General features: G+C 49.2%; 1 protein-coding gene across 2 annotated transcripts; it reads right to left on the bottom strand.

Moving 5' to 3' along the window:
- Positions 1-14385: 14385 nt before the first annotated feature.
- ST8SIA2 (ST8 alpha-N-acetyl-neuraminide alpha-2,8-sialyltransferase 2) lies at positions 14386-57487 on the bottom strand. Of its 2 annotated transcripts, XM_037145100.2 has the most exons (6): positions 57219-57487; positions 32509-32571; positions 28590-28718; positions 24628-24885; positions 21403-21696; positions 14386-14671 (listed from the first exon to the last, which is right to left on the bottom strand). In XM_037145100.2, exons 1-6 carry the CDS (start codon positions 57314-57316, stop codon positions 14386-14388), a joined length of 1128 nt encoding a protein of 375 aa, XP_037000995.2. In that variant the 5' UTR covers positions 57317-57487. The 2 variants fall into 2 exon arrangements, with proteins under 2 accessions (XP_037000995.2, XP_037000996.2); XM_037145101.2 differs by lacking the exon at positions 32509-32571.
- Positions 57488-70902: the final 13415 nt, after the last annotated feature.

The raw sequence follows: 70902 nt of genomic DNA, 5'->3' as shown, positions 1-70902 counted from the left end.
AAACTCAACCAATGGAAGGGCAGGGCGAGTTTTAATATTTGCACACCAAATGGGGGACAACGTTTCATGTCTACAGCACATGTTATAAGATTTAAAGGCCCTTTCTTCATGTGGTAGAACTCCAGGCTTGTTTATAGACTGGATGTTGAAGAAGACAGAAGGGGCCTGTCCTGAATTAGCAAGTAGGGAGGCACAAGCTTACGTGGGTAGGGGCAGAATAGAGGTGGGGAGGGGGCATCTGGGAGGGGGATGCTGTTTGGCCTCTTTGTCCCAGGTAAGGGGGTGAGGAGGCAGGGATCAGTGTCTCAGCATAAGGTAAATTACCCAGGACATGGGCTGTACGGAGAATTTTCTGTAGAAGCAAGAGATGGCTTCCAGCCTGGGGAGCTAGCCCGTCTTTCTGGGTGCGAGGTCCAGCTCTGCTCATCATCTGCTTCTCACCTTCTTTTTACCTGAACAACTAATGCCCGTGAAACTCGCCTCCACAGGCGCCTGTGGGGTCCATCACTGGCAAATAGCCTATTGGTGAAGAAGTCTGTTGGGCGTGCTCTGTGATAGTGGAACCTGAAATAAATTGTGCAAAGCCTCACAGTAGGTGTCAAAATGAAGACAGTGCAAGAACGAAAAAAGAAAGAAAAAAATCTTTATGATTTTCCAGCAAAGAAAGTCCCTGACCCACCTTTTCAAAAAATCTACATTTTATTCTTTAGAATGAACACTGAAGAACTAAAACCACCTCCTTTTAATTTCCTTATACCTTTGCTCCCATCTTGACTTAACAGATGCAACAGCTTCCATGACCTTCACTAAATCAGGCCACAAACAAGGCATGACCCCCTGCCACACACTACCTGGCCTGCTGTAAAAGAAAGGCTGCTCCTGACCCAAGGGTTGCAGTAACACTTCCCGTTGGAAATGATTTAGGCCAGGGTGCCCTAGAACTCCACCTTCTGAGGTCATTTGGGTTGGTATAGTATGTATAGTATATGCAATTATGAAAATAGCTCTTGTTAACAATATGCCTGGCTGCTTTCCACCACAACTCTGCAAGCAGCAGAGGAATGTATCTGTGATGGTCAACTGGGACCCTTATAGGTAGAAGTTAAAAAATTAGTCCAAAAATGCAGCTTTCCGGTGGTGATGTGCGGATCCTTTCATTCTTTTGAGTCTTCAGCATTTGTCTTTTAGAAGGGCACAAGCCTCTGGTCTCCCTTCAGATGGAGGGGTTCTTTTTGCCAGTCTCACCTGGGGGAGAAAAGGTGTATGTTGCTGAGATTGGTTCGAAAAACACATGACTGAGACAGCTCAGAGTGGATCATAAAGCACAAACCTTCACTCCATAAGGAAAGATGGGCCACGCAGGGTTGTTAGTAAACTTTGGCCTTTGATCAGGAGGTTGGATGTCTTGACCCAGGTCATATAATGTGTTGAGAAACTTAGTCCTATCTGGGTGGAAATGATGCCATGGAGGTATTCGCAGGCTTCTGCCCCGTGCTGCTTTGACAAAGTGTCATTATTACACAGTAGTTGCTTTTCTCGTCGGCCCTAGTTTGAGTAACTAGTACTTTACACAGGCTTGGTTGTCCCACTGAAAGATGCAGCAGCTTAGATGGCTGTTCATGGCAGAGTAGCCATGCTACCGTTTCCTGTTTGATCTCAGTGTAGGCTTTGGGGCAGGAACACCTGTGTTCTTGGTCTGCCATTCACTAGCTCTGTGACCTTGGCAACTTACTTTTTGAACTTTGTCCTCTTCTTCTGGAAAGTGGGGAGGACAGAGCCTACCTCCTGAAGTTCCTGTGACAGTGGAGCCAGGTAACTCACATGTAATGTAGAACATATTGCCTGGCACAGACCAGGGTCTCCCTGCATCATTCCTGCCATCATCACCATCATTGGCTTGGAAGCAGATGGACTGTATGGGTCAGTGACAGAGCAGCGTTGGAGCTGCATGCGAGCTCTTTGGGACAAGGTTGAGCTCCAAGTTTCTCCCACTGGGTCTCCTGATGCAAATGGTCCTTGGAGATTTTGCTGATGGGGCACAAACAATATAACTCCATTAGGCAGCTTTTAGGAGAGCATCTTCTTGAACTCCTCCCTCACAGCGTGGTCTTGGGGAATTGAAGCAGAATCAGCTCTGCCTAATGCTGTCGACTTTGTGAAATCTGGCCCATTCTGAAAGCCAAATGCTTAGTGGATTTCCTTAGGGGAAATGGCACAAAATAACAGAGCATGCCTTGAAAGAAGGAAAAAAGGCATTTTGTTCTTTCAGGAAGAATGTTGAACAGTCCAAACACCCCCCATAACTAATTTATTACTTTACACCAACCAGACATCTTTTAAATTAGGCAGAATACAAATGATTCTTGTTTTGTGCCATTAATTTCAACGTTTTTTCACGGTTTTTCACAATATTTGAATCACCGGCTTTTCTTGTCCTTTGGAGGCAGACCAAATCAGGCTGAATCTACTTGCATTAAAAACCATTCATAGGGTCCAGCCAGCCCCATCTTGCAGATGGAACACCATATGTTTTGGCTCAGTACCCCATATGGAACAGTAATGTGCAGTCCAAGAATAGAATGCACCATTTCTCTACATCTGCATTTCCGGTCACCTATAACCCACAAGCATTTTCCATTCTGGACAGAGGTGGACAAAATCATCTGGAAAAGATTCAGAAAAGATCCTGAGATTCTGAAGGAATGGTATTTGTTTCCTCTGGCCCCTTCCAGACTCAAGACCTCGAGTGCAATCAGTTCCAGGAGTTCAGTGTATCCATAACATGGCACTTGGAAGTATTCCATTTTCACTTTTCCAGGAATACGTTAGGCCCTTTAACTTGAAAACATAGCATTGACTTTTTGTTAAGGTCAGCAGGCTTTACAAATAATGAGTTAAGTGGTTCTACTCCATTCAGAACCATTTAAATTGAATTTGATGCTTCTTGGGGGGAACCTCAGCATGGAAAAGCAGAAGTACTGTGGCTCATAAGAGATTAATAAATATGGCATTTGCAACTAGAATAAACTTTGAGTGTTTGGAGAGAGTTGATGGGAGGGATTAACCAAAGATAAGTAAGAGGGAACCGTTCACTTCCCCATTTATTCAGGTCAAGTAGGGAGTTTGGTCTTTTCTCTGCTATTGACTGGCTCTCTGACCTTGATCAGATGCTAGGACGATGTTCTTTACCTATAAAATAAGGGGCTTAGGTAGAACTAGGATGGCAAATGGATTTCATCTCTCATGCCATCCATTGATGGGTATTGGTTGGGGCTGGGCTTAGTGGGCAGGGTGGTGAAAAATTATATGTGAGCCTAGGATCTGAGCAAGAGTGTACATACACTTATCTGATTCAGACTTGAACATCTCTGAGGTTCCCCCCAGCAATGATATTGTGTAACTGTGATTCAGTCTGTTCAACAACTAACCTTAAGAAGCCTGAGCATCATTTGGAAACCTCTTGGTACCTGACGAAGGGCACTGCAGCTTCCAAACCATTCTCTTAACACCAGGAGAGACTCCGTACAGACTCCTATGTCCATCTGCCCATTGCTCAGAAGTTTTACTTCCTGGCTAGGGAACAATTCTAGCAACAGATCATTTGATGTCATGGAAACACAGATACAGCTAATCTGAAATTCTGATTTTAATGAAATTGCAAACCAGAAGCAAGAGGCAGATAGTGGAATTTCATCTTTTTTCACATTGCCCATCTTTTTGCAGTTCTTTAAGTTTCAGTCAGTCATATCATGGCCCTTGAGTTACTGGATGTCTTATTTTCTAGGTCCTTAGAAATTGAGCTCTGAGAAACCCAGGGCTCTGAATTGCCAGACCCTGTAGGATGGGCTCTCATGCAAGCCGCCTGGACCATTACCGGTAATAGTGTATTAAAACAGGACTTTCTGCCTCTTATTTAGCTGAGATGTCAAAGGCCAAGAACAAAACAAAAGCAGAGAAGCAATCTTACATTCTAAAGCCAGGAGCTGGACATCCATGCATGACTTGCCAAGGGGGTGGGCCTAAAAACCTAAGTGTCCAGACTCTTAGCCCATTACCTGCCTCAGGGGTATAAAATCATTGATGCTGGCAATTGGGTAGAGTAGGTATTCTGGTGGAGAGTTCTTGATGTGTGATGTGACCTGCTCCATACTCAGTCCACACATTGTAGAGGAGAGGAGGCAGAAGAAGTAAGAGAAGCCATCTGCAGGACCACCTGGAAAGCTGTTCTTCTCTGGAACCAGGGGCACAGTGGCCTGTGGCCTGAAATATGTTTGAGTTAGAAATGAAGGCACCAGAGCTGGGAAGACCAGGGCTGCTGGGAGACAGTGTTGTGAATGTCCCTTGTGTCAAATGGAGACATGACCTGGGGGTTCCTTAAACGGGCGATAAGTAGATTTCTTAGCTTCAGAGCATTTTTGTAGATGGCAGACCACGGTTATCTGAAGAAGCTTCGTAGAGTAGCACCATTGTGTATAGAAAGGGACTTTTCTTTCTTGTCATCCAGAACACAGAGTCATTTACTGACTGTGTCCTCAACACCTCAAAGACTTGTGCTGCAACTAGTACCAAGGGCCTTCTGGGCGGAAGTGCTAGCATAGTGTGGCTGGATCATGGACTTTATTTCTTTTTAACTTAGAAGAGGAATAATGTCTTCTAATGTTCCGAGAGCTTATTTAAAGGCTTGTTTACAGCTTGAAGAGAGTGCACTTTGTTCCCTTTATAGACAGTCATAGAAGACGAGACACAGGAAGACATCGTAGTGTAGCTGTTTTTTCCTCAGAGAACATGGCAGAATAAAGGGAGACTTGGGGTGTGGGGGCGGGGCACGAGGACGGTTTTCAAAGTTGCAGCCTGGAACAGTAGAAGGCTTGTACAGGGTTCGTTTTGTTTCCTGTAGGAATGAGCCGCTGTTTGTGCTTTCCAGAGTGAGCACAAGCAGATGCTTCGTGCTTGGGTTTGACTTCTGATCCCCACTGTGGTGTGTATAAAATTATGGGGGCTCAGTTGATCAACACTGCTTTTAAATTGATTCTGGGCACGTGTGAGTCACCATGTATAGATCTATATGTGAACATTTGACATTATTCAGTCCCCTGGTGTAGAACTGAGGCCCATCTGAGGTAAGCTCTGGTGGCAGCTGCCTAGTGTCATGCACAGGGGCCACGGGCTAGAGTCGCAGAGCCAGACACCCTCCTCCATGCCATCCAGGCCAGGTCCTACCTCAAACACATGCAGGAGGAAATGTTTGGTTTGAGTCTAGCCTCTGATTTAGTGTTTCCTTGGAAAACCTCATTGCAATTCTATAATGGAAGTCACATTGTTCTTAAAATTCACTCTCAGGATTGGCAAGGACAATGCCTGAATCAAAAGCAGGCCGGGCTCCTCTTTGTGCTCCAGCCCTTGAGAAACCCTGGACTCCACATTGTGCATGCCGTTTTTAAATAGACTGAGTTCAAAGTCACCATCTGGTGTAGGCAGGAGTGTAGCTTGTGTCTCCATTCAGGAGTGACTCAGGCAGAAACTCTGTTGGCATCTATATGTCTGGGGTGAGCTTATAAGCACCAGTGAAACACTATCACTTAACTATTGTCTCGATTCCACTTTGCTTCCACTAACATCTTTTCATCAGTCTTAATGATTGTCATGTCAACTTATTACCCTGAGTATTTTTGAAAGGCACTTACTTTGTAGAATGGAATTTTCTTCTGTCTTCTACCTCCACCTCCAGATATGATTCAGGGTAGATCCTGTTATTAGTTTTTCTCCCCCTTTATTTTTTTATAATTTAATTTCATTTTATTGTTGTTCAAATCCCCCCTTTCTTTTTAGTTGAGGAAGGAAAGTGTGAGGCACCCCACAATTTACTTTGCTGCATTTATTCCTGCCATTCATCTCTTCCTCTTATAAGTGTGGGGAGGGGAGGGGTGAGTGCTCTGATTGAGGACCTCGTCACAAATCTTTTATACCTGTGGACAGGGTAATAGGGATAATGCCCTTGTTCAGGATGGGAAACTGAGTCACCTGGAGATCATGGTAACGTCGGTGGCAACCTGACTGATGCACCCTCAGGTGCTGAGACCCTGTACCTCATATCCAGGAAAGGTCCTCTTCTCGCCAGGGCAGAAGAAAGAGTACAGGATCCTGCTAACCCATCTCAGTGATGTATGGAGCTGCCACTTCTTTCCTTCTCAACTCCTCTGTCCAGGTTGACTCCCACTAGAAGGTTCAAGAAAGTTCTGTTGTCCCTAAGAAAGACCAGGAGAAATCTGAGCCACGTCTGAATGGCCTATGCCGTTGACAGCAGTCCTGAGTGACTCTGCAGTGTTTCCTGAAAGACCGAATTGCAGAGCAGTAGACCTTCAGAAGCCGCCCAAGCCTTCTGAAGAAGCGCCTGGGAAGTTGGGTGGACGTCTGCTGGGACTCCCCCTCAGTGTACCAGCTTGGAGACTGGCAATGCCAAATTGAAAGTGGGCAGTCCCCAGACAAGAGGGTAGCTGTTGAGGCTGGCAGAGGACACATGGACAGCCAGCATCTGGGCCGTCTGGGGTAGAGTACTATTGGAGAAGGGGAGACAGAGCTGCGGGGAAACGTCATAAAATAAGGACACCCCAAACTGGCTGCCCCTAGGAGGGGCAAAAATTTGTTCCTGGCAAGTTTCTAGAGATACAGCACTGGAGGGACAATACGGGTTATAAAAGTTACATCCTAAACATTGTCTGAATCAGGAGAGTGTTGTGGAAAGAGCATGGGCTCAGAAATGAGATTAATTATCACTTGTTGGTTTTATGTCCTTGGACAAATTACCTAAGAAGGCTGAATGCCATTTATTCATGTAGGAAATGTGAATAATGTAGATAAAGCTACTCATGTAATGCATGGAGAATTGCAGCTCTCGGTGTGTCTGTGATGCTGAATGAGCCACTGGAGGCAGACACACATGCAGAGGGAGCCCTCTCCTCACCCTGCGGTTGCTGGGTAACTCCTTGTGGGGGCTGCGTACTTTGTGAGTGAACTCCATCCCATGGCCCAGGAGCTGGAGGGGCACCAGACTTTGGGGTTGTGGGAGGGTGGGGGCCAGAGTATCCTAGCCCTCACTCACCCTTGTGGTCCACGTGTCCACAGAGGAAAGGAGAGCTGCCCTCATAGCACACGGACTCAGTCCCTCGGGCTTGGTTCACAGCTCTGCTCCCCTCAGTAATAAAGGTTGTCATAGAATGGACAAGTTGGAGAGGAAGGAGCTAATGTGAGTGACTTGGAGAACTAGCAGCAAGGAGAACACTCGTTTACGGTAGGAATGCAAATGCCCCCTCTTCTCTACTTTGTTGGTTTCACTTCTCGTTTCCGAGGTGGCCTCTACCAGAGGGCAGTTACACATTTTTCTAGCAGCCTGCGGTTTGGCAGTCCCCATGTCATCCCCAGACACTGGGGCAAGTGGCCCAGTGTGTGCAGAGGGAAATGTCTAGTCCCAATTTCCCACCAAGTTTAAAAGGTGGCAGCTACATCCACAGGGCCTGAGGCTGCAAAGCCAGAGACTGTCAGTCATACAGTAATGAGCATTTCTGCTCAGTGGACGTGCAGGTGTGGGGAGGGGCTGTCTGCCAAAATGCAGGGGGAATAGCACCCATGGGACCCATGGGACCTTGCTGGCAAGGCTAATGCAGTCCCCAGGGCCTTGGGGTCTGCCGATCAAGGTGAAGGTTGGACCTTCCTGTGCCACTTTGGGACCTGAGGACCAGGGTTCAAATTTTCACTCAATCACTTCCTAGTTCTGAAATATTTGGCAAGTTAATCTCCTTCCCTTGGTTTCCTCATTTGTGAAGTGGGAACAGTAATAGCATCTGCCTCAAAGGGGTGTTTGTAAGGATTAAATTCACTAGCCTGCATAAACCACTTAGTGCTCAATACATGTTATCTGCTCTTTCCTGGTCCTCTGCCATGCCCTCCATTCCTGATCTCCCTCATACTCTTCACCTGACTCACAGGTACTATTCAAGGTGATCCTCTGCATTGACAGCCCTGGCTGCCTGTCCTAAGATGCCTCTCCTTTATCTTGTGCTTCTTGATGCTTCCACAATTGAATTTGCAACCTGTATCACATGAGCTACAAGAACATCTGCTCTGGGTTCAGGATGCAAAACGAGAGAGGAAAGCTAACCCCTTTTCCAGGCTCAGCTACCGTAGAAACACCAATAAGATGAGTCTGGTGGCCTGCCCAGTGGTCCAGGTGCCCCAAAAGTCTTCTAGCCCCTGGGCATTTTCCTGGTAGTTCTGGGACCAGTGGTGATATGCAAAATATTTAACAACTCAGAGGGGCCTTGAGGAGTTAGAATGGACCCTGGCTACATACAGCACTGGAGCTCAGGGCACTGGAGCGCTCGGGTCAGTGGCTCTTGACCAGTTGGCAAGAGTATTTTCACAACTGATGATGCTGCACAGATGTGTTCTGGGTCTTGAGTGGCAGGCTGTGTATCATCTGGTGCCCATCCCAGAGCTCTTGCCCAGAGATGCTCATGAGGACAAGAAGCAGCCATGGTTACTACTACATTCTCGCCAGCCCTGGACATTGAAATGGGAAAGCATGAGCTTGGCTTTCCTTGAACACCGCAGCTGACCCCAGTGGTCTTCTTTGCAACATCCAGCTTCCATTAAGCTGTAATTATTCTGATGAGCCAGTCATCCCGTCCCTTCTGATGTCCAGCAGCTCCACTGTGATAGCCTCATTTTAGAAATGAAGGCTCTGTGAACTACATTGAAGGGGCGTTTTGTGGAGCCAGTGCCTCGCCATGGCTCTCACCACAGTGTCTGGCACTGGAGTCTGGGCCTTCCCTGCTCAGGTCCATGGGGGCCAGAGGGCAGATTCCCCACTGCTTGGCTGTCATCTCCTCCTTTTCTATGGCGTTGCCAAGGATTGGCTGCTCGCAGCTGGTGCTGGGTCAGTTCTGGGGGAGCCACTCCAGTATTTGAAGATGTCATGGCTGGAGCGTTTGTGTCTTTTTGACACAGCTCTCAGAACCTTTAGGGAGCCCCATTTCCCACCCCTGTTTCTAGGTGGGATGGCAGAGGAAATGGTGAGGGAGACTGAGAAACACCCCAGGGGACCTTTAGTGTCCTTGTTGGTTGGTTCTGTTGGTTTTGGGCAAAGACAACTGGGGTACTTTTGGATAAACTAGATGATCTGGGGCTGGATGGCTCCATTCAGTGCATGTGGGAACTTCCCTGCTACCTGGACTGTTGGGCAGTCCATGGTTATGGATGGCCACCCACAAGAACAAAGCCCCTAGTTTTTGCTTCCTGGAGGGGTGACATAGAGGGCTCCCTATCTTCCTCCCACTTATTAGCTCCCACACTGCCCCAGGTCAGAGCTTGGGTACCCAAGAGGAGCTGCAGTTCTCTGAGATTACCCTGCTCTTGGTGGATGCCCAGGGGAAGAGCTATGGAGAGGGAAAGCAAAAAGATAGGATGAAGATAGGAAGGGTGATGCCGCCCAGCAGCGCTGGTGAGAGACAGGAGGTAAGGGCAGGCTGTCGGTGTTGAGGGGATGCTGTAAAGGGCATTCAGGAGGCAGCACGCATGTCTGAGTCTCATGTGACCAGCATCACTCATCCCTGTCCCTGCTTTGTCCATCCTGGACGGGGAGCCTTCATTAGGCATGAAGAGATTTATCAAACAGCAACCCTTGGAGCTGTTGGTCTCTTTGCCATCTGGGCAGATGGTTCCCTACTCTGTGACAGCAGCAGCAGGAATGATTTATGAGGTCCCACAGCTCCACCTCATGGGCCTTGTGAAACCTGAATGGCTTTTGCCCTCCCCCCAAAGGGGTGTGATTTTGCCTGTGTTCATGGGCACAAGAACTGGGGTTCACAGTGAGGTTCGCCTGTCTATGAAGGTGATGCCCAGACCCGCAGCAGCCAGGACTGTGCTTAGTTAGGGTCAGTGTTTAGTTTACAATGACCAGCTCACAAGGATTCACAGAAAAAGCCCTGGTGTAGTGGGTAGGAAGACCTGGATGCAACCTCTGCCGACCTGTGTGCCTTCACATCATGTTTTGCCTTGGTTTTATGACCTCTACAATGAGGATAATGATTTCTGCACCTGCCCAACTCACTTGATTTTTTTGGAGTTTCTTGTGACATTATAGATGCAAGATGACTTCATTAATTATAAAACCTGAGACAGGGATTAAGGATTTAATCCAACAAACATTTATTGACCAACTGCTGTGCACTATGCACCACTCCTGGTGCTGTGTTGGACACAGATGAACAAAACACAGTCCCTGCCCTTGGCGAGCTTACAATCTAAGAACAGTCATAGGACAAGTGCACAGTAACTATAATACAAGGCAGAATATGATAAGTGCCATGAGAAAGGTACAAATAAAGTGCTATGGTGGTTCAGCGGAGGGGAGATCCCAGTGGTTGGTAGATTGGGGACGGCTTCATGGAAGATGTGCTTTCTGCATGGGCCTTGAAGGAAACAGAAGAGAGCATCCAGGTGGTAAGAACATTCTAGAAGATGAGAACAGCGAGACCAAAGGCACAGAGACAGGAAAACCAGGCACCTCCTCCAGGACTGACAACAGGTGCAGGGTGCAAAGGGACAATGGGGCCCATGTCTGTAAGGTCACCATGAAGACTTGTACGTTATTTTGTGGGATGGGAACTTTTAGAAGTGTGGGCATGGCTGGAGATAAAAATCGCTCTGCATGCTCAGGATGGACTGGAGAAGGTGCAGGCATGGCCAGAGGAAACCTAGGAGATGAGACTGCCGCCAAAATGGCCCATGTGGCAAGGAGGCCAGGCTAGTGCTGGCGGGGAGGAGCAGCAAGGAAATACATGGAGAAGAGTCGAGGATGCCTTTAGGGTCTCAGAACTGGGTGGTGGAGGGGATCATGGGTTTTATAACAGAAAAAGGAGGGATTGTGGAGGAAGGGGAGGCAGAGATGATCAACCTGGTTTCAGATGTGTGAGTTTATGGTACTGCCAGAGTAGGTGGGGCAAATGTCCAACAAGGAATGTGTGATCCAAGCCTGGAACCTGGGAGACGGGCTGGGCTGCAGGGAAGGGTGGACCCTGCAGGGTTGCTGATGGAGAGTGGAGGGAGGATGGAAGGGGAATGTCTGTGTTGTGGGTGAGGAGAAGAGGCAGCAGTCATGGTCAGATCTACGTTGGCTCCTTTTTAGGTTAAGGCAAGGGCATCAATAAATAAATCATAAATACATAAATAAAGAAATACATAAATAAGTGACAAAGCAGCGTTGGGAAGGGAGGAGAAAAAAACACCAGAACATGGCAGCCTGGAAACCCAAGGGGTCAAGGAGTGTCCAGGTGGGGTCTCTATAGAACCAAGTGATGCAGAGAGCTTGCTGATGAGAAAGGGCCTTTGGATGTGGCACTGTGGAGGCACCAGGGGCGTGGAGGCCAAGTGGGCTCAGGAGGGAGGACCATGTAAGCCTGGAGATGCCTTCCTAGGGAAGGGGCCGTGGGAGAATGAGTGTGTGTTAGTGGACAGAGAAGACAGAGGCCAAAGAGGAGTGGCTGAGGGTGTCAGGGAAAATGTCACTGGCCTGAGGGTGGATGTTGCTCTTTCTGAAATGGGAGGAAAGTAGATGAAAGGAGGGTGGTGGAGATCAAGAGATTTTTGAGGCCTCATTTCAGTGAGCTTCATTTCTTTAGCGAAGGAAGAGGCAGATAGTGGGGGTCATTTGGGGGCTTGAGGAGAATGGAGGTTTGAGGGGCTTTAGAGTGGGGGATATCAGGGCAACTGGGGGTTGACTGAGGGCCCACAGGTAGTGACTGGAAGGGCCCAGGGTGGCTGTGTCCACTGTCATGACAATACAGCAGATCAGGGTATGAGGTTCAGGGGACTTCTTGGCCCCCATCTCCCTCAGGCTAGCTGGCTAATGCTGGAGGCTGCAGTGGAATCTCCCTCAAACTGAGCTGTAAAGAGGCAGAGAAGGAACGGTCACCTTCCGACTGCATGTGCCTAGATGCAGAAGGTCAAGGAGAGAGGGGAAGCCAAGTCCCTGGGAGCACGGCCAAAGTTTTATGGCAGCGCAGGACCTGTGAGTTGGGGGATGGTGATGTGTGTGGGTCATCCAAGGTCCCCAGCCTCTCTTCGGAGGGAGCCTGGAGGCAGGTTGCAAGGGCCTTTCCACTTCAACTCTTCTCAGTGTCAGTTTAAGAAACCAGGATGGGCCAGAAGGAAAGCCAAGCTTCTAAAGAGTTCTGGCCTTTGAAGTCCCCCGGGACGCTGACAGGTAGGTGGAGCTCAGGGCCAACTTCAGGACCTGACATCAGGGCTCACCATTGGAATGTCCTAGAATCCAAGACCTTGGCTCATCCATGGAGGCCCTGCTGCAGTCCTGCTGATTCCCCTCAGCTCTGCAAGCTTCAGAAGTTAAATGTCTCCCGGGGCCTCTGAGATCCTCAAAATGAAAGGCCCCGAAGAAGTATAAAATATGATATTAATTATTTCCACTTCTCATGACGAGTCCAAACCACTCAGTTCCCACAGAGGCTGTTAGGGCTGGTGCTTTCTTAAATATTCATTTTATCCTGCAAATCCCAAATCTTAGGCTTTGAGCATCCACAGGCACAACAAAGAAAGAAACAGATGCAGAATCGTAATCACGGTTTGGAGCTGGAGTGTCCTCACGTTGGGGTAAGGGTTCTTAGTATCCTCTACTGGCTTCTCATCAGCCATTAATTAGGGGCAGTTTTCCTATGCCCAATTGTCACTGATTAATTATGTCCGGTCTCATATGCTGGGGAGCAGATCTTGATTATTTTTCTTAACTCTCTTCACCTTCAAGATAATGGGTTTTTACTTATCTTTCAAACATGTTTTAAAACACCATTATTTATCAGACAAGAAAATACATCTAACAAACCAAGCTGGCTAATGCTTGTCTCTACATGACCTGTGATTCCAACCCCTAAATTATTGGCATTGAGCCCAGGTTCTCCCTGGGGACATTATGTCCAGTATTTGGATACTGCCTTTGGCTTTGGGTTTAAACAAAGTCTTAACTACTTATCTTAATTAAGGAAAAACAGATTTTGCAAAATTCTAAAATCATTGCCTCTGGCAGGGAAGGGGGTGGAGGGGACACTGGGACCTCTCCTGCAGAGCTGAAAGCCTCAGTGTTGGAGCTCAGTGCTGGCTAGTGTGACCATCAGGATAGGAGAGTGACGGGAAGTGACGCTGGCACAGCAGCCTGGCTGCAGAGGCCCCATGGTGTGCACACTGTGGAAAGCAAGCAGAGTGCTTGCAGACAAATGGAGCTAAATGCTTCACAGTCTTTTAGGCCTCACACTCTGGGGCTCTGGAGGCACCCAGAAAGGCAGTCATATATTTTTGAAAGGATGACATTTATCTTTGCAGTGCCCTTTCAAGGTTTTGCTGTGGCTTTCCTGGTGGCGGAATGGGACAGTACAGTCCCTCATGTTACATTCTAACAGGGCAGGAAGGAGGCTAACTCTGAGGATGACATCTCAGGGTCCCTTTCTCCTTAGCGGACTCAAGTTGCTTTAGAGAACATCCATTACAACCATCGTTTGGACCCTTTTCTGTCTTATTCCGAAGGTGAAGTACTGAATCTTAACAGAAGGTCACAGTTTTTCAAAAACACAATTTGCAGCACCCAACTCTTTAGTGTCATCTGCCTGCTCCGTCCTGGGTTCTTGGTGGTTCTTGCTAAGCCAGAACACAACCTTCCATTGTGTCTTTTCCAGCCGCCTCTCTGTAGTGGTGGAGGCCTGTCTGGAACAGGCGGGTCACCTATGGTTTGTCCCTTGAGCATCCGAACTCTATGTGCGTGGGAAGGCCTTCAGACTGGGACGTGGCCTCTGCTTCTTGTTGTCCTTGTGCTCCTTTGCCAGCGGAACGCTCCAATCTCCCTTTCCTCTGTGAACAGCTGCACTTTAGACTTCAGTCAGATTGTCCCCTCTGGGTCTCGGCTGACTCAGAATCCACATTTCTGAGGCTCAAGGCAGCTGCCAACAGGTGGCTCTCCATTCATCCACGAGCCCAGAGATCCCTCCAATCCAGGAGGCAATTTGTTATCCAAAGTCATGGGACTGGCTGCTTTTCATGTTGAGTCCTTCTGCCCCCAGAGATGGACCGAGTCTGAATTCTGGTGGGTTCTCCACACCTTCTTCCTGTGGCTTATCTGCCTAATGCTAGATGAACACCACACAGTTATAAATACTCAGGTCAATATATATATGCAGTTATAGATATATATATTCTGGTCACTGTTTTACACTTTAACAAAGAAAACCACTAGCCTGCTTGTTCTATAGTTTGTGCCACCCCGACTCCCATCTGCCTGTGGTATAGCTGGCAGGAAATGTGAGCCACTGAGTCCTGCAGGGTGCCCACTTACGTGGCCCCATCACACTGGCCGACAGTCAGTTTCAAAGCCCCCTGCTCGTGCAGGCTCTTGAGGGCCTTGAACTCCAAGGGCATGGTGTGGGGGCTGGCCTGGGAGGTGTAACCGTACTTGAGGCTGTCGTAATAGTGGTACTTGACGGGGTTCTGGTTCTGATCTAGCGGAAAGGGCCAGAAGCCGTAGAGGTAGATCTGGTTGCAGAAACGTGTGGCCAGGGTGTACATCAAGAGGCCAGTGGTGGGTCTTTTGATGTGGACTTTGTTGGTTAGCCAGTATCTGAAAAAAGAAGAAAGTGACCAAAGAAATAAAAAGAGGAAACATGAGTTTGTAAATTATCCTTTCAAGGGAGAGGAATAGTGCACCCTGCTGCTCCAGGGGTTGTAGAGACCAGTCAGGCAACCGTCTCCCAGTTCCCTTCACAGAGGAATGACACCCACCACTCATTTAGCAATGGAGCCAACGCCCTTATGCTTTCACATGTGTGATTTAATGGAAATAAGACGAGCCTCTTCGTAGACACAAGTGCAGAAATGAGGCTCTGAGATGAAAAGTGGCTTGCCCAAGGTCACCTAGGTGATCCCAAGCTGACAACGTATAGAACCAGGACTCCCCTCCAAGCTTTCTGACTCCAACTCCATGTTCTTTACCCTTCATAATGAGGCCCAAGCAGATATGGGGCAGCCAGGGTAGTGTGACTGGTCTAACGGACTGTCCAGGACTATCCCATGTCATCACCTGCTAATATGTGGGAGGTGCTGGCCAGGGTGTGGGGGGCAGGATGTTTGATGCTGAGGTTGGGGCATCCTTAGAAAAGGAGTCCTTCCTTAGACCACCTCAGTACTCTTTACACTCAGTGAGGCTACGCTGAACTTGGGAGGACCCTGGGATGGGGGTAAAGGCAAGGTGAATGCGTGGAGGAGGACGATCCCAGAAGAGCAGCCGCTGCTGTTAGGATTCTTCCACACATCCTGGCCAACTGCTCATCCCCTTTGGCTCAACCACCTCTAGTCACAGGACCTCAGCACCCCCTGAGCAGACCCATTGCACTTTCAGCTCCAACTCAGTGGGTTATCAACCTAGGCTGCATGCTGGAATCACTTGCAGCTTTAAGAAAACTAATGCCTGGGTCCAACCTCCAGGTGTAGCCTGAACATGAATTTTTAAAACCTCTCCCAGTAATTCAAATATTCAGCCAAGGCTGTGAACCCTTGCTCTAACTGGAAGGTGGCTGTGCCAAAGGAACTGAAGAATGACACATGTTCAGACAGAAGGAGGAAAAATTGTAAGCACACGGAATAGTTGTAGGGTTTTAAGGACAATAGGGCCTGGAGAGTCCTCTAGCCCAGTGGCCTGGTGGGGGATATAATGGAGTGAGCTGGGAGGTGGGACACATGTAAGGAAAACTGACACATGAACTCAGTGTTGTTAAGACAGTAAGGAGTGGTGGGGACTGTGGCATCTAAAGGGGTAGATAATTTTACTGTTGTCCAGTGCCAGATTTTCTTCTTTTCATCAAGAGTATCCAAAATCTGGATTTTTAAATGTAAATTCTCCAAATGTTTAAATGTTGGCAACTAATTTACAAAAATTCAAAAAATACCACCTGTGGCCTCATTGGGTGGGTCAAACAGACCGTGTCTGTGGGTTATCTGTGGGTCTCCTGGATTGAATTTGTCCTCTTTCAGGCAACAGAGGAAACCATGTGAGTGCAGGGTGACTCGCCTGAGAAGACTCAGACTTCTCATGCAGCTGGTTAGATAGAGCTCAGCCGACATGCAGCTCCTCTACGCCCGTCTCCTGGACCTTTTCCACCCTGTGTGCTTCTGGGAGAGTTGGGGCTGGGAGTAGGCCAGCTACAGCTGCTGTTGACACCATCCAGGGACATGCAACCAACTGGCAGTGTCTCTGCATGACTGCATCTCACTGACCACTCCCTGAACCGAGTCAAGCCCTAGCACTGGCCACAGGCCCTATTAGGGATTTGTGGTTTGTTTATTTAGGATAGTATGGACTTAGCAGGGCAAGGCTTTCAGAAATAAATTTCTTTGCAGGCTATTAATGCTATGCCCAGAGGTGGGGAGGGAATTTAATCTGTGGTGAAACATCCAAGGAGCTCATATCTGGGTCCGGTTACACAGACCTGTGGTGCGCCTTCTCCATAGATACGCCTTTTCCTCACGTGTCCCCTCAGTGAACTCTCTTTCTCCCTCTTTTTTTATCCGCCCCCAGAACTAAGTACGTACGGTACATCACATCTTCTTAGAAATGTTCCCTTTGCTCTATCGTCATCTCTCTAGCTCATATTGACTTAATCATTTCCACATTATTATCAAGAGCTTTGTTTCTGCTTCTCCCAGTGTGCTTATCAGCCTGGGCTAACAATCCACTACTGTGTGGGTTGGCCTCCTGTGCAAAACTGTACTCTGATCTCCTCAAGAGCAGGGGCCACACCTTTTGCTCTTATGTAGGAGGTTCAAAGGCATCTGGCTCCGTACCTGCTGCAGCCAAGGCTCTATGGCAGACAGAGTAGTGCTCAGCAAATACTCCATGTGGTCCCCTATCTCTCTCAGAATTCCTTGTCTTTGGGCTGGGATCACGTGACCAGTTCTGACCAGTAGGCTTTCACTACAGATATATTCCTTCTGGGCTCATGTTGCTCAAGATCAGGTCCTCACTTTCTCTTCTGCTTTGGGGAACTTCAGAGTCTCCTGTAAAGATGCTGTCAGTTTCAGATGGACAAATCCTGGATCCCTGAGTCACTGGTTGGAAGAGAGCCCCTTGCAGCACACGGTACTTTGCAAAAACAAGAAATGAACTTCTGCTATGCTGAACCATGAGGGTTCCAGGGTTTGGTATTGCAGCCCAGCCTTGACTTGAGTATCCTGACTTCTCTTGCACCCAGCAAATGTTCAACTCCAGTAAAATTGAAAAATGGGAAGAAGAAGAAAAGGAGAAAGGAGGATGTGAGCAGTGCGTGCAGCTTTGTAACTGTGGCCGGCTGGGACAGGAATAGAAACGCCCAGCCTCTCAGATCTGTGCCAGGCTTTTCACCCCAATCACTCACTGGGAAAGGTGTTAACAGCAAATGAGGCTCTGGGATGAATTGAGAACTCGGTAGGGCTCCACCTACTTCCTGCCCTGTATCCACAGGTAAACAAGAACTCCTGAGAGACATGTGACAGGACACAGGGCACTGTTTAATGAGCAGCTTGTAAGAGAGGCTGGCCAAGTTCCGTAGGAACAAAACACTCTCGATTCCGTTTATATCTTCTCAGTTGCTCCAGCCAATTTAGTGACTGTGTGCTTGGCCGACTTGTAGACTGTTTCTTTCCTTAGGATAACAGCTGGGTGTTAAAACACTAACCAATTAATTTTGCCCTCCCAAATGCGGTTAGCTGGGTGCATCTGGGATATCATATTGACAGTGCACCTTTAATGGCCCAGGCTTGAGATTTTAATTAGAAGGCAAAGTAATCTCAAAGAAGGCAGTAATTGTTTTTCAAATTGGTTACCCCAATTGCCAAAACTATTAAGCACTGTAGTTTATGAGCACGGACAGCAATAAATGAGGCTCAACAAAAGCATCTCGAAAGCACATTCGTCCTTCTCCCTGGATGCCTGGGCTTGATATGTGGTGAGAATGGGGGCTACCAGTGTTGGAAAAGGAGACCACAAGGGCTTTCTCCAAGAAGCTAAAAGCACTTCCTGGGATGTAGCTCATTTCATCCTTCAGGAGCAGGAGTGCCTCGTAGGCGGTTGCAGAGGGACACTTGCTGCTATTTTGTGCACAGTCAGCAGTGAGGCCAGGAACGGAAGGCTTTGGCTCCCGGTCTCCTGTCACCCACATCGTCAGCCTTGGCCCTGTTGCTGTCCTGTCTTTGGAAGCACTATTTAAGACTCTGCTGTCTTGGGGGACATGTCTGGACAAGGCTGCCCAGCTTTGCAGTAATGGTAAGAATTTGGGGCTAGAGTGCAGAGCTGCTCAAGTCTGGGGATGCTTGAAGCTGATTCCTTGTTCCTAGGTTTCCATGTTTAACCAAATAAGTCAGCTAGCCTCCAGTCTGACCATGCCACCCAAAACCTTCCAGTGACTCCTGGAATCCACAGGGTAACAGCCAGTGGCCTCAGCCGGGATTGTGAACCCTGGAGATCTGGGCCTGAAATCCCTCCTACCACCTGATAAGCAGTCACATTGCCATGAGGGACTCCTTGGCTTCTTCCAGGACCCCATCATCTTCCACGACTCCTGACAGGCAGCCCCTTCTTGTGGTCTCAACTGCAAGGTCAAGTCCTGCAGGAACTCTACCCGGAATCTACCCAGAGGATTTTGTCTTCCGTCTGTTGTTCTTTCCCTATCACAGCACTTGTCATGCTACCCTGTAATTACTTGTTTACTTGTCTTTCTCCCTTTATAATTTAAAATTCTGGGAGCAAGTGGATTGGCTTCTGCATGAACCCCAGATCCTAGCATAGCACATGCACAAAGAACATACATAAAGTAGGTGCAGCTTCACAAGTCTTAATGAAGCAATGAACGAGTGAGCAGAGGCTAGTGGCTCCCTCTGAGGGCACAGGCCGGGCAAGGGAAGGAGACCACAGTACTTTTGTGTGGGAGACCCACCCACACAGCACTGATCTCACTCTTCTAGGCAGCCATGGGGTCTGCACGTGTGACAGGCAGGCTAACAGCGTTGTAGACAGCATGTTGCCAGAAGAAAAGGAAAAACACGATGCTGGTTACTCGAGGGGTTCCCCTGCTACGGAGTGGGACCCCCAGAGAGTCAAGAGACTGTATAGGCCCAGCCAGACCATTTCTTGGCAGAGGGGATGTAGGGGAGCTTAAACCTTTTGGCTAGATTATGGGATTTAAACTAATGCCACTCCCAACTGAAAAATTATATTCGCCCTCACCTGTAATTAAAGGAATCAAATTTCAAACAATCAGATGCCGTTTTCTACTGGATTGGCAAAGATAATACACCATGTTGGCGAGGTTATGGAAAAACAAGCATTTTTAATAATCCTAGGTGTAACTTGGCAGTTTCTATAAAAATTAATAATGCATATATCTGTCTTGTTAGCAGTGACACTTCTAAAAGGCAAGCCTTGTGCAGAACTATGTGTGCCGGTGTCAGTGAAAGATGATCACTGTGGTACTGGTTATATTAGCAAAAGACGAAAGCACCCACTGTGTCCCCCACCACCCATGGCTTTGCTTACGTTAACTGCGGCGCAGGCTTGGTGGAAGGCTAGGAAGCGGAGAAGTAAAACAAGGTGGCATCTGTCAATGTGGAATAGTTTCCAGAATTTAACACGATGTGGGTGGTGCTTAAAACATGCTTCCTTATGTGTAAAGGGGGCTTTTTCTGGAAGGACACACAGAAAACCAGTTTAATAAGGCTGCCTTTGTGGAGGAGGTTTTTTCACTTTAAGTCCTCTTATACTATTTGGATTTTTACTACGTGCATTGCTGTTAAAAAATTAGAGGTAATCCTTTAAAAATGACCAAATGCCATTAGCCATCTGAGGCTCAGTTTCTTCATCACGGAATACCCCTGTGGAACACACGTCTGCACTCTGTGTCCACTGGAGAAGACCAGCACCCAGCTCCTGTGACCGGTGCACGGGGCATGCCCTGTGCACTGTGATGGGTGTGTCTGGTTGGGGACACCCCTGGCCCTTGCTGGTCTCCCCATAGTCTCTGCGCTGTGCCTGATCTTTCACTGCCGGGCCTGCCCGCTGGTCCTTAGTCCTGCTCCCCACTGACAAGCAGCATGGCCTGCTTCGCCAACACGCTGCTCCAGCCCTGGCAGGGATGCCCACTGGATCAGTGCCATTCCGGGGCCTCGGCTCAGCACTTCTGGTGCCTAATTAAGCACCAATTCCCAGGCCAGCTCTGCACCAGGCCTGTGGGCTGGGCAGATGAATGGGCCTGCTTTCCTGCCCTCTTTGTGGGTCACAGCCTTCCCCATTGCTGTAATTGAATTAGAGCCATTCACTACCAGCTGCTGACCAGTTTCCCACTCCCCAGAGCCACACTCATTGCCTGGTGTCCTCCCCCTCAGTTGCTCACCTCCCTCACCAGCAGCCAGCCAGGCCCTGTGCCAGTTCGTAGGCCGGCAGAGCTGGAAGTCCCGTGGAAGAGCTGCTCAGGCTGGGGCAGGGGTGGTAGGAGTTGCAAGGCAAGCCTTCTGGCTCAAGGTCTCTGGACCGTGCTGCCCACTCTGCAATGCCCAGGCCCATGAACTATCTCAGGTGGGCAAGAATCTTGAGAATCCTTGGTGCTTAGGGACTCTCCTAGCACAGGTGCCCTGAATCCAAGACTCTGAGTGGGAAAGCGGCTAGCTGGCCCCAATGCTATGTTGAATTCAACCTCCAGTACCTTATAGTGTGACCTTATTTGGAGATAAGCGTTCTTTACAGAAGTCATTGAGTTAAAAGGAGGTCATTAAGATGGCCCCTGATCCAATATGACTCACATCCTTAAAGTCAGGGGAGACTTGGAGAACACATGCACATGGAGAGAACGCCATGTGAACATGAAGAGTGGCCATTGTCAGGCCACAGACAGAGGCCTGAAAGAGTCTTCCCTCGGAGTCCTCAGAAGGAACCAGCTCTGCCAACACCTTGATGTGGGCCTTCGAGCCCCCAGAACCGTGAGGCAACAGATTTCTGCTGTTTGAGTCATCCAGCTAGTGGTACTTTGTCACAGCTTCCCAGTAACTATTCCTGCTTGCATGCTTGCCTGCTTACGGTTTACTCTCAACACCGCTCTCCAGGCGGGCACTACGAGTTGGTCAAAGTTGCCATGGCAGATGAAACCCACTTGCCAACCCTCTCGTTTCTCAGGAAGGGAGGCTCAGGAAGACCAGCTGACTTGCAGAGGTCAGACAGCTAGCAAGTGGGGCAGCTGAGATGGACATTAACCTGGGGAAGGTTAACCTGCTACCAAGCATAGCACCCGTCCCCACTCTGATGGCTCCCATCCCCAGAGAGGGGCCGCTCACCCTCGGACGGCGTGCAGCAGACGCAGAGAGGGGTATGCAGTACGCACGTTGACACGGTGCTTCAGGATGAGCTCGTTCACCCACTCCACGCGCTCCTTGCCGCCCCTGGCCATGAAGGCGGGGATCCACAGGATGCTGCCATTGAGGCTGTGCAGCCGCTGGAGCAGCTTCTCCCGCCACGTGGCGTTGACCAAGTCCTCAAAGGCACGCTGGATGACAGAAGGGTTCATGGTCACCAGGTCGGTCTTCAGCCCCACATCCCGGGCGTACTCTTGCACCGGGGCCAGGTTACACCTTCCAGAGAAAAAAGCAACATGGTTCTTTTGGGAAAGCTGAGGCACCTCTGCTTATATTTTGCTTTATCCACCTTTTGCCTGCTAAAACAAAGATCCACGGCAGCTTCCCGCACTCACCAGTTCTCCTGTCATCGCTTTTCCTGCCACACGTACTTACTAGGCTCTTAGCGTGTGCATAGAACTTGACTGCACCCTGAGGATGTCAAATATCTGCTTCTGGAGTTCAGAATCCGGTAGAGGAGGGAAGAAGCCAGTAAGCCATCCCTCAGCCCACAAGATGACTGTGTGATTGGTAGGTGTGACCTAGCCACATTAGGTGCCTGAGGGAGGGCTCTGAAGGGACACTCCTAGCTTCAGAATTCAGCTCTGATTCTGGGCAACCTGCTAAACCTCTCCGTGCTTCCTGAGAGCTCTCTCACGGTGAAGGAATGTCCACAGCAGTTTCTGTAGCTGTGGTGGAGATAACAGCAGCATGCCTCCCAGGCCCCAGAGGAGTCACTGTGCACCCAGTCCTTACAACACTGCTGGGCAACGGTAAGGACTCAGTAACTACTGCTAGTTATTGTAACTATCGTCATCATAATTGTGGGAGGAGGAGGAGCATCAGACAGTCTTCCTGGAGGTGGTGACCCTCAAGGGAATCTGGAAGGATGGATGTGCAGTAGTCTAGCAGCGGGAAAGGCACACTAAGACAGTGTTTCTCCACCTTGCCAGACAGAAGAGTCACCTCAGTCACTTGTTAAGAATACAGGTTACCCAGGTCCATCACCTGGAGATCCATATTCCACAGGTGAGCCTAGGAATTAATATTCATTTCCACAAGCTCTTTAGGTAAGTCTTATTAGACTTACCAGGCAGTTTAGCAAACACTATAGTATATGGCATTTTCAGTGTAAGATTTGTGTGCAAAGGCACAGAGGTGAGAAATAATGTGGATATTTAGGGGAAGATAAGTAATTTCGTGTGACTGGAGCCTATTGCATGGAGAAGATAGGGCAGGAGAGGCAAGGAGGATGAGATACCACAGGACCTGTGTGTCATGACTTGGTTCTGATGGTGACAGGGAGCCACTGAAGGTTCTTGAGCAAGAGTGTGACATGGACAGATTTCCATTTTATGCAACAGTTAGACAATGATAAGATGAAGTTGTATTTATTGGAGGGGACAGAATTTGGTATTGGAAGGCAAGTCTGCAGGTGAGAAAGGCAACTCATGCCCAGGGCCCAACACCCAACACTGGCCTGATCTAGCCATGCAACCACTTCTGACTTTCTGTACCTCAGTTTCCTCACTGCAAAAGCCAGGACACAGTCAAACATTCCTGACAGGGTTGTTGGGAGAACTAAGCAAGTTAATTAAATGCCATGTAGAAGGGCATTTGTTTATGGGATTCTCCCTATGAAAGGGTGTGTGTGTGCATGTGCACAATGAAGTTTTCATCCCCAAATATCTGGGAATTGACTGCACACATATACCCTAAGTTAGTCTCCTAAACCTGGCATTACAGCTCATGGGGACTCTGTGGGGACCAGCAGCACCTTCAGCAACCTGTGTGTGGTCTGGCCATGACCTCCGTGATCCACGAAGCTGCCTTTCCCCACGCTGGTTTTTCCACCTCCACCTTTTCTCCCTGTTGCCCGCCACACCCCACCCTCACCCCTTCTCTGGCTCCCAATCAGACTAACCTGCTACATTTTCTTTTTCTCTTCCTCCTTCAATATTTATACTGGAGGGCATTGAGAGGTGGGGGCTGAGCCATTATAAAGGCCTGGAGCAAATTATAAAAGAACCTGGCAAAAGATAAGAAACTGAAGCAGGTTCAGCTGCCAGGCTTTTCCATCCCAGTGGTTGTAGAAGTAAACACGCTGTCCTGTCCCACATTCTGAGGTTCAGGGAGCCCTAGGATGAGCCTGCTTCCCAGGGCCCCAGGACAAGGCTCTCTTTGCACAGGGACAATCCCAGCAGAAATGTGAGACGCGGTGTCCAATTCTTCCAGGGCCGGGACAATGTTTGGGGTGAAACTTGAGGCTCTATGTGCCCTACTTTTGACCAGGGGACAGCAAGACCTTGTTTCTGGGTCTGTCTGGATTAGGGGTCGGGTGTCAGAGCCCTGCGTAACTGTTTCCAGGTGAGTCCCAGGTGACTGAAAAGTGAGAGGTGATATTTTAATTGGAATAATGGTCAAGTACAAAACTCAGGTTTCTTTGTTGCTCTCTCACTTCCCAGATTTTGACTTAAGGATATAAAATTACTGGTACAGTATAATCTCCAATGCTTGAAAGAGTTTTGCAAACTTGGACCAACCAGGAGATTTTCTTACTAATCTTTTGTATCAGGTTCTATCCAGGGGTCAGTAAACTTTCTCTGTGAAGAGTCAGATAATAAATATTTTAGGCTTTGCAGGTTAAAAAAAAGTGCTGTACGCATTTTCTATTGCAATAGTTCAATCCTTTCCAACTGTGCAATACTACATTATAGTAAGAAAGCAGCCTTTGAGGATATGAAAATGAATGGGTATGGCTGTGTGCCAATAAAACTTTATTGATAAAAATAGGTTATGGGCCATGGACCGCCTACCTCTGCCCTTCCCAACCATAACTGCGTAACAGAATTACTGGGCTCCCTGGGCCACATGCCCCTCACCCTCCAGATCAATGTGATTGGTCTGGGGTGCAGCCTGGACGTTGGGACTTTTATAAGTTTCCCATGTGATTTTAACGTGCAGTCAAGGTTCAGACCAGTGGCATCGATATTTTTTTCTATTTACATGCATTTATTCCATTCTACTCACACTGTACACTTGTTACACATCCCACAAGTTTGAGGCTAACCCAACTAGTGTGTCTTGTTTCAACCTCTTGGGACACCTCGTGACAGTTCAGCTTCAGAATGCCTGTTACTCCTGGCCAAGAGTCACTGCTGTAGGTACCTTATGACAAAGCTGTGTGTGTCGATCTCCCGGCCACAGCCGCTGTTCAGCAAGACCCCCGAGTTGCCCACAATGGCACAAGTCCGGAAGTGCTTGTTCTTAAGCGGGGATGTTCTGGGGAGGAGCTCGTAAAGGTTCTGGGACACGTTCATTGTGCTGTCCCTGTCGAAGATGTAGTGAATGATGTCTCCGGCCTTCAGCGTCCCCTTGAGGACAGAAATGTCCTTTTCAGCATCCAAGAACTTTAAGATTTGTTTCCTGCAAGAACCAAACATACATAAGGATAAGTCTCCCTTGTACAAGTGGCCCTTTGCCAACCCAGCTTTTCCTGTCCTGTGTCACCCTGCAGGGCGGCTGGAGCCCAGCACACAGACGGAGCTGAGAGGTCAGATGCCCTTAGAGGTTCTCGGCAGGGACTGTCAGAAATCGCCTAGCGGCAATTATGGTGGCGGCCAATCTGGCTGCCCCAGTATGCCCACTTCTCATGAGGAGTGCAAGCTGCCACGGTAGATGACTGCATTCGAACTCGAGTGAGCCTGCCACAGAGGGTGGCCCGCATCCTGGCTCTCCCAGGACGGCCTGGATTCCGCAGTTCCCAGGAAACCCTCCATCTCGGGGAAACCCAGCGGAGGTCACACTACTCCCCTTCCTTTAGCAGGATTCAGGGCCCTCCTCTGGCCGTGAATCCTGAACTAGGTGCAGAAAGGAATGACAAATGCCCCTCATTCCTCAGTGGCCTATTTTCTTCCTTGGAAGCCTTCCCTGGCCTAGGGGCCTCCCAGGAGGTGAATGTGAATGTGGGTACCATGAGGTATGTCAATCACTCTCCCTTTGAGAGACTGAGTCCTCAGCTGGTCTGTTTCGTGGGGTGTGATTTCCCCACCCCCTAACTGCCGTCTAGTTGGAAGTTTGTAAGTAGTGATGCCTCTCCAGTCCCACAGAGCATGGTTGCTTTGTGTTGTTTCAAAGCAAAGGTGATCAGAAGGCAGCTTTGTAGGCTCTTGGGTGACTTTGCTTTAGGGGAAAAGTTCTAGAATCATCTAGCATAGGATGTAGTCATAAAAAGGATGGGTGTCCTATAAGAAGAACCAGAGAGATTTACTCAAATCATGCGGGCCTGGTCCCCAGGAATCAGAGGTTTTCCTTTCTAAATCACCAAAAATATCATTAGAAATGATTCAAGTATATGTAGAGAGAAATTTGATACCCAGATCAGCTGAAATGAATTTCATTTCCTGCAGTGAGCTCCCATCTAGAACAAATACAATGATGCCTTTTCAGATATAAAGTCTGCTTTTCCCCAGAGCCCCAGAGGGACAGAATCTTCACATGCTTTGCAAATGAAAGAATTTGCAAGATGGGCGCCCCATTGTACAGATGGTTCCACTGCTGCCCCATGGTGCCTCCCAGTGGGGTGCTCAGGTCTCAGCACACTTCCTAGAGCTCCGCAGGTGATTTAACGTGTCCAGGTTGGAGCACCTCTGCTGTAGCCAAGGGGCAGCTAGATTGTTCGGCAGGCACCGCGCTCTCCTTCCTTCCGAACGTCTCTCCTTCAGTGACCTGTATCTCTTGCTCTCATTCCGGGGAAGCCCTCTTGCAGAGTAATTCGTATCTCTTGATAGAAGACAGAGGCATTATTTTAACTTACTGTGTTTTACTAAGTATTATACAACTCGACAAACTAATATAGTTTGGGAAATGCTAAAAACCTTTGTAGTGATTTATCCCAATGCACTGAAAAGCAAAGGGAGCCTCCAGAAAGCCCATAAATAAACACCTGTGTGAGGAGATGAATTTCTAACCAAGTGTAAGGAATTACTATCAATTATTAAACACCATTCCAAATATCTTGCTGAATCTTTTATTATAAATAATTTTTGTGATTAAATGAAGCTGAAGGGAGTTCTTTCCCCTGGGAGTGAAGGCACGTTGTTCCTGCCGAGGTAGACCCCATGAGGGCCACACTCTGGTCTTCTCCAGAAGGGGCAGGAGTTCGAGTCTCTGCCTGGGTAGCAGGAGGAAGAGCCAGTCACTCACAGCTGGTGGAGTGGGGTGAACAGTGGCCCTCCCCAGATGTATGTCTACCTCCTAACCCCTGGAACCTGTGATGTGGCTTTAGTTGGGGAAAAGCATCTTTGCACATGTTATTAAAATTAAGGTTCTTGGGATGATAACATCCTGAATTACCCAGATGGACCCTAAATCCAATGGCAAGTGTCCTTATAGGAGAGGGGAGCAGAAAACACAGACACAGGGGAGAAAACCACGTGACCACGGAGGCAGAGGTTGGAATGATGTGGCCACAAGATGCAGACAGACTACAGCCACCTGAAGCTAGAAGGGACAGGGGAGATTCTCTTGGAGCCTTCAGAACCGAGAGGGAGTAAGCGTCTGTTGTTGTAAGCCGCTTCCCATACTGGGTGGGTGGGAAGTGGTTTTGGCAGTCCTGAGAAACTAAGAGGTGTTCTCACTGGTTCCACGGCGCTGCTGATCCAGGGTCAGTGTGCAGGCCTGCGGCTGTTAGGGCAGTGTGATGAGGGTGGAGAGTCCGTCCAGGGGGCTCAGAAGAGGTGCTCAGGGAGGGGTGGCAGGTGGTGGTGAGGGGAGTCAGCTTCTTCTGTCTCAGCTGCCAGGTCTCAGATCTCCCTCTCTGTCCCCAACACTCCCTCACCTCCCAGAACTAGGCCTTGAGAATGAGCATGTGGGAGCATTTCTGTTTTGACAGTGCGTGTACCTGGAGGGCACACCTCCTTGCTCTGTGTGGTGGTACTTTTGGCAGCTCTGGGCAAGGTTGATCACTGTGCTCCCGCCCCTTGTTCTCTGCTTCCCCCCCCCCCCCATGGTTATGGCCTGGGCAGGTCACCATCGTAGTCAAGGCTTTCCCTATCTAGTCCTGGCTACCCCACCAACTCCTCACCCCGTGCCCTCCCTCCTGCTCTGCGTGCTGGTAGCACTGAGCACAAACACCAGACTTCAGATGGCATACAAGGGATATATATGGCGCTCGGCATGTCTGGCAAACTCCTAATCATCCTCTAAAACCCACCACTCCCTGCCTGCCCAGCCCTTTTGGTTCTCTTACAAGATGAGGTCCTGTCTCCTCAGATGAGCTTTTTATCTCTGCCTGTTTATAAGATACAGTTCTGCCTGTTGTGTACACCACACCATACTGTCCTCTCTTTGCTTATAGTGTCTCCCCACTAACTTGCCCGATTCATGTCAGCACTCCGGGCCCCCCAGCTAGTGCCTGGAAATGAGTGGTTGGATTACACTGCCAGTCTTTGCTGGGACAGTGGCAGCTACATCAAAGGCACGTAGCCACAGTGGGGAAGCTGAAATTCCTACACGGCGGGTTCCCACTCCCACCACCCAGCAACGGCAGAGCTCGGCCTTTGCCATCAGGTGTTGTGCCAGCTCCCGGGCCAGCCAGTCCAGCTATGGCTTCTCATTTCCGTGTTGTTGGGAAGGCAGTTTGCTCAAGCCGCGGGACTGTGTATATGTGAGTGTGTGTCGGGCAGGGAGCTCTCCAAGACTCTACAAGTAGGAGAGGGTTGGCACCTCAGAAAAGGGCATAGATGCAAGGCAGTCCTAAGCAAGAAACGCCTCCTTCCCTGGATCTCCTTTCCTGGTCCCCAGGAGAAGCCACCTGTGGCCTCCACACCCCAGGCTCTTGCTGCTGCTGACATGAGAGCCCCACTCCTTCCAGCCCCATGACCTCAGCTCCTGCCACCGCCCCCCTCCCCCCACACACACCAGCTGAGGGGCCACACACACACTCTGGGCGGCAGGGCCTGCCTAGGGCTTTTATTTCCGATTGACCGTTTACAGAGGAAACCTGCCTCAGTGGGAGGTAAACATTTTATTTCTATCCTGACTTCTTTGGGTGATAGAGAGCAGCAATTTATGGGCTTGTGCTGAAGAAGGGCAAGCCTGTCTCTCATCCTAGAGGTAATTACCACTACCTGATCCTCAGAGACAGCGTCTGGTTGTGCCTCCACTTGGCTGAGGCCGGCTGGATGTTGTGTTTAATGCTCTCATTACTTCTGTCAACAACAGCTGGTGATGAGGAGCCATTTATTACAACTTCAGCTCTGGAAGGGGAAAAGACACAGGAAGAGGGTAAACATGATCTGTTAGCATGCCAATGACAAGCCTAATAGTTTTGTTTTTGCTGGGGCTTGGATGTAAACTTTGGAAGAGCAAGATTGCAGTTATTACCTGAGAAGGGAAGGAGGTCTATTTATCTTCTAGAATGCACAAACTTTGTCCCTAGGGCGTAACCTGCGTACATTCTTGGAAGTGGGAAGGGGGTGATAAACTGCCTTTCTCCCACCCCATTCCTAGTGTTTCCTCCCAGTGCGGCATAGCCGCCGTGGTCAGAATAGTAATACTTCTCCAGGTTACTTTCGTAAAACTCCAAATAGCAGTTGCATTAGCAGCCTGATATCATGATGGTTAATAGACCTAATGGAGAGAAAGCACAAACTTGTATCTCCCCACCGATCGTACACTCCATCCTTATAAAGGATGAGAGGCCACTTCAAACATCTGCCTTGTTTGAGGTATCTGTGCTGCATCTCTCCCACTAGACTGTAAGCAGGGGAGCTCCCTCACATAGCAGGTGCTCAGTGAAAGTGTTTGCTGGATTCAAATTTGAATTCTGTCCTGGGGGAGCCTGGATAAAGAGCTGGCTGGCTCTATACACGTGGGAGAAATCATAGTTCTGAGTGCGTACCACCTTTCCACCCAGCTCAGGAACCCCGGGCATTCCAGGACCTGCCTGATTTCAGAGACTTGAAATCTGTGCTAGTAGGTTTCTAAGAAACTAGGTTACAATTACATCTCTAAAGGCAGGAGCCGCCTGCCTCCACCAGCAGCACGCAGATGCATGTGGGTCATGCCAGGCGCTCCTTTGTCTGTGCTGACAGCAGCTTCTCCCAGTCCCAGTGAGAACTGGCTTTGCGATGCCCAGTTCTGGAGCTTTAAAGAATCCCAACCAGGCATCTCTGTCCTTTGCATTTACCTTGGAACGGCCAATTCAAAAAAGATGACAGCTTTTTAATGGGGTCTAAACCCAGTGCTCTGTTTTGCTGGTGCAGGTAGAGAAGTTCACTTGAAGATGCACATTGTGCACTTTCTCCCTATTTTTCAGGATTCCTGACTCCTCTGGATGGTGCCCCTTGTCTCGGGTTCAGATAGAGTAGCTCTTGCAGAGGATGAAGAGTTTTTGAGTCCTTGCTAACATGCAGGCTAAGGGAAGCCTATGGGAGGTACAGAGGACCTGACCCTTTGGAATTTTTTCTGCTTTCATTACAGGAAGCAGAAGGTGTAGTGGTAAGATTTCACGAGCGGTGTGACTGTGGGAAAATCACTTTAATTCCCTAAGCCTCAGTGTTTCCATGTCTAGAAAAAAGGTACAGAAGCAGAAGATATCCAGTGCTAAGGTTCTAGAGTTCTATACGGACTGGCAATCACTGGTTCCTATCACTGGCTGCCATCCCATGAGGCTCCAGTGGGAGCTGCTTGTGGCTGCATTTCTGTGGTAGTGCTGCTTTTGTGTAAGGCCACAGGTAGGAACAGTGACCCTCGGGGCCACTGATTTAGCTGCTGCACCCAAGACCCCAAGCTTCAGCACAGCCGTGTCAGTAGGCACATGTTATAGAAATGTTGTGATATTTGTGACGTGGAGATGTCCTCCTAAGAGGTGAGTTGATAGTCTCATCAGAAACCGGTGATGAGGCCTCTTATGGCTTAATTTGGATTCAGTCTTGGGTGATGCTCGTCAGAAATGAACACATTGGGTGCCCCTGGGCACGCTCAGCAGGAACAATGCGCAGAGATATTCTAGCACGGGGACAGCACCCCTTGCAGGGGAGCCCTACTCAGAAGCCTGCAGAACGGGCTTCCAGGCTGCTCTGGGATACAGGCGATGAGGGTAGGGAAAGAAAGAGAAACGTTGGCACAGACAGCAGTCAAATTCTGTTTCTCTGTCTACTTCCTAGAGAAACTTGGATGGGATTTTGCCTAACTGTCCACGGTTTTACTGAACTTAAACCCTGGCTCTGTCATTGTCTTGCTGGGGTTCTTGGGAAAGTCTCTTTGGATCCCTGTCATCTTATCTGTAAAATCAAGGGATGGATTTTGAGTGTCCAACCTTTTGGCATCTCTGTGCCACAGTGGAAGAAGAGTTATTTTGGGCAACACATTAAATACACTGCAACATGTAATCACAAAAAAAGAAATCTCATCATGTTTCAAGTAACTACAGTTTTGCGTTGGGCTGCATTCACAGCTGTCCCGGGTCACCAGTTGGACGCCCCTGTAGATGACCCTGGGACCACCTCTCTTCATGGTTGTTCGTGCTCTGGATTGCATGAACTGGGCTGGATGAGTGAGTTGAGAGAGTTCTCCTCAATGAACGTGCCCTCCTGCCCCTAGCACGCTGTCCACCCCAAGGACACTGGAGTCTCATGTCAGGCTTATGTTTCTCCGCCCATCTCCTGATGCCACGAGTACGCCCACAGTGACAGGAGCATGCATCAGCTGCATGCCTTGAACACATCAGGCTGGGCTAGATCCTTCTAGTCACAGGTTCTCATCCTTGAAACTCCCCTCGAAAAAGGTGTATCATCATTGTAACTGAATGAGGAGACTGAGGCTTAGAGGGGTAAAATAACTTGTCCAAGGTCCCTGCATACACACCCTGGGACTGAATCTAGGTCTGTCTGGCTCCCAAGAAGACTGCAGACCCTGCCCCTGACCCCAGGTGACCATGGAACATGGGAGATCCTGCTCCAGGGGCAGGAGCTTCCTTTTCAGAAAGAAGGTGTCTTCTGCAGTGGAAGAAGGTCATGTGGTATGTCTGCATTTCACCAGGCATAGCGTAAGTTTCACTGGTAGCTTCCAGACAGTTAAGAGGTCATTCTGAGATACAGAAGCAATGGTTTCAGGGACAGAGAGGACAGTTTCCTGAGTCTTTCCTCTAGGGTCAGGAATGGCCATTCTGGGCAGGTGTCACATGATCTAGAGACCTAAAAACGTTGGAAGGGCAAGTAATATACCTTACTCTGAATAACTGGACCTCTCATTCCCAGACTGACCAAAATAGGATATTGAGAAAGTAAAGCAAGCTCTCTGTTTTGAGTAGTGGCCTTCGTTTGTGTCAGATAACTTGGCATTCTCTTTTTCCTTCCATTGCTTCTTAAGCTTGGGCTTCTAAGACTCCAGGTCAGAGCTATGGGGCAGTTTTCCCTGGAGAATGGGGACTCAGAGGCATGGTCCAAGCATCGGCAGTGGCAAGCCTGGATCTGCTGGATTACAACACATTCGCTTGCTCCCTTGCATCAGGCTGTCCCCAGACCAAGAACTGTCATGGGAGGGAACAGTCTCAGAACTTAGAAGGTGCATTCAATTATCAAGCCGACCTTGCTGAATCAACTCTCCAGTGTTTTTAAGAGTTCTCAGCAAAGTTTCTGAATGTTTTCTTTTCCATCTTAACATCCTGGACAAGTGATCTACAGTGAAACTGGGTGAAAGCTCTGATTCCATTCAGAGTCTCCACTGGCCAACAAAAGTGCAAATTATGAATATGCTCTTTGGTGGTCCAAGTGCTTCAGAGTGGGGTGGACTCTTTTCCAGAAAGTGACTCTTAGCATCTGAGTTTTCCACTTCCGCAGCCTCCAGACTTTAGGCCATTTCATGGACTCTCTCTTATGGACAGTTCCTCCAAACCCCCCAGAGTGATTAGGGCAGTGCAAAGCCAAAGTGAAACAAAACAGATCTCTTTGCTAAGTAAGAAGGGCACCATCCAGCAAAGAGGGGAAGCAGATTAATAGCTGCCTTACAGCAAAAACAAATGAACACAAAATCTAATTTACAAACCTATTAGATTTGCTATGTAAGTTGTTCACAGCCGATCTGATTGTACCTCTGCCTCCAGAATTCCTGCAAGACAAAGGAAATGCATTATTTATAAACCCAGTTCTTCTTTGCAAAGCCCTTTTCCATCATCAGGAGATCCCACAGCTGGCCTTGGAGAACTAGAGAGGGTGGACGAGGTCTCACTCTAGCCTCTCCAAGATGGGCAACATCTTGACCCAGCCACGAACACAAGCATTTTACAGGGAAGTAGACCTCCCAGATCCTCCCCTACCTCCCATGTGAACTTGTTTTAATTCACACCTAGGTTCCCACTTGTGACTTGCATTTGAGTCTTAAGACAAAGTCCTGTGGGATTAATTTCCTCTGGTTAATCCCATAGGATGCTGTTCCTCAGCATGTTGCAGCATCTGCCCCCTACGTTCTTGGGCTTCCACTCACATGTGCGAAGATGTTGTCCACCACATTTTCCCCAAACTTGAGACGCAAGAAGTTCAACAAAATGTGATGACAGTTTGGTTTTTGGTGGCAAAAGAAGTTAATGTTAAGTGGTGTCACTTCGTGAGGAGCAGGAGATGGGTGACTAATGGGGGGTCCTTTGCTCATTCCTCTGGGGGATACGTTTTTGAAGTAAAAGCATTCTCAGGCCCTTTCCACCTCCACCGTCCCTTCAGTTCTGACAAATTGCATTTGGACCCAGGCTGCTGGACCATGAAGTCTCACCCCTGGGCCAGGGGATTGATGAATCCATCTTACCCTGGTACCTTGCCCACTTTGTGCCCTATGTACTGGTTTTTAAAAAGTTGTATGTGAGACTAATTATTTTAAGGTAAATTATTTTTCCTACTGATTATAGGATGTGTAGTTTGAGAATGTATGGTTGTGGTTCTTCATACTTTTCTTGTTTTTTTAAGTTCTACCTGGCCTCTCAAAGTGTTGGTGTACTCCAAAGAAACAGTTAAAATCACTGGGAAAGCTGTGTATTTTAAGGAATAATGTGGTTTAATGAGAACTCTCTGGGGGAGGTTAATGCCTATTTCCACAGTGGTTTTTAGTCTGGATTTTTCTATCGGCCTTCTTTAGCCTGAGCTTACTTGAAGATACAATGTGTGTGTGTGTTTCTAAACACATACACATGTCTTTTCCTGATAGACTTAAATGTCTTTTAAACTATTTGGCAGCAGGCAATATTCTCCCCTTTCACAGCCGGATGACCAGACAACAGAAAGGATGCTGTGATGTGCCTAGTGCCTCGAATTTCATCAATCCCAGTCTAGTTCTGAATTATGCAGACTCATTGGTTCTTCCCACTTTAAATCAATATCTAGTATTTCTTTTTGTCCCTCCCATTTACTCTTGGGACAGCGGAGCTCTTGACTTCTAACTCTGGGTCCAGGACTATCTGGCTGGCTCTGGCTCTGTAACCCTAATCCACACAGGTCAGACCCCAGGGGCTTTCCTGGGCAGGCCGCTGTCCTCACGTCACTGACCTCCGACGTCCCCTATGCTGACCCCAGTCCTCAAAATTAGCACTCCTTGCAGGGAGGGAAGACCTGCTGGGCCAGACATTAAGTCAAGCACAGTGATTAAGACTCTGATAATAGCTCAAGACTAATCAAAGGTTAATGGAACAAGAACAGGCTCTCCAGAAATGCTGCACATGTGAATCGATACATGATATCTATACGTCATTGTCAGTGAGAAACTCAGTAAATGGTTTGGAGTGGTTGGTTTACAATCTGGAGGTGAGTTTTAGGGGATCAGTGGAGTGTTACCCTACTCTAGACAGCAAAGTAAATTTCAAGTGGATCCAGCTGATGTTTCCCAAGTTTCAGTAATTTTCATATCCCCATGCCCATTTGCTGTATTTGTTAGTCACTTGTACTATTCTCTACATAAAGTTTAAAATGAGTTCATCTTTAAAAACTTAAACTAAGCAAAGCCATCTGTGAAAATATAGGTTTGGTACCACGATTATATACACTCATTTGTAAAAAACCACAAAATCATTAAACCACTAACACAAGAATACTTGTGTCAATGGAATACCCCAAATCATATTACATTATTACCAAGACCACTTATAGCACCCTCTGGGAAAGACTGAAATAAATAATATTTAAATGATTAAAAACATTTAATTAAAATTAATAATATATAATGCATTGTATGTTGTATATGTTAACCATTAATAATATAGATTAACGATAAATATTTATAAATAAAATTTAAGTCATAGAAATTATAAATTAAAAATTAAGGAAGACAACTTATAAGAAATTGATAAGAAAATGGAAGAGAAAGTTTATCAAATCTTTGGTGAGCTATGAAGGATGTGAAGACTTTTTAAATTCAGAAGTATAAGAAGAAATTGTAATGGAAAATGTAGATGAATTTGACTTGATAGAAATTTAAAGCTCTGCTTATACACAGAAAAGCTCAGTAGACCCTGGTCAGTGTCTTTCATGAAATCCTAGCAGGCTCCACCGTGTGGATGCTTCTGTCTGTGGTAGTGGGACCAAGGCAGCCGGCCCCCAAAGATGGCCAACCACGCTCCTTGGGGTGCACCTTTCAAACACAAGCCAACCCACCTGGAGCCCGTACCCTGCCATCTCCTGGACTGGGGTCTCTCGCACCTTCCCCTCCTCCCCTCAGAGCTAGGTACTAGGCAACTAGGGACAGCCCCTGTGCCTCAGAGCCCACTGAAATTGTTCAGCCTCACCCTCCCTTCCCATGGGAACCACAGTAAAGGCTCTTGACCATAGCTCCCCTCCCCACCTGCCTCCTGAGTGACCTGGTGCAACATTACATGGGACTTTTCTTCCCAGGTCTTTCCTGCAGTTTGCATGCCATGTTCCTGCGTATCATTTATGCCTGAACAAGACAAAGTTCTACTTCTCAGATATCCACAGAATGGGGCAGGCTGTCATTCAAAGACTCTCAGACTGCAGATGTTTGGCTCAAAATGAATGACTTGAAATGGCAAGGGATTTTTTCCCTAATTAGCTTTTGCCTCCAGTGTTATTAAAATAAGCATACAGCCCTTGTGATGGGAGAGTGCCGGTACCTGCCTGGTTGAGTGACAGAAGAGGATGATTAAGTGAGAAAAATTTGCTAAAGATAATTTGTTACATGCTGAAGTCACAGAAACATAGATGCCTAGATCATCCAAAGGAGAAAATACATGGGAAAGCATTTGGTGCATTATAAAGAACTCTCTAAAACAAGGCATAATAGTCATAATAAGCACTGGCCATTTGACCTGTGAAGGACTCCAGCCAGAGTAATGACAGAGACTAGCTACTGTCAAGCTCATGTTTTAGGGCGTCAGTCTCCTTTCCGCCCCTGACACAACATTACCTCTGAGTAGAGCATACCCAGGAAACGAAGGCAATAAGTGGTGTGCTGAAACACACCACGCACAGTCGGGTCTGCCTTTGGTAAGAAGCAGGTTCTGAACCTGACAAGCGCATTTCTCTTTGGCCTCCTCATCCAAGCCTGGGGTTTTGTAGCTCTGTTAGAATATCCTACCTTCTTGATTCCTCACTGGAAATTCGGGCTCTGTAAATGAACTCTCGGGCACTGACAGCTTTAATTAAGAGTCTGGACTCAACTGAAACAGTTGATTAGTCTTCAGAGTGGGAGATTAAACTAAAGCACAATTCGTGAATTTGCAGATGGTTCTTCCTTCGTAGTCTTGGGAGAATATGGAATGCTTTTTTTCAAGTTGTGTGTAAACCACTGGGGTTCTTGCCTCTTGTCCCCAAGGAATGTATTGTAGTCATACGGCCCCATGGACCCAGGGTGGAGAGACAAGCAAGGGAAGGGATGATGCATTTGGGGTCAGTCATGTGAATAGAGTTAAGGTTTCCAGCAGGGGTCAGGTGGGTTTTTTTATTGTGATAAAACCTATATAACATAGCATTTCCACTTTAACCCCTGTAAGTGTACAGTTCAGTGGCATGAGCATATGTACAATATTGTGGAGCCATCACCACTGTTTATCTCCAGAAGACGTCTGTCACCCCAAATGGAAACCCTGTCCTGATTGAACAACAACCCCCAGTCCCTCCCCACCCCCAGCTGTCTATCCTCTCTATCTTCACGAATTTGCCTAGTTTAGATATTTTATGTAAGTGGAGCCATACCATATTTATCCTTTGTGTCTGGCTTTGTTTGCTCTGTATAATGTTTTTAAAGGTTCATTTGTGTGGCATCATGGGTCAGAAGCCTGGCTTTTGAGGTAGCAGTTCTAAGGAGGCAGAACATCAGAGAGATAAGAGGAGGAGAGGCCGTGCCAAAATGCTGTGTCTGAAGCCTTGATCACTGATGATTAAAAAAGGGTCACAGGTCCCACCAGCTGACCGGGGCTTGACAGGGGCTCTCCTGCCCCGAGCTTACTGAGTAGGAGCTTCCTGGAGTTGTTGCTGGAAAATTGAGCTTTGCAGTCCATCTGAGGAGTTGATTGTACTTGGCCAAGAGCTCAGATGGGCAAGGGGTCTAGCCTGGGTTGATCCAGTGCAGGTCCTCACCACGTGGCTGGCAGTGAAAGTGTCTCCCACTGTCCATGCACAACGGGAAGTGTGGTGCCCCATGTTTGGACTGGGCCAGTCTGCCATCCGGATGGGTGTCTGATTCACTCTGAGCAGGAGGCAGCGGCATGCATTCTTGTCCATAGGCTTGGTAATTCATTTGTGTTCGGGCACTGTGAGACCACCCTCTACCACCTGGATGCCATTTGCGCTAGTGGAGAACTTCTTCCCAGCTTCCCAGTCATCCTGGTCTGAGGCATCTTTGGTTGACACCACTGGGTTATCCTTGATGAAAGACTTACACCCGTTCATCGGCTGGTTAGGAGTGATGTAACAGTAGGCATCAGGGGACCCAAAGTTCCAGGTCCTTCCTTCCAGGCTAAAAACTAGAGGCTACAGCATCAATGTCATTCACCACCTTGTGAATGGTGGTGCAGGCAGCCTTGTAGGTGCAGGCAGCCTTACCAGTCACATCCCTCAGCAACCCCAGGGCTCTGTGTCCTCTGGGATGTAAGTATGCACACGTTTCCTTCAGGCGGCCAGACGGCAAGTATTTTAGGCTTTGTGGACCAAGGGAAAAACGGAAGATCTTACATAGAGCAGACAGTTAAGTGACAAGGGAGAAAATGAATTGACAATTTTTTATTGATGAAATTGAAAATATAATAATAAATATATTTTTTGTAATAGCTATATCAATAAGAAGACTATAATTCATCTTTGGGGGAAATGATTTTCCTTAATTGAGGGTCAAAGTTAGTGTTCCTGTCACCATAAGAGAAGGGGGGCCTGATTCTTCCATGAGCCTTTCCTGGCTTCTCTGAAACTATTACCGTCCCGTGTGTGAATTCACTGCCCTGTGTCACTGAGCCCTCACTCTCGGACCTGCACTCTGCCTGCCCTTACAGTGCCGGAGAGCGCTGTGTCGGAGGAGGCCCGTGCAGAGCACACGCTCTGAGACAGAGTCCCTGGCTCCGAATTCTGGCTGCACTCACCATTCCCTGTGTGATCGTTGGCAACCATTTAACCTGTCTACAACCTTCAGCTTTGGTTCCTCATGTATAGTGCGTAACAGTATCTGTGCCAGTGGGCTGTTGTAAAGATTGCAGGAGCTAATGAATGCAGAGGTTTGGACCCGTGCATCCCATACTGTAAAATACTTGATATCAATGTGATAGTTCTTTTGAGTTTTCTCCAATGGTTTAAAAATGTAAACTTGGCTTGAGGGCCACACGACAACAGGTAGCTGGTCAGAGTTGACCTGTGAGCCATACTTTGCTGCTGACCCCCTGGCCGAGACGGTTAGGAGCAAAACACCCCTCATCCTCTGTATAGGGCCTCTTTGCTATTCTTTTCCTTGAAGACATCCTTCTGGTTGGGGCAGGCTTCTGATCCCGGGAGCACAGCTCTGCTGAAGTCCCAGCTCCGACGGGGAGGACCATGGATCCCTGCCCTGCCAGCTTGTTACCGGTGTGAGTACCGCCATGGCTCACCCTGAAAGCCGGCACTGGGCAGTCACCTCTGTATTGCCAGTGGGCACTCAGTGTGGCCATCCCTGTCATAGCAGCTTCAGCTTCAGAGGCGGTAAGTGATACTTCCAGTATGGTGCTTGCACCAGTTAGATTCATTCCCAACGCCGCTGCTGCCTATAACCAATTTATCTTCTCCAATTCCATCCACTTACCTAACTTGTGTTCGTTGGGTCAGGCCTAATAGCTCCATCCTTGTTGCTTAACAATCTCGGAGACACCTTTTCCTACACAGCAAGTCTTATCATTGTACCAACGCTCTCGAACTGCCTGGATGCTGAAACAATGCTGGGCACAGAGCACTGACGAGACCTTGTAGGTTCCAGCCTTGACAGTGGTGTTTCCATGGCAACTGGGCTTCCACGGGTGCTGTAGGTGCCAACAGGGAGGGTTAAGTCTGCAAGCTCATGGGCGTCTCTTCTGCCCCCGAGCTGCCCTTATTGACTGCTCTGCTCCTTTCTCTGCCACTCTTTTTTCCTTCATTTGAAATATTAGCTTGATTTGATTTAGCCATTTGCTTTGATTTCAGCAAACTTGTGCTTATTAATCAGCTTCCATCAGAATATGAAAAGGTGCCAGTTCACCCAAGGTTCTTTCCTCTGCTCAACTTCAGAAGAACGAGAGTGCAGGGTTTTGATTGGGTTCTAGCCAATTTTGCTAGTCTTTCCATGAAAGTACTTACAGGCATCTGCACATCAAAATGCAAGTAAACAAGTCCCTTGGATGCCAAGCTTTTCCTACCACATTTATTCCTGATCCTCTCTCATCACGAAACTGTCACCTGTACCCAGGGGGGACCAAATAATTTATCACCCAAACCAGAACAATTTCAGAGCACATGGAGGCACCAGCCTGAGGGTACAAAAATGGGATGTCAAAAGTCACGTGGGACTTGTAGCCTTCCTGCCCGCTGTCTTATAAAGGAGACATGCTTGGTATACAAAGACTTCTAGGATGCTGCCTCCCCATGTCCTGACCACTTAGAACCCTAGAAACAAAGCAGTTAAAACCCAGAGGCAATAGATATTTGTGCTGTTGGAGCTGGAAATAGTGGAAGCTCTTGGTACAGAAGACTTCTTCTGTCAGGTATCCATGGCCACAGAGCCTTTTCTGAGCCTCCCACCCCATTCTGAAGGCCCCACCCTGGGTTCTGGTCATACCTGCAGCAGGGGGCAGCTATACCTAGCACCTGGCCTCACCAGCAGCCTCCCACCCCACCCCACCCCAAGACAGGGGCCAAGTGTAACACAGGGTCCTATTCATCTCTGTATTGCCATGGGCAGGGGGCATATCTCCTGCACACCAAATATGCTTAGAGACGATTGTAAGTGAATAGATGAGTCAGACAAGCTGAAGATGCCCACGTCAGAGCATGGCCCAGTGTGAACAGAGGGAAATAGCAGCCTCAGCACCACCACCACTGCCCACCCTGCCTCACCCGCCAGGTGTGTCCCAGGCCCACTGGCTGTTCCCACCCTAGAATGTGCTTCCTACAGACATCTCCATGGCTTTCTGCCCCCTCCTTCAAATCTTGCTCAGTTGCCATCTCCTCAGAGCGGCCTTCCCTCCCCAATCCCATCTCTTTGTATCTTCCGGTCGCCGTGTTCAAGTGTTAAGTGCACTGCCTGACTCAGCCACTGGAATTGAGCTCCGTGACGGAAGCGTTGTGTCTGTCTTGTGGGTTGCTGCACCCCTGGTGTTGAGCACAGTGCCTGGACATTTATCAGTAGAAGGGTCCTGCCTCCTCCTTTCCTTGGTGACAATAGAGGATCCAGCTGTCCTCTGACCAAACTCAGTATCTCCACCTGAGCTGTGAGTTGCATCCCTTCCTGCATTTTGAGACTCATGTTCTAGCAGCTGTTTCTTCTCTCACCCATATATTCACAGTTTCCTTGCAGCTGTGTGATCATTCTGGTTCTTATCCTGGACCTATTATACTTGCTGTTGAGCTCTGTCCTACAAATTTTATACTGTTCATTTAAGCCTCACATAGCCCTCGCAGGCAGCAATGGCTATCCATTTCTACATGGGAAGAAACTGAGGCACAGAGAAGGTGAAAGGCTTGCCTAGGGCTTCACCGTGAGTAGGGACACCAGCCGACTGACTGGCTCAGGGGCCCAGCTCCTAATCCATCTGCCCTCTCACCCGCTCACTTCGACTAGCATTTACAATGTTTGCTTTTTTTATCTTAAATACACTACCCAATCTTCATTCCATATTTCCTTCAGCTACTTCTCTCTCTCTCCAAAGACCCTTGTGCACTAACTGTCACTCTACTCTCTCCAAGTGCCACTGTAGTCTGACTTATGTCCCATCACTCTATCACGGGAGCTCTTGTGTGAATGCCCTGCAGTGGACATTTCTGCAGTGGAATATGATGGGGGGGTCCCATTGTATTCAAACCCCACCAGTGTTAGACAGCAGCAGCCATTTCTTCCTTCTTGGCTGCATTAACCCAGGGCTTCCTAGGCCTTACAACAGGGTGGCCCTGGCCAGACCTTCACCCTCTGCAGGAAGTATGCTGCTAGGTAGAGGTGTGATGAGTGATTCCAAGAGGTGGGTTAGTCAGAGTCCTTGGGGCATCTTTAATATTCCTTCTGGCTCAGAAGGTCTGTTATTTTAAGTCACCTCCTTTCAACACTTCAGATCCCTCTTCAAGTCTTACGCTCCCCTGGCAGAGGGTGCCCAGAACTAAAAATCTCAGTTTATCTGTGTACTCACTTCCAGACAAGATGCAGGTCATGGCCTGTGTGTAGCCAGATCTCCTGTGCCTGCAGAACGCTGGGCCCTGCACCCTGCCCTTCACCCGCTGCAAGGAAGGGTTCAGTACGCAGAAAGGGAGGCACCAGAGAATTAAGAGGAAGCAAAGGTTACTCAACAAGTAGTTGTGACACAGTTGGTGAGCCCATAGGGAAAATACTCATGTTAGGTTCCCCACTTGCACCACATCAATAAGGATAAAATGGGATCCAGCCATTAAGAGCTATGCTCAGGAACAGTTTCATGTGAAAATCCATTTGATTCTTCTGTTTTAGTCCATTTGGGCTGCTAAAGCAAAATCTCATAGACTGGGTGGCTCATAAACACCAAAAATTCATTGCTCCCAGTTCTGGAGGCTGGGAGCCTGAACTCAGGGAGCCAGCATGTTAAGTGGGTGGAACTTCCCCTCGTTTCCTCACTTGGCAGCAGGAAGAGGAGCTCTGTGGGGTCTCTTTTATGGGGGTACAACCCATCATAAGGGCTCCACCCTCATGACCCAGTCCCTTCCCCAAGGCCTCTTTCCACCATCACAGTGGGAGCCAGGGTCCCAGCATGTGACCGTGGGGGACACAAACATGCAAACCATAGCGCCTCATTGGCCAGTCAACTTAGCACCCATTCCTGACAGTCACTGGGTCTCCTGTTGCAGACACAGTTAACCCCAAACATCGTTTTACCTTTTTGATTATATTAGAAATATGCCACTGCAAAGCTGTAACCCAGAGCTTGGCAGCCCTGAAAACTTCTCATTTCATTCATGTGGCACAACATGAATAAATCTGTGGTCTTTAAGGAAGGGCAGAATGCGCACCCACAACTCCTGTGTGCCGGGCTTAGCTCCTGAACCCGCCGCACCAGGACTTGAAAGTCCTCAGCCTTAAGGCAGCCTTTCTTCTCTCTCCCTTGTGCATTTCTTAAGGGACTGAGTTCAGACACGGTGCCCCCATTAATGCAGCCCTTTCCTGAGAAAAGCCCTGGAGGGCACCCAGGAAGGGGGAGAAGCCTTTGAAGTTGCTTCTCTTCTGGGTGTTTGATGTATCTCCTTCCCACCCTGCCCAGTTCTGGATAAATGTCCACTCTCCCTGCCCAGCAGTGGGCAGCTGACAGGCCAGCAGGCAGGCGACTGGAGTTCTGGCTCCTGACGGTCTATAGCATTGCTGCCCTAGACCTCTCTAGGTCCTGATGTCCTTCCCTTATAGTAGGGTTAGAGCCAGGAGCCCCAGACAGATGGAGGCGTCAGCTGTGGTGGTAGCTGAAGCAGTGGCTGCTGCCCTCCAAGGGCAGAGCAAACCATTGCTGCCTGTAGGCGCTGCTGAGCCTCCTTGAACAGCTGTCCTTAAGGAGGTTGGGTTAATCAGTGCTGCCCATTAGGGAGAAATAAGGAGGGAGGGTGGAGGAAAAGAGAATGTGCTCCCATGACCGAACCACGATTCCTGCCACTTTGCTGATGCGTTTGTTGAGCCGGGCCCTGAGTTGGCTTTGGTGTCACAGTGGGGATGGAGACAGATCATCTCCACTGTGAAGCTGCTTAAAATCTAAATTTGGAGATAGGAAGCCCTCACAAGAAAGACAGACATCCCAGCAAAGGAACAGAATCACGAACACCAACCCAGGCAATGGTGCTAAGAAGACAACAGAGCGGTAACAGCATTACAGACAGAGAGTGTGCTCAGGAGTAAGTGGGGAGAGCTGCTGTGGGGAGAGCACTGTGTCGGAACCCTTCGTGAGGGGCGCCAGCCTCACCAAAGGCTATGGGAAGAGCATTAGGCAGAGGAGTCTGTACAGGCCACAGTCCCAAAGGCGAGAAGACACGTTAAGGGACCTCCAATCTTCCCTCATTTAAAATTCGTGATGTTCCTGGGCCCTTATCACCCCAGAAGATGATCTCTGACCCTTCATCTCTCCTCTTCCCTCCCCACCTGCTTATTGGTCCCACTTTCACCCAAGATGGTGGTTTTGCCCTATAACCAACCTCCCCTCTCTCTTCCAGCTAAGTCCTTGGACCCTTCCTACAGGTCCTACCCTGATCCCGCCTCTTCCAGCAAATGTCTTTCTGGTCCCCATCCTTTGTGAGGACTCCATTTTTGGAGCTTTTGGAGTACAAAGTGAAGGAGTTTGTGATATCATCAGTATCACTAGAACAACATTGTCATTTTTGTTTTTACTACACGCAGGGCTCACACTGAGGATGGGGACCGCCACCAGGCTGATGTACTGCACACACCAGATGTTTGTTGGAGATAAGGAATCTTTCTGATACCCGAAGGAAGAAGGCTTCCCAAATCCCCCAACTTAGCTGTGTTCGATGATAGATTTTCCATATATTACTACACATACCCATGTGCCTTTCTAAAACATGGTGTACTGAGCACAACACCGACCCGTTGTAACAGAGCACTTCTCCTGCTGGTGCCGAGAGGCAGGAATAACAGTGCTGTGGAGTCTATCTTGCAAGTGGATCAAGAGGCTTCATGAGTTGTGAAAATGACTTTAGCATATGCCCGGCATGGAGCAGGCACTCAGTATGTTAGTTCGCCTCCCTCCTCTTTTAAATGCCCTTTTTTTCTTTTCAATGTAGAGCAGGTGGTGGATGAAAATAGATCAGCACCTATTTACTGCCCTGCTTTAAAATTTCAGAGCAAGGAGTTTAGAGGCAAAGCAAAAGGATTAGCTATTTCTGGTGAATCTGGGCTCCTTTGAACAGGGAAACTCACGGAGGGTGGTGCCCAGTCGTGATGCCCAGAGGTGAACTAGAGGAGACCTGGCATTCTTCTAACCCTCATTTCAAAGGGGGAGCAACTGAGCTTGTCTGTAAGGTCATGGGCCTGCTGGTGGCAGATTCCCATGACAAGCCCTGATCTCTGAACTCTGACTCTAGACCTGCTTCTCATCATCGCACAAGAGCTGCCTCCCCAGCCAGACTGCAAGTTTCTCGTGCTCTCTTCCTCTCTGTGCTGCCTTCATCTGTGCATGTCACCAGCATCTAGCGCAGGGCTTGTGAGCACCTGTGTCTGGCGAAGCAGATACATTCACTCACGTAGCTCTGCAGTGACCGCAGACACTCACGGTAACTGTCGCAGAAGCTGGGTTCCAGGGAGCTGTCCCGAGGCTTTACTGCACGGGCACTGTGAGTGCCTGGTAAGGCTCCACCTGATCGGAAGCAGGTAGACTTTTCCAGCAGGCCGGCCCCTGGCCGACAGTGCGTGCTGGTTATGCTGAAATGCTGCATTCGAAAAACGGTTATTGAGCACTCGCCAGGTGCCATGCACTGGGTATATGGTGTTAAACAGGTCAGGAATGGGTCCTTCCCTTATGAGAGTCCACCTTGTGTAAGATGCAAAAAAGCTAGAACAAAAGTAAATACAGCAGCACCAAGTCCAGGCTGGACCATGGCTACTTTCCAGTGGCTACTTTCCACCTATTTCCAAGACAGCAAATAGAAACAACGTTGCCCAGTGGGACTTGGTGAAGACCCCAAATCCGAAAGTCAATATATTTTACTTTATTTTATCTCAATTGATCTCAACTCCCAGACGTTCCAGCTTCAAAAGGTAAGATTAAGTACCACTAAGCCAGCCAGACCAGCACTGATTTACAAACCCTCCTTGATGCCATAGGACGCAGGAGCTTGCAGGCCCTTATTAATCTCCTTGTTATCAGCTGGATCTCAGCCTGCCAGGAGCCAGCCCAGCTGCTTCCCAATTCCGGCCGCATCCCTCCAGTCCCCTGGCCCCCAAGCAGGTACAGAACCATGCATCACCCTGCTACTGATACTTACTTTATCTGTGGGCTGGTCTCTCTGTGTGGAAGGGGGAAAGGGAGAATGGCTTCATCTATGAAAAAGGTGGGGCTCCATGGATTTCAAGCCAGACAATTATGTGGGAGCTCACATAACCCACCACATTTTCTCTCCTTTGGCCATGGGGAGAAATACAGTTGACCCTTGAACAACACAGGTTTGAACTGTGTGGGGCCACTTATATGCAGATATTTTTTCAATACTGTAAATGTATTTTCTCTTCATTATGATTTTCTTAATGACATCCTCTTTTCTCTTGCTTTGTTGTAAGAATATAGTACATAATACACATAACATAGAAAATATATGCTAGCCAACTGCTTATACCAACTGTAGGCTATCAGTAGTTAGGTTTGGGGGAGTCAAAAGTCATACGGGGATTTTCAGTTATGTAGGGGCTTGGTGCCCATAACCCCCTAGTAGTCCAGGGGTCTACACTATAGAAATAAGTGCAGAATCTAGGTGGCAGGGGCCTTTCTGAGTCCCTAGGAATCAACTCCCTTCTTCCTGCCCTCCCTCCTTCCCTGCCTTTGTTCTCCAAGCCAGCACTTACTCTCTGCCAGGCACTGTGCAAGGACCTGGAGGTGCAGCTCAGCTCAGGTCTGCAATGGTCCTGACCCTCGTCAGGCTACCATCTAGCAGGGAGAAGGGCACCGAGCAAGAACTAGGAAGTGTGAGGGGTGGTACAAAGAAGTGGAGAGTGCCAGGTGGCTGCAGAGTAGGTGCGGACCTAGTGTGTTGCTGGGATGGGGGAACCTCTGGGCCTAAATCGTCCTGGCCTCTTAGTCATGCACAGGATTGTTTGATTGGAGGGTGCTTTGTGTACTGGGCACTTTCCCAGACACAGTGATAAATTAGATCTGGTTGTTTTTCTGGAAAAGATTAACTGGCTTATTCTCTCTAGAAGTTTTGCAAGGAGTCCACAGCTTTGCTGCCGTGGGGCAGGTAATGGCCGTGGGGCAGACAGCAGGCTGACATGTTGTCACTGTGTAGACTTCAGTCATTGTCTTGGTCTGCCTTCATGTGCCTGGTACATTTATTGCCTTACTGTTACATCTTCTTTAAATTCAGTCAGGTAAAAATGTAAATGAATTTATCATAAAAGGAATCTTGATATCACTAACATAAATAGAATACCAATGCCCCTTGCCCTAAATAGAAAGTAAAGGCAAAAATAAATATAATTACATTCTTGGCTTCCAGTCTGCAGAGGCCGCCTTTATCTGAAGGAGCAGATGGGTTCTAAAAGGGCCCCTACACTTGCCTTCGGTCGCCCCTGGAGGCCTCCCCTCTCAATCCCTCCATTTCTTCATAACCGAGAGTGGAGTTTGGAATTGGACTGCAGGCTGGGCAGGCCACTAAAACCGCTCAGGAACCCCAAGAACTCTAGGGAGCTTGTACTGTATGTGCCAACTGTGAAGTGAGGCCATTGCTTTACAAATGATCACGAAGGAGCGCTTTGCTGACCAGCTTCTCTGGAAATTTCTGTCATGTGTTCCAGCCCTGAGGCAAGGGTGTTCTTGCACAGACGCACTGCGGCCTCCTTAAACTTTAATGCCTTGGTCAGGATATCTCCTTGCCTCATCTCCTGCCTCGGGCCTCATTTGGGTGAAAAGCAGTTTAGTCCCAGGGCTGAATCCGGGCCCCTGGGAAACGGTGGCTAGACCTTTACAAAACTCAATTCTTTTCTCTCTATTTATTAAGAGGTTACTTTACCTGAGTCTCAATTTCCTTGTCCATAAAATGGGTTTTGTAGGGGTTTTATTAAAAAGGTGTGAAATAATATGTGAAAAACTCCTGGTATACACATTGACATTCAGCAAGTGACTATAATAATGATAATTATTAATTTTTTGATATCCATTTGAGGGTCACTGTAGGCCAACTCTGTGATGGGCAGTAGGGACCCAGTATCAGGAGGGCACATACAAATTACCTGGGCTCTTACTATGATGCAGATTCCATTTTTTTAGGTCTGGGTCTGAGATGAGTCCTAAATGTTACATTTCTTCCAAAACTCCAGATGATGTCCATGCTCCTGGTCCGAGGGCCACACTTTGAGTGACAAGACTCTAGCCCAGTGGTTTTCTCAGTGCGGTCCTCAGAAGGACAGAAGGCATCGGCATCACCTACAAATTGGTGATGCAGAGGCTCAGACTGCACCCAGACCTGCTCAGTCAGAATCTTGGGGTGGGCCCCACATGGTCTTAACAACCTCGGATAATGCTGAGCCCCAGCTCTGGCCCATCCTGCCCCTGGAATCCACGACATGTGCTGCCCCTGTTTTCTTATGGGAACCAAGTGGCATGAGCCTAAAAGGAAAGAGACAGGTATATAGCTCAGCATTTTCCAGCCGAGCAGGAGCCATATCTTGGGATCAGCATTTTGGGACCCTCTTCTCTTTTTAGAGTCACCCTTGAACCCAACACTAGGGGAGGCAGGTGATAAGGAAAGGGGTGGCAAGGAACCTGGATCTTGGAGGGAGGGGTGCTCTGGGCTGTCTGTGCCCTTGGCCTCCAGCCTCCCTCCCCCGTGCCTCTGGTCCCTGCCCCTCCATGCCTTCCGCGTGTGCACTTTAAGCTTTCATGCGACCTATGGGCCCCTCCACCGAATGTAGACAGGCCAGCAGGCCGAAAGCATTAACAGAGTACCCACAAAAAGTATGGACGTGCACGTTCCACAGTTGTAACTCCCAGGTGTTGGCTGCTTGAGCCACTTCCAGAAAGTGTGTCCAGATACACTTGTAACAAAAATGGTTATTATTCGTCTAATTCTAGTTTGTGTCCTTTCCTCCCTCCACTCCCTCCCCACCATGCCTTTTTGTACTGTTCTCTTTGTTGAATAGATGTTGTTTTGTTAAAACCAAAATTACACTCTTAGATCAATGTGTCTTGAGGGAGGCACTTTTCATATTGATTAGGGTACGGTTGGGGAATTATCCAGAGTTTAAATAAAGTCAATTCCCAAACTTCTGGAACCTCAGGGGTGCAGTGGGAGGGGCTTTGCAGCTTACAGGAGCAGAGTACACGCAAGTCACCCACCCTATCAATTTACCAACTCGCTTTCTCCAGATATCTTGTGTCTCCCCCTTTCATTATTTAAGCAATGCTGGCATTTACTGAGAAAGGTGTGAATGAATCCTGGTTATCGTTCCTTCGAGCACAGCCAGTATTCTTCTTCTTGAAATCGGAGATGAGGAAACCTTATAACAAGTGCTCACAGCTCCCTGGGCTGTGTCCAAGTGAGGCTGCCCCTTCCTCGGCATCCACGGAGATGTTGTTCTTGAGGACGATGGCCACCATCGTGTTTGGGAGGCTCTTCTGACCTGCCATGAGTCTTTCTCATAGTTGCAGATGTTTCCAGCTTCCCTTCACAAGCCCTCTGTGTGGTACAGAAAACAAGACTGAGCGTGTGGCGGGCCCAGGGCAGTGGGAGGAACAGGAGCAGGCAGCCCAGTGACTTGAGTGTATAGAAGTAGGTAAGAGTAGCGTGAGCTGTGGCATCAGGCAAACCAGGTGAAATCCGCACTCCTTGTTTCCTAGCTGTGTGATCTTAGCAAGTCCTGGAACCTCTCTGAGCCTGTGTTTCCTCATCTGCAAATGGGCAAATGAGCAAATGGGGTGGTGATGAGGGTTAAGCAAGTGACCCAGGTGGCCCTCAGCAGATCGGTGGACATGGCGTCAGCCCTGGGAAATGGGGCTCACAGGGCCGGTACAACCTCCCTGGAGAAGTCTGCCCCCTCCCTGACTGCGTCCTTCCTTCTTTGCCGGGTTCTGCCAGGCCTGGACAGGCTAATTGCACTAGTCCTTCTCTTTCCCCAGAAGAAAATCCCTCCAGGCCTTCATAGTTTGTGTTGTCTTTTTCTTCCTTCAGTGTGTCTCTCTCCCTCTCTGCTAACGAGATGGTCACACAAACACTGTGCTCCAGTGCCATTCTGATGAGACTCGGGGTGGGGGGAGCAGGAAGGTGGCTGGAGGAGGGGAGAGAAGACGCAGTGTGTGTGTGGTGGGGACACTGTTCCACGACAAGGTGATGAGAGCTAACAGCCCTCAGTTGTATCGCTCTTTCGGGGCTGCCGTATTCTATCACAGCCCTGGCTCTAGCACAAGGTCCCTTCTTCAGTGTTGCTGCTTCCAGGTCTCTCCCACAGACCTTTGCACTTCCCAGCTTCATCCTTTGGAAATCCGAGCATGTATCACTTCCCCACTGGATATCATTTAGCACATCATTTTTGAACAGTTCTTCTTGTTCTGTGGGGCCTGGGTTCAAACCCTAGCACTGCAACTTACTAGCTGTGTTACTTTGGCTGAGTTACCTAATTGCTCTGGGTTATAGCTTCCTCATCTGTAAAATGGAGATGATAACTCAGACCTCATGGGGTTGTTGGGAAGATGGCAGGCTTAGGATATTATCTGGCACACAGCAGGCATGCAAAAAAAAAATCAACAAAAAACTGTTTAACTCTCTGCTGACGTCAGCCTCCACAGGGAAAAGATGTGTGAGGCGCTCTTTCAGAGAAACTCGGAGCCAGACAATTAGATTTCAGGGGCTAGTAATATTTCCAGAAAATTGGGGCTGGGGAGTCATAGGTTAACCAACCTGTTCAGCTAAGGAAGACGGTCACAAATATTATCTGTCTTCACCCTCTTTCAGGAAAGAGTATCAATACCCAGAAGAAGAAAAGAACATCATCTCAGAATACAGAGTAGTTCTCAGGAGATGACAGTTGGCAGCTTGAAATTGACATAATTGCCACTGCCTGCATTGTGCTTTTAAATTTTCTTTCCTTTTCCTTTGGTATCACCCCCTATTGCAGATCAGCATTTGGGAGCCACTGACCCTAAAGGTCATTTCTAAGAGGCTAGAAGAGGATGAGAAATTGTAGCCCTGAGCCTCAAAAAGGGACCAGGAAGCAGAGCTGAGCGTGTCTGTATTCTTACAATAATAACAAAAAAAAGTGCTCGGGAAACTCTCTGACAGCAAGAGCTTCATTTTCACAGAGCAGTTCCGGAACTCAAACACACCCACAAGCAAGGCAGGAGCTGAATTTCCAGGAGCAGTGAGGGAATCAAGATTCCCCACATAGACGTGAGGGGCGGAGCTGCGCCTGCTGACCTGTAACACAGATGTATGTCTGGTCAGGCCCATTGCGCTCTCCCCAGCTGGAGTGGCTCCCTTCACCGCGGTGAAGTCTGTGGCAGCTGACTCTGAGACAACGCTGGGACAAACGGGTCCCATCAGGACACTAGGCAGCTTCCTAGCCTAGTGACGAATTGCAGGCGACTGGGGAGAATTTAAAACCATCCCAGCTGCCACCCAGGAGAGTGACTAATCCCAACACTTAAGGACAAGCCCCAGACCGGCCATTATTCAGACACAGGGGATGCTTTCCCTGGGCACAGATGGCACCTAAGTGTCTCACCCTGGGGCTTCTCCAGGGGTGATGGGCCTGTCTCCTGATGCACCACCCCCCTGTATTGCTCATGTCCCTCCCCCTGACTCCGCCCTGGTATTTCCCCTGATCTTTCCATTTGTCTGTCTAACTCGCTTCTGCTGAGACAGCTGAGAGATATGAGGCTCCTCAGCTTACACAGGGCTACGCAGCTACCACAGGTCTCGACCGATCCATCCTTGTCCCCTGGTTTGACTAGTGTTTGAAAATCAAAACACGGCTTACAAGTGCTTAATAAAGAAAATCTCTGAGCTGACACACACAAACCTGGCCTTGTGTTTCTTATTCCTTCAGTGTTTCAAACATACCACATCCAGCGTCCTTCCTGGGGAGCAGCTCTTGCAAGGAGACAATCGCCGCCCCCCCAAGTTAAGTCTGCTCTTAAGGCTTGTAAGGAAGCCAGTCAGCTGATAAAGATGGACAGACTTTGTCTCCAGGTAGAAGGAGGTGTGGCTGGGGACAGTGGCTGGATCAGAACGGACTTCTGGAGAGTGAAGAGCTGGACAGAACTGGGAGGCAGGCTCCACATCTGCTCATTGACTGAACTGGCAGTGGGAGGTACTGCACTGGGTCCTCCTCCTTCACAGACTAGGGAGGGCCTTCCATTTCCGGTAGCGTCCTCCCCAGCATTCTAAGACAATGAACAGTGTCCTTAACTGGGCCGTGCCCACCTTGTTGGAAAAGCAGTGGGCTCTCTGTGCAAGTGCAGGGTGTTTAATTGTTATTAGGATAGTCTTGATTTTTTGGGACAGAGGCTGAGTGCTTTTTTTTTTTTTTTAAAGACTTTATTTATTTTTAGAGGGGAAGAAGGGAAGGAGAAAGAGAGGGAGAGAAGCATCAATGTGTGGTTGCCTCTTGCGTGCCCCCTACTGGGGTCCTGGCCTGCAACCCAAGTATGTGCCCTGACTGGGAATCGAACTGGTGACCCTTTGGTTCGCAGGCCAGTACTCAATCCACTGAGCCACACCAGCCAGGGCTGAATGCTTATTTTTGTCATGTGCTAAAGTAGAGTTCATTCAAAAAATATTTTATGGGCTTCATTTAATAAACCATATACTTATCACCAGGGGCTGGGGATAAGGAAGAATTAAAACATAACTGTTGAGTCCATCTCAACAGCTAAGGATATACACAGGAAGAATGGCTACCTGAGGCTGCCTAAGGAAGGTCTGAGGTCTGAGAATGCTTGGCAAAGAGGGTGATACCAGTCCTTAGCCTGATACCAGGAGTCAGGGGAGGGAAAGATAAGCAGCAGTGGGAGTCAGGAAAGGATGGTGTGTGCGAGGAGATTGTTCCAGAAAGTAGGAAGACACATGCAAAGGCACTGAGGCATGAAGGCACAGTGCGTCATGGGAAATGTGAGCAATGTAGAATAGCTGAAGTGCATTGTGGGAACTGTGAGCAATGGAGAATGGCTGGAGTGGAGGAAGATGAAGAGGGAGGCCAGGGCCAGATTATGTCTTGTTCACCATGCTGAAATCAATGGGAGCCTTTATAAAATTCTACTCTCTCTGAGAAGTATTTATAATTTGCAGTTTATAATATCCCCAATTTGTGAAACCTAAACAATTTTAAAACCTAGCAACCCTGCTTTATCACGGGAGAGAGCCTCTGAGTGGTGAATTGGTTTCTAAGATGAATGTCTATTTACTATTTAAATTTGATGCTAGGAACCATTGGCAACAGGACTTGGAACAAGTGAGTTAAAAACCAGAGTCTTTTTCTTTCATATTTTATTCTCTAATCATGTTTATACTTGAGTGAAGTACCCAGGATTGAAAAGAATAGACTTTAGAAAATAAAAAGTTGCATCGTCTCTTGCGGATACAGACGCTCCTTAGAGAGTGCCTGGCTGCAACTGCTCAAAGAAAAGGTCATTTTCTTTCACATCTACCTGGACTCATCCATGAAGGGGTGCACCTCACCTCACCTCACTCTCGGCTGATGGCAGTGGCTGCTGCTGGCTCAGGGATCTTGTCTCAGCTGGTAATCACAGCTAGCCCCTCGTTACTTTCCTAGACAGGGCTTGATGTTTGGCTGGGGGGCACCAGGATTCCTGGCCATGGTATACTGGGCCACATTGGTTCTGATCAGTTTGATGTCCCTTCAACAGGTCGGTGAGCAGGAAGGACCAGTTGTCAAGTATCCTTACTATCACCCTCGGCCCAGACCCCCAGATGCCTAGTCAAGTGGCATGTTGAAGTGGGGAGGTACCCCCTGTTGCATCAGGTCTGCAGTGGATGGGAGTTTTCCTGCCCATGAAGCCTAAGGACACACCTGTGAGCCTGCACTGCTCATACCCACAGTAGGCGGGCATTTATGGAAAGGCAGGGGTAGTGCCATTCTGTCCTGTAGCATCACGCCGACCTTGACTGGGCCAGAGGGACACTTTGGGAAGGTGAGTCTGAGGCCCTCTCCAGTCCTCTTTATTCACCTTCCCTCTTTCTGCAGGGAAACTACTGAGGCACACTCTGAGCCTCAGAAGCAAACTTCTGAGGCATGCTCTCAGAAAACTCTGGGCCTTTGGAAGAACCCTGGAAAATGAGTAGGAAGGCTGGTTCTGAGATCTATTTCATAATACTACCACAGGGGGAAAAGGATTCAGAGGACAAGCCAGGCCAGCACGGCGGTCAGCAGCACAGCTTTGGCTTCTTCTGTGACTAACGTTACTTGCTTTATCACTAGCAATGTACACAACCTCTCTGAGCCTCAGTTTCCTCACTGATAACCCTAACGTAGCTATAGCACTTTGCTTAGTGAGGCTGGTGAGGAATGAGTGAACTAGACTTAAGCAGGTAGCACAGTGCCTGGCCTTCAGAGCTCAAAAAAGAGTCACTTTTGGTGTCACTGGTAGGTGACCATTAAGAGGCCAGGAGGATGACATGTGCTAAATGGCCATAAGGCCTTTGAAATAGCTCTTGGCTCATAGCAAGTGCTCAGTAAATCAACAAATGATAACAGCCATCATCATCTTTATCTTCACCATTTTCTTGGTTGCTTTATCATTACTAGTTAGCTCCTCCTTAACCAGAGTTCTACAAACTCTTACATGATTAGAGGAGCTTGTCTGTGGACTTGGGTGTTGGGTTACAGAGGAGACCTGTGCAGGCCTGTCCTGTCCTTAACCAGAGGGTGTTGCTTCTCGGGGTCGAATTTACCCTGATTGTAGAGAGGAGGTGTCTTCAGGGAGCCGGGAACTCGCTTCCCACCCTAAGGCTCCGAGAGTCTCAGCCTCGCCCAAGGACAGTGCGTGCCCATCCCTGGGGCAGGCGTTCACCCAGCAGATGTTACTGAGTGCCTTCTGACAGCCAGGGTCTGGGGACACATGGTGGGCAGGACAGTCATGCCCACACCCCACTCTTGGAGGTTACTCTCAAAACTAAAGCCCAAGGGACAACCAGGAAAAGACTTTAGCTTATATCTTCGCCCCACTGACTCTAAACCTGGGAGTGCCACACGTGTTAGCCAATCAGGGGTGGTTTTTCCAAAGCTGCGTCCGACCCCTGATGTGTATGGATGCTTTGCAGAGAGCTCATCTTTCTAAATTCCCTCTCTCTCATTCAGCCCCAAGGAAGTATTTCCACAAGCAAGTGAATTAGAAATGTAACGTTTAACATTTTTTTCTTTTTTTAAATTGAAGTTATTGGGGGTGACATTGGTTAATGAAACTATATAGACCTCAGATGTACAATTCTGCATCACGTCATCTGTACACTGTATTGTGTGTTCCCCACCCAAGTCAAGTCTCCTTCCATCACCATTTATCCCCCTCCCCCACGCCCCTTCCCTCTGGTCATCACCATGCTGTTGTGTGGACATGTAAATCTGAAAATCGTCACTGAGGAAAGGACATGTGTGCCTCAGAAAACCCCCTGGGAAGAAAGTCCTGACCCTCACAGTGCCTGACATGACTCCTAGGGCAGCGCAGGGCCTCTGAGGCCCCGCAGCAGAAGCCCCATTTTCTAAGAAAGGGAGCCAGGAGATTAAGGAAAGTGCATCTCAGTTTTGTCCCTCCGGACAATACAGGTGTAATTCTTCTCTTTCATTTCTCATGCCTTCATCCTTGGAAAATTTACTCCAGAAAGAGATTCCTTCCTTCTTTTCTAACAGAGCACAGGGTCCCGCTGTTCACTGTCTCCAGGAAACAGCCGTCGTTTTACACAGTCATTGCCGTCTCCCAGGAGCCGACAGAGGCAGGTACTCTGTGACCCTCCCCAGCACAGGGTGCGGGCAGGGTGGGGGAGGGTGGGCGGGGCTGGTGCAATGGCACCGTGGTCTTCAGTACAGTTCCAGGTCTCCGGGAAAGGCATATGTTGCGGAAGGCAGAGCTGGCACCCCTCACTGTCACTGTGCCAGGGCACTCACCACGTGGAGCCCCCTCTGGCTGCTCGAAGTTGGGGTGGTGACAAGATTTAAATAAGATAAAAGGGGCTGTTGGGGTTTCCTGTCCTCTGTCCCTTCTCCTTCCTCCCCCAGACATGGCAGCTCCCAGATACGCCTCCACTCCTCTGAGTTCAACATGTGGGGGGCAGACTTTGGGTGCTGGGTGTCTCAGGTTGTGACTGGCCAAACCAGGGGTCAGCCTCAGATCAGGGGCACCAGAATGAAGGCCACAGAAGATAACCCATTAGACTGGTTTGACAGTTTTTCCCAGGCTCAGCCCAGGCAGTGATCTCCCAGTGAAAGAGGTCCCAGGGGGCACACCCATGGCATACAAGCCCTGGGTTTGAAATGTATGTGTAAGTGCCCTTCTTACCTAAGGTCTTGGAGTTTCTGCCTGGATGCCCTGTTGGAACAGCCTAATGTGGGGAGTGGGAGCTTAACAATGCACTTGGCAGTAAAACACAGCGTTATGTGCAGAGTGATTTCCTGACTGCATTTTAGAAATGACAGGTCCTTGGCACGTAGAAGGTATTTGGTAAAAGTTCAGTGAATGGATGAGCAAGTCATGACTGTATGAGCACGCAGCCCTTAAGATTTTATGTCAGAACAATGGGCAGCAGCTGGTCCCTCCCTTTCACAGTCAAGGTCAGCAGGTGGTCTGGGCCAGGCAGGGGAGGGGGCTCTCGCCTAGAGGAAGGCCCTTCCCACGGGACCTCCATCTTCCAAAACTTGGGGTAGCCCGTTTCCTACCCATGTTTCTGAGTCGAACAGCTGCAGAAAGCTGCTCTCTGTCTCCATGTGGGAGCTGGTGGCATACCAGGTATAAACAGTATTTGGGAAAGTTGTGGGAGCCCTTGGGGGAAGTCGAGGATGACGAGGAGAAACAAGGGGAGAAAGAAGGGGAGAAAAGGATTCTTGAAGTGCAGTAGAGTTCCCAGAAGGCGTTCTGGGGTCGCACAGAGGGTAAGGAGAGAGCAGGATGTGGCCCCTGCTCCCGGGCCAGGTCCTTAGGGCCTGGGCATCTGGGCCTAGTACTGGCCTTTTCCCTTTCGAGGAAACTGTCAACATAGGAGCCTTCAGCTCGCGCTGATACGATGAAATAACAAATCGGACAAAGGAGAGGCACACGCGGCGCGGGAATCGCATAGGGTGCCTGGCTTGGCACTAGCCCCCTGAAGGAAGGGACATTCTCTCCGCTCTGAAACCTCACCACCGCCATGCCCAGGGTCAGGGAGCTCTCCTCCGGGCCACTCAGAATCTTATGTGCCTCCTCACCAGCGCGCTGTGGGTCAGAGGCTTTATAGGGCGAGGAAGCGAATAGGGGCCGGTCCCTGTGTACGGGAGGCTGCCTGGTGAGGCGCGAATGTCAGCCTCAGGGACCCATAGCCCGTGCGCCTGGCGCTGCAAGTGTGCGCTCCTGGAAGTCCCGCGCTGGGGCTCACGGCCCCGCCCCACCTCCGGAGAGATCCGGAGAAAAGCTAGGGCAAGACTGTGCGCCAGGGGGCCCCGAAGACCACCGGGCGGCGGTATAGACTTTCCAGAAAGGTCTCCGTCTCTGCGCTGAGAGCGCACGGGAATTCGGGGGTGTTGGGGGCACCGCGGGGTTAGCTGACGGTCCAAAGCCAGGTGAGGGCGGGGAGGTCTCAGCCGAGCCCCGCGCACTCCACCTCTAAGCAATTTCAGCGCTCCCTGGTCGGCAGAGAGGCGCGTGTGCCTGTCCATATGTACTGGGGACACTCCCCTTCCCGGGAGCCAGTGTAGAGCCCCCGCCCTCCGCTTCGGCGGGGGATCCCCTCCCCCAGCATAGAGATCCCTGCGTCCCCTGCCCACTTTGCCAAGGCGAGAAAGCGGCCGAGCCGGAGACAAAGAAACTCCTGCCTCCTCCACTCTCAGCCTCTCCGCCCACCCCAGACACTCCCCCGCGCCCTCCCTCGACCCTGGCCACGTCGCGCGTGTGGACTCTCCGGGGAAGGGGAGGACGGTGGCAGGGTGGGCTTGTCTGCTCCCTAATGCGGGCCAGCTGGAGGCTGCCCGTGCTCCCTGCCCGTGGACACCCCATGGCAGCCGCGCCCCCACCAGCAGCTCATCAAACAGTCCCGGGTCCACGGCACCGCCACCAGCGACCAAGACGGTACTCCTACCTTTCCAGCAGAGCGATAGGGGGGCGCAGCGAACACAAAGCCAGTGGGGAAGGCGGAGAGTACCGGGAGGGGGAGATCCCGCCAGGGCTTGGCATGGGCCCGGGCGCAGCTATTTACCCGATTTCTTCTTCGATCTCCGAGATGTCTGCAAAGATGAGGAAGACCACGAGCAGTGTGAGCGCAGCCAGCATCCAGCTCCGGAACTGCAGCTGCATGGTGGCTTCGCGCCCACCGGGACTCGTGCGGACTGGAGCAAGGAGCGGGCTGGAGGGCGAAGCAGCAAGCGCCGGAGCCGCCGTGCGCGGCGGGGCAGACACCCTGCGCTCCCCGCGAGTCCGGGCCAGCGGCAGCTGCGGCGGCGACAGCGGCAGACAGGGGCTGCTCAGGCGCTGCGAGCCCGCTCTCTCTCTCTTGGCTCCCGCCCGCCCCTCCTCTCCTCTCCCCTCCCCTCTCTTTCCCCGCCCTGCGTGGGGCTCCGCGCGCAGTTTGACAGCTTTGCTCCAAGCTTCTGGTCGCCTCCTCCCACCGCAGTCAACTCCAATGTCCAGCCGCCCGCCTTTGGCTGCTTCTGCCGGCCAACCGTCTTTCAGGTCCCGAGGGCGCTGGGACGTGGCCGGAGCCTGCTGCTGCGCGCCTAGGGAGGCTGAGCTTAGGGCACCGCGTGCTGCTGCCGCCGTGCTGAGCCCGGGGAAGAGCGCGCACCGCCTGTGTATCCCACCGGCTGGCAAACACCCTCCCTTGCCCATTCTTTGTCCAGCGCCTCTGCTTTCTCCAAAAGTTTTCCTGACACAAAGACCCACACCTGGGGACAGCTCCCAGCCAGCAGCAGGGAGGCGGTTTCAGCCAGCCAGATGTTTCTGCAGTTGACTAATTAGGAGGGGAGGTGGGGGGAGGGGAGGGGGAGGAAGAAATATCCAAGACAGGCCAACTTTGGTAGGGATGTTGATTGCAGTTTGTGCTCCAGCCCCAAGCACCGACCCGCCCCTCAACTAGTTGGTCATCTTGTTCTCCACGGACAGACCTAGAGTGGGTTCTGAGAGGCTCCCCAGGATGCCTGAGGTCACACAGTCGTGGCTGGAACCCAGGGCATATGTGACGGTGGAGCAGCAGCCATGCCCACACAATGGCAGACTCGGTGCCTGCCCCTCCTTGGCCCTTGGAGGACTGATTCTGGTCTGGGCTTCATCTCTTTGTTGCTCTCTCCTCTGAAATCAGCTGTTCTCTCTTCCCATCCCAGTCCTGTCTTGATCTAAAGGCCTGCAGGAAAATATGGCTCCCACAAGGAGTATCACCCCCAACCCAGTGCCTCATATTTCGTACTTCCCCCGTCTTAGTTTAACTCAAATTACATTTTGTACCACCCTTTAGCCTGGGGTGGGAAGGACCCCATTAAGTTTTACTGGGATTAATAATTACCCTTTTTTTCCTTTCACTAACTATAACAATCCCCAAGTCAGGAAATGGAACTCTTCAGAAATGACCATCCTGTTTGTTGTGAAAGCATTCCTGGGGTTTGAGAAGCTGTACTGAATGTCCTAACTGCCTGGAGAGGAGTGCTGAAGGACTGGGAAGGGCAGGTTACCTGTGCCCCCAGGGTCACCCGCCCATACGGAGCCAGGCCTCAGAGGACCTGGCAGTGGCTAAATCACTTCACGGGGACCCTGGGAAGGTTAGAGGGGCACAAAAGCCTTTCCTGGCAAAGCCTGTGCCTAGAGTCCTTTTGCCTGTTGGTGTGTAGGAAGGACAGCCCGCAGGCGGCATCCCCACCACCTGAGCAGCAGAGGGAAGCAGCACAGAGAGACAGGAAAGCTCTGAGCTTGGGGAGCAGATGTCTTTTCCCCAGAGGAGGGGTGTATGAGTTCCCTTGCCACTATTTCATTTCTTTCCCAGCTCCTTGCAAAACTCAAGCATTATTACAGTGAGCTCCTCTAAATTACCACTTAGTTTTCTTTCGGGGAGACTTTCTGATGTTGAGCGCGATGTTGGATGTCACTCTTCCTGGCCCTTAGAGGTGGTAACAGACATCAAAAGTGGATTTCCCGACAGCACCCAGCGTGGTCTAACGGTCATGTCTCTGAGTTTCCTGAGATGATTGGTTGGGATATCTGAACAGGGAAAAGTACGAAGAGGGTGAAGCTGTTAATGCTGCTCAGTGTTCCAGTCATTCCTTCACTCATTCATTCATTCACTCCATCACTCAATATTAATTGAGCACCTAACCTGAGCTAGGATCTCGGCTGGGGACAAGAAATACTGACAGGGAGAGAGACAGTTCCTAACCTCTAGTGGCTCACGGTTCGTGAGGAAGATAGATGTGAAACTGGGTAATTATGGTATGGGATGTGAGCTGCAATCCGGCTATGGTTTCCTGAGTAGCTTATAATTGATTAATAAGATCACCCAAGAGAGCAAGAAAAAGCTGGCTGGCCTCATTCTCCTCTGCTGTCTGCTTTTCTACCATCTATGCTCTTCTTACCGTGAACATCGTGGGGAGGTTGTGGTGATCCCACATTCACCCCAGGTCAGATAAACCTCAGTGCTACCAGCACTGTTGTGATGGAGTCTATTTCCATTTCGTATTAGGTGGCTCATATTATCATCCAAGGCTCTGAGCCTTCCTCCTTTGGACCCATTTATGAAGAGTCATTAAGAGCAGCCAGGAAAAGTGGAAACTTATTCAGTGTTTCCCTTCTAGGGAAATCCAGACCCACAAAGCAACACCCCTCAATGCATCTGCTGGGAAACAGAGCTAGCTGGGGAGTGTAAAGGCTCTCTCTGCACCGAGAGCCACTGAGATGGAATTTTACTCAGAGGCTGTTCGGGAATCCCCGTCATAGCTGACCATGAAAACTCTCTGTAAGCACTGACGGTGTGATTCACGTGGGCTAGCCGCTTTTACAGGGAACTCGGGTTCCACCTGGTCTCTGGAAAGAGGAAGCACGATCGGACCAGCAGTGAGTATCATGACTGCCGATGCTGGAGAAATGGCTGCGGGGACCCTGCCCCTCCTTCTGCCCTTCTGTCTAAGCCAGTCCCTCTTCCTGCCTTGGGTTTTCCAAGTTCCAGGAAACAGGAACTTCCCGCTGTCATCACTTCTGTAGGCTAAGTCAGTGAATGTTTGGGTTGAGATGAAGGAGTTGTACAGGAGTGGCAGCAAATTAAAAGTCATTACCATCCATTAACATTTTAACTCAGTAGAGCATATTAGCTATTCAGGCAACTAATAAGGCCATGGGAAGTGCATGTTGATGAGGGATAGAGGAGCAGGAACCTGTAGAGGTCTGAGGGGTTTGCTGGGGTGACACCCAGCCACCACAGCCCCCCTTAGCTCTGACGCTGCCTAAGACCATGTTTCCCCTCCCAGCTCCCGGCCTCCTTTAAGGACCGCTGCCTAGAGCTGAGGTTCCTGGAAACTCCAAAGCTGTATCTGTGTGTCTGACTAGCCCTTGCCCTACTACCTCTGACCCCCGCAGATATGTGGACTTTTCGCCTGACCTGCTCTTGGGAGTAATGAAGGACCTCCTGCCAGTCCTTCCACAGAGGACTTTACCATGGTCTTCATTCATAAATTTGAGGAAACTGAGGCTCAAAAGAGGCCAAGTTGCCCCAGACGACACAGTTGGCAGAGAGGGAACTTGAGTTCAGTTGTCTTCCCCTGGCCTCAGCAACATCTGCACCACAGGGTGGCCAGGCCCCTCCAGCACAGCGGGCAGTTTCCAGGGGGTTCGCGGCCAGGCACCGCCTTCGGTTCTGCCGGTCTCCTCGTCGTTCCAGCATGTCAGGGTTCAGGGGGCGAGTTTGCCTTATCTCACTGCACACACTTCTACACCAGTGAGACCCTGATCATTAGCCTCAGCTTTGATCTTTCCATGGGGACTAGAGTAGTCTTTTCGGTCAGTCCAACTTAAAAATGAAAACAAGGTCAGTGCTTCAATAATAATTTTCTTATCTAAAATTCTGACCTAGTGGTACCCAATACGCTTGAACGCACTCAGAAAGCAGTTTAGAATGTTAATTACAAAGTGGTAATGACCTTTTTCTGTGGAGGGGGAGCTGTGCATAGCTATGTGGGGTGTGTGGATGTCAAGAAACAGAATCTCATAGCTGGAATAGACTTGTGAGCTATTGTGTTTCAGCACCTCCACTGAGGGAACCTGTGTTCTCTTCTGAAATTCACCCTAAGTTTGAATGTTCTCACAAATGGAACGTTCTTCCCTTCGGAACCAGAATCCTAGCAGTCACAACACAAAATAGTAAATGGGTGCATTTGCATTCCATCCCTAGCTTTTGTAAATAGCAAAACTTTATAGTAGCTAAAGAAAGAAAAAAGAAATATCCCCAGGCGGATGCTGCAAATGTTCCTGGGATTAGCAACAAGAGGTCTTGGGAGAGATGCAGGCACGTGCTCAGTGGGGAGTCGGAGGTGGCAGCGGAGAGGGCGGATGATTCCGTTTTTATTGCTGGGATTTGTCCAGACTCTTCAGTCAGGATTAAAGGTGGTTTTGAACCCAAGCACAAAGTCAGGTACCACATGGGGGAGATGAAAAACGCATGTCCTTTCACGATTCCCATCAGTGGAATGATCACTGTGACCTCTGGCTCAGATCTCTCTGAGTCAGCCTGCCCAGCTTTGCGCAGAGTCCAGCATGACACGCCCTGCCCCTGCTGAGAGGCATCCGAGGGGCCGGGCCATGCCAGTTGTCCCCGACTCTCAGTCTGGCTTGGATTGTGGCCCTCCACGTTCTCCGAGTGGGAAGGGAAGGATGGAGAGAGTGCGTGCCATCCGTTCCCTCATTTAACAAGTACTGCCTCAGCCGTCACGTGTCTGGAACTATGCTGGAGGGCAGGGGTGCCTCGTGGGTCCCAGACACTGTTCCTCCCCTGGCAGAGCTCAGAGTCCTGTGGGGTTTTATGGAAGGGAGTCCCTGGGATCGAGAGGCTTGCCGGCAGGAGTTTCGGTGCTGAGGACGGAGGCTGGCTGACCTGTCCCCTAGCTCAGTTCAGTTCTGGTTCTTCTGCACACACCCTCTTCGTGTGCTGTCAATGGCATTGTGATCTCCCAGGGGTGGGGACCTTTCTTCCCTTCTGGTTTCATGTTATCTAGCACGGTAGAAACCCAGTCAATACTTCCCACCCCAGCCAGTTTCAAGCCCCTACCATCACACAACTGAAGGCAGCCTTGGGAGGAGGTGTGCACGGACACACCAAGGTAGAGTGTTATACCATATACACACAATAAATGAAATAACCTCAGGAGTATAGATAATAGCGAAAGGCAGGAAATAAAATTAGGGATTGGTGAGTTGAGTGTGTACTGCCTTTGTCTTTAGTATAATCTATTTAATTGTAAGTTTATATACTTTAATTTTTAATAAGCGTTCCGAGTTCGTGGGCAACACAGCTGTTTCTGGAGTGGAGTTTCAGATTGCAGTGTCTTTGTGTTTCTTAGCATTCTCCTCGGCTGCATTTATTCCCTTGTTGTCATCTTAGGAAGGCAGTGTAGTGGTTTGTATTAAGCAGACCTTTTTGTTCTGATGCTTTGACATCTGGGCTTTGCTGGTCTTGGGAAGTACCCTTCTCAGGGCTGGGAAGTTTTTAGAGATAGTATAGGGTTTGCCTGGGAATGCGCCTTTTCTATACAAACCAACGCAGAGCCCGTACCCCCAAATGCTTCTTTTATGAATTCTCACACCCTGGGCACTGGCCCCCTGCCCTGAGCACCCTAATGCCAGGTACCAGACGTCTGGGGACAGCCCCAGTGCCCGGAGCCTGCTGGAGTTGGGCATTCCAGCCAGTCCTGAGGCTGCTTAGCCTGCCTCACTTGTTCCTTTCCATGGAATCCACAGTAGTTTCTTTCCCGTGTTTTCTCTCCACTCCCTCTGCCTCTTGACAGCCCCGAAGCCTCCCCTTGTGGTCCTGTGTGGCAGGGGGTGCCCACGGCTCTTGGGAACCGTGAGAAACAAACTGTCTTTTCCATGGCAGCTGTCTCCCAAACTGTTAGCCTCACCACACCTGGATACTAATAATTCCTGTACTTAAAATTAAAATCATGGCTTAGAACAGTGCTTCTCACACTGTTTGTGGTGCAGGACCATTGCTGACCAGTAGGTGTGTTGCTGCAGGACTTACTGTGCTTTGTCCCACATGCCACTCGAGTGCTAGGCACCCTGAAACAAGAGGGGGTGCTGATCGCACACGCAGATGTTGCAAAGTAGCAGTTTCTCAGTGCTTATCTCAGCTTGGACCAGGAACACACCGTGCGCCCACCAGCACCGGTCCGTGGACCACAGCTGGAGTAGTTCTGGCTTAGAGTTGGTTTTGAGGTCACTGTTCAGAACTTACCTTTTGGTGTGATCTTCAGCCTAAGCCTTCTCGATATTACGCGGAGAACATAATCACACGTAACTCATGAGCGTCAGTAAGAACGGATGAATGTGTCTCAAGTACTTGGTAGAATGTGAGCATGAGGTAAGTGATCATTACATATTGACTGTTTTTTATTATTTAGGATATGCCAAAGTAGAAAGGGTATAAATGAAATGCAAACAGCGATTATCTCTGGATGGTGAAATTGGGTTGCTCTTTATTTTCCTCCATACTTTTCTTCATTTTATAAATTTTCCTGCAATGATCATAAATTACTCTGTAATCAGAGGAAAACAGTCATTAAAATTTGTTGTGCCTATTTTCTCTGCACTGAATTTTTTTTTCTGCCAGAGTTTAATGTTCTTTCTCAATAACCCAATATAAACACACATATTTAGTAAAGGAAATTGGTTTTGCAAGCCATTTCCTATCTTTCTTTTGATCAGCATCTACCTAATATTCGTATTGCAATTTCTGATGAAGAAAAACAGTCAACACCACTTTGTCCCTCTGGTATTGGAAGCCCTGGAGGCGCTTCCCTCCCCTGGTCTTCTCGTCTGACGGCTCTTGGTCATCACCTGACCTGGACCTCTCTGATTGCTCTGGGCCACAGCCAAGCCCCAGCTTCTGGAGCAAAGGGACGGTTTAGAGATCCGGGGAGAGGAGGTGCTGGTTTCACGCTCACGCGGTGCCCAGACCCCACCGCCACGCCCCCCTCTGCCTCATTATCGCTCAGACCCTGCAGCGTGTGGTTTTGTGCAGGACACTTAAAAGGAGGGTGACAGAGCAAGGTTAACACGAGGATCATAATCAAGACGATCCTTTCTTTCAGATCTTCGTAAATCAAGTCCTCAGCCAGGCCTGCTAGTCATCCCACTGTTCACAGCTCTCTCAGAGAAGAGTAATCCTTGCCTTGAATGCGGGTATGTGAGCACCGCAGATTTTAAACCTTCCTTCCTTCCTTCTATCCTTTTTTTTTTTTTTTTGGTAAGAGGAAACTTATTGAGATGGAAAAGTTTCCCCAGACAGGTTTTTTTTGGACAGATGTATAAAATTCACATTGTCCCAGTCTGTCCCAAACTCTACGAGGGCATTATCACTACTTCACGTTCATTAGAGTTAGCATTTTTTGGAACGACCGTGTTAACGACCTAGTAGTACTGCATGTTTTTGTGTTACAGATATTCTCTATGGTACATTAAAATCCCATGTATAGCTAAAATTCCAAGTAAGTGTTTACCAACAGGAAGATACTTCTGACAATTCTAGATGATTCTAGAGATTTGTAGCTGTGTACCTGACTTTTTGTCAGCATATTACTGGTAATAGCTGTGGTTTGTTAACTTCCAAGTCCTTGGTCAGTAACAGAAACCCCAGTTATTGCCTTGCTCCAGTGGAATAAACACAGTCTCTTTTGCGGTTTCTGGAAACTCACTGAGATGACAAATGAGTGCTGGGTCATTCTTTTGGTCTGAAAGCAGCTCAGTAAATTTTCCTGAGCAGCCCAGGGAGTGGGGTTGGCTTCCAGCCATCTGACATCACTGGAAGGTAGATTGGGAACAAGATGGCAACACCTGTGAGCACTTAAGTTACTCCCATACTGAGTCAGAGAAGTGCCACATGATTTTCCCTATATAGCTGCACCCAGGTCCCAGAGAGGTCAGGAAGGCCAGTTTGATTTTTTAGTTCTCTTTCAGAGGGAAAAAGCCAGGGCCTCAGATCTGGAAAGGCCCCCCTAGTGGGTTATCATAGGCCTTTAAGTGCCCATAAGATCCTCAGCCAGACTCTACACCTGTCCAGAGGGACCCACTGGCGCAAGTCCATGGTCTCAGCTGTGAGGGTGAACTGCGGGTCTTGAGCTGTGGGGAAAGGTTGTGAAGGAAGGGAGGACTGGGGCGACTTTCTTTACCATGTTGTTCCCTTTCCCCTTGTTCTCTGTCAGAGATCTGCATTTGGCCCACGGGGGACGAGTTTTGTAACATTTATTTTGCAGTTTTTAAGGTATAAGGGACTTTGGCTGGCCTTTTACAAGGACCTCCCACATTCCTAATATTGTCACTCGTTTTTTCCACCTGGATTACTTCCTGGCTCTCACAATTCTTTGAGCTTTTATTTTCCCGAGTGCAGCTCAGTACGAAAGGCCATGTTCTCTTACGGTTCCAGGCTTAGCCGAGGGGACTGTGGCATCCCCTCCCCTTCCTCACCTTGTATTTGGCTGCCCCTGGGAGGGACGGATGCCCTTCCCACAGGGTGAGTCCGGGGCTCAGACCACAGCTGGTCTCTGGCGGAGGTGTGCCAACAAAGGGCAAAAACAAAAGCAAAGCTGCATTCATTTTAAGCTCCATTAGGGGCACCCACTGGGCGATGAAATCAATGGAAAAGATGAAGTTGGCAGAAAAAGAACTTTTTCTCCATCTCTAGAAAGGAATGGATCACAAATAGTGATGGGGAGGAAAACAGCCCCCATTTTTTAAAAATAGAGAAATTTAAAAATCATATCCAACATTTTTGTTAACCATTTTCAACTCCAATGAACATAACAGCTAAAACAGATAATTGCCACTTCATTCTTTTTCTTCCTCGTATCTGGCAAAACACCAACCAGGAGCCAGGGGTGCAGTGGGCAGCGAGGCACTGTGAGAGCCAGGCGCTTCATGTGCAGCAGCAGTTACCGTCTGGAGGTCCCTCCAGCCATCTGAAAAGATAAATTCTTAAGTATCGATAATATTGATGGCTCATTGCAACTTTTTAGCTAAGAGCAAGCCATTATACACTTTTGCTTTCAGAAGCCAGCAGGGAGTGGTTAACCACTCAAAAGTCATCCATGTTCACTGACAAAATACAATAAAAGAGGTATTTTCAGAGAAGACATGGATAGAAATAACAGATTTTACTCCACTTTTATACAGCTTGTGAATTTATGGGCCATTCCACAAAAGGAGAGCATTTTTTTCTATCAGTCATTTGATTTCTTTTATATGGTCAATCCTAGATGTTTTCATTTGCAGTCCTTCCGTAGGCTCCTCCAGGCTTCGGTTGTCCTGCTGTAATAGCAGAGGGGAGCCACCAGGCGGCACTGTGCCAGAGGGGGACTGAAAATGAAGTGGAATTGCAGGGCTAAGTCAGTGCCAGGTAAACAGTGGGCCTGGGATGGTCACAGGGAAATGAGGAAACAGGGAGAGGACGCCACTGCCCACAGGACAGGAGTCCTGTATTTTGCTTATTGATCTGCGTAGACTCACAGAATCCGGTTTCAAGCACTGCATAACTGGAATTGAGATGAAAAGTAGACATAATATCTCTAGAAATTAGGATGTAAGGCAAATTGAGGGGAGATGGTTGCGGGTCACCAAAAACTAGTTGGAACATCCAAGTTACCTCTGAAGAGGGTCCTTTTGTGAATGTCCCTCCTAGTCTCAGTGAAGAAATTGAACTTGAGCCATTCTCCCGATAATTACTAATGGAAATCGGTGACAGATTGACTCCTTGCACTATTTGTGAAATCAGTAATAGACATCTTGCACTGTCCCCAATTTAGGCACAACCGAAGTAGATGTGAATTTCCAGCTGTTCAAATGGAAAAGGTAAAACATGGGAGATGTGCAGAGACCAAGAATCAGTCTTTCTCTTGCCAGTGGTCCCCTTCCCTCAAAGGCGGTATATAAAATCCACGTCTTTGGGGAAAGAAGACGAGGGTGATATTAGGACAGCATTTGTGTCCTCACAGCTCACGTGGACTGGATACCTTCCCCCGTGTGCCCGGGACGGTGCCCAGCACTCTGACACTTAGGAAACAGAAGGCAAGAGCTTCGCAGAAGATCCTGATTCACCTACGGGGTGACGCTTGTAACGTGTCGCACAGATACAGGTGCAGCCAGCCCCTCATTAACGTAATGGGTTCCTGTAGTCAGTCCTCCAGGGATGTGGAGTTGAAGATACTGAGATTCACGACAAGTGTGGGTGTATTTATAAACACATCTCTCATGACTCCCCGGTTCTGAAAGTGAGAGAGCACTGCTCCTGCAGCGGGTAAGGAGGAGGTGAGCGCTGTACCCAGCAGCTGTCAGCATTTGTTCATTCACTGGTGCTGTTTACACACCAAGTTTTGCTTCCAAGAAGAGAAAGCTTATTAATTTGGGGCACTTTCTTCATTGTGGAGTTCCTGCTGGCCCGTTTCATCTGACTTTTTTCCATAGTAAAGGCTTGTTCTTTTCAGGGCGCCTGTAGGAGGCAGTTGGCTTTGCTTAGGGAGTGCTTTTTCCCGAATTCAGAGGCAAAAACTATTTTCCCCCAACTGCCTCTCTAGTATAGATCACGGCTCATAAACTCAGAGCCCAAGTTTGATTTGAGCCCCCTACATATTTTCTTGGACCAGCAAAGTGTTTCTGAGTCTGAAGGCCACAGTCTGTTGGCTCTGAACGGGGCCCAGCACTCCCTGTCATTTCATGTCCAGTCTGATTCACACCCTTGGGACCTCTGCTGGGCGTCAGGGCCATCGAAGCTCCGAAAGCCGCACTGTTATTCGGAAAGAGAACCCCAAAGGGTTGCTTCCTCTGGAATGGGCGGGCACCTTCTCACATGACAGCTTTACAGTGTCACTGGTGCTTAGTAATAGCTGTCCTTTGGATAAACACGTTGATTTTTTAAGAGAAAAAAGTAATACCTATTTGGAAATTATTTAAAATTTTACTTAAAAATCTGCCACTCCACATAGCCACTATATCATTTTGGTTAAGCTTAATGCTTCTTTCCTAGGTAAAAAATTAAAAAACATACATACTAAGAAAGTGTGCGTACATGTTTGTATCCTGGTTTTTCACAAAACACGACAACATGGAATTTTCTAAGTTGTTATGGCTGCACAACAGTCTATTTTAAACTTACTGCACAGTTAGCAAGACATGGAGGCAGGCTGCGTGGAGGAAGACTACAGGCTTTAGAGCCAACGGACTCGTCTTCAAGTACCTGCTGCCATTTACCGCTGATGTGACTTGCATGTTCCCTCGGTGCCTCAGTTTATTCTGGCTAAAATGAGGTAATATCAGCTGCCCCCTTCCAGAGGTACGAGATTTAAATGAGGAGAAGGACATTAAGCATTGGCACTTCACCCTGGTTGCCATTTCTGTTTTGAGGAAAGAGTGGGTGCGGGATCCCGAGCCCTCCTCCCGTCGTCCAGCTAGAACTCTCGTCTTCACGTCGTGTTTCTCCAGGAGCTTCTGCCGCGGGTCTCAGGAGCTAACAGAATACTGTTTTCTGCCTTGACCTTTGTGTTTCTGAGCAGCTCAAGCTCTTGTTAAACAAGTAATGGTGTGAGCAAAGATCTAGCTCTTGGGAATCAAGGACCGGTTGGCCCCTGAAATGCTCCAGGAGAGTGCGCTATTGGTACCAGTGCCTCTGGACTCCAGTCTGTGACCAGAGAACCAGAGACACCAGTTCGCCTACTGTCAGCCCAACAGAAAACACAGAAGGCTTTCTTCTGGCCAGCTTCCTCTAAAAGGGGAATGAGACTGGGTTCCCAATCTTTATACAGAGGGAAGAGACAGACAGTAAAAATTTCAGCCAAGTTCGCCATGTGCTAAGCAATGAAAAGTGATGAGAAGTTGGGGTGAGCCATTTTATAAAGGCGTCTGGGAAGGCCTCTCTCGAAGCAGAGCCTGAGCACAGGAAAGAGTGGCCATGTGAAGATTTAGGACAGTAGGGTGGCCACCACTCCGTGTGCCCCAGACTGAGGGGTTTCCTGGGAAGTGGACTCTTCGTGCTACAACCGGGACAGTTTTAGGCTAATTGGGAAGGTTGGTTGCCCCAGGAAAAGAGTCCCAGACACAGGAGACAGCAGGTACAAGGCTGGTCTGAGGGAAAGAGCTTGGTGTGTTTCACAACGTCTAGGAGGCTGACACGAGGGGCGTGTGGTAAAGCAGGGTTGGGCGGTGGGCACGTGCAGAGAGGAGGCAGGGCCAGGTCACACAAGGCCTCTGGAGGAGTAGCTTCCACGTGTTCAGGTGCAGGGAGATGGGGAAGGGAGGGGGCAGGACCTGCAAAGACAGGGCTTGGCTGCAGAAGGGAGCGAGGCCTGTGAGCTCCCCCGTTGCTGCAGCAGGGGGTGCAGAGCCACAGCAGCCACATGCTGGACGGCCCCGAGGGCCTGGCTGTCTTAAAGCTCTTCCTTCCCGGCCTCCATGGCTGAGCCCCATCAGTGCACACGGGGGAGAATGCGGTTGGTTGTTCCATTAGCAGCAACAGGACAATTAATTTTTCTAGAGCTGCGCAAGCCTTTGCCCAAGCTTTTCATAAGTGTGCTGTTGGGAAATAGCCTCAAGCAAGTGCCTGGGCTTCCTGCAGGCCCCTGACTGCACCAGGGCTTCTCTGCTGGCCACTCTCACTCCTGCGTAATGCCAGACTCGTCCTGGTCAGAGCGGGCAGGCTGCGGCTGTCTCCACACTCCTCTTTCTCCAGGGGAGGAAACTGGACCTGGAGAGGATGTAGTGACTTGTCCAAAGAAATCCAGGGAGGCAGGGGCAGAGCTGGGAATGGACCCCCAAGGGCGGCCCCTGGCTGAGCAGTGCTTCTTGACACTGAGCCAGGGCTGCTGCAGCACCTAACTGGCACAGCTGGGCGCCGCCCCTGCTGGGTGCTGTCGCTTGGTCTGGGTTAGTAGGAATGCGGCCTAAGGACAAGGGGAGCAGGCTGTCTGATTTGTTCCTCTCAGGGCGAGAGCACAGCAGGAACACCGAGGGATATTCTGGGGCACTCCAGATTTATGGGGGGTGGTACATGAAATGTACAGACTGCGGTCAGGGAGGAGTGAGAGCAGATGGTGAGGGGAATGGAAAGCAAGGCTTCTGGACAGCGATGCATGGAACAGACAGCGTGCAGCTCCGAGGGGCCAGGGTCGTGGGGCGGAACGTGAGTCCGAATATATGAGGGGCTGACGTGAACAAAGAATGTACTTGGTATGATTTTATTATTTTCTCTATTCTTGATAATCTTACTGCCGTGGTACTCCTTCTCACATTTTTTTTCCAAATCAGTAGCACTGTAATGCCTTCATGCAGGGTGAACCGCCTAGGACTATCTAGGCTTGGCCTGGGACTTGAGTCATCCTTTACAAGGGACAGTCCCAGCCCAGGGTGCACATTGTAAGGGCTCTGTCATTGTCATCCCCCCCCAACTCCCAGCCATCTTCATTCGAGTGGTCTGGGACAGAGCCCTGGGTAGTTTGGGCCTCTGAGCAGAGTATTTCTTCCCATCCTGTTGACGCTGGGCTTCAGCGCGGGACTCACTTTGGCCAGTGTGAATGACCTCAGCCGCAGCTTTCAGTGTGCTTACGGTGGCTTGTCTTTTGCACTCCAGTGGTGTGTCACAAGAAGAACACACCTTGGGTGGCCAGTGGCCTAAGAAGAAGGAAACAGACATGAAGCCGACCTGAGTGCCACCT

This window comes from Artibeus jamaicensis, unplaced genomic scaffold, assembly GCF_021234435.1.
Source record: "Artibeus jamaicensis isolate MK-2021 breed Jamaican fruit bat unplaced genomic scaffold, CSHL_Jam_final scaffold_612, whole genome shotgun sequence".
NCBI lineage: Eukaryota > Metazoa > Chordata > Mammalia > Chiroptera > Phyllostomidae > Artibeus > Artibeus jamaicensis.
This window is presented reverse-complemented; position numbering and strand designations above follow the sequence as displayed.

Coding starts and splice junctions, on each gene's coding strand:
- ST8SIA2 (XM_037145100.2), bottom strand. CDS start 57,316: ATGCAGCTGCAGTTCCGGAGCTGGATGCTGGCTGCGCTCACACTGCTC. Junction 28,719..32,508: donor TTACATAGCAAATCTAATAG/GTTTGTAAATTA, acceptor TTCCCCTTCCAG/AGCTGAAGTTGTAATAAATG. Junction 21,697..24,627: donor ACACACAGCTTTGTCATAAG/GTACCTACAGCA, acceptor TTTCTCTGGAAG/GTGTAACCTGGCCCCGGTGC.